The sequence below is a fragment of the Oncorhynchus gorbuscha genome, linkage group LG21 (assembly GCF_021184085.1).
Source record: "Oncorhynchus gorbuscha isolate QuinsamMale2020 ecotype Even-year linkage group LG21, OgorEven_v1.0, whole genome shotgun sequence".
Lineage (NCBI taxonomy): Eukaryota > Metazoa > Chordata > Actinopteri > Salmoniformes > Salmonidae > Oncorhynchus > Oncorhynchus gorbuscha.
The window spans coordinates 20843150-20915238 of record NC_060193.1 but is presented as its reverse complement, the minus strand read 5'-3'; the positions used below and the strand labels follow the sequence as shown (position 1 = coordinate 20915238).

The 72089-nt window shown below is 43.3% G+C and overlaps 3 protein-coding genes and 1 pseudogene across 3 annotated transcripts; all 4 read right to left on the bottom strand.

The window, feature by feature from the left end:
• Nucleotides 1-1602: 1602 nt before the first annotated feature.
• LOC124007754 lies at nucleotides 1603-4032 on the bottom strand. Its single transcript, XM_046318492.1, has 6 exons — nucleotides 3990-4032; nucleotides 3475-3828; nucleotides 2940-3290; nucleotides 2721-2852; nucleotides 2569-2618; nucleotides 1603-2434 (listed from the first exon to the last, which is right to left on the bottom strand). The coding sequence occupies exons 1-6, from the start codon at nucleotides 4030-4032 to the stop codon at nucleotides 2309-2311; spliced, it is 1056 nt and encodes a 351-aa protein (XP_046174448.1). The 3' UTR covers nucleotides 1603-2308.
• Nucleotides 4033-5248: 1216 nt separating this feature from the next.
• Nucleotides 5249-18537, bottom strand: LOC124007992. The gene is given in 6 exon segments (XM_046318911.1): nucleotides 5249-5408; nucleotides 5588-5699; nucleotides 12050-12058; nucleotides 17502-17852; nucleotides 17963-18325; nucleotides 18491-18537. Coding segments are annotated over 6 exon segments (1038 nt in total). The 5' UTR covers nucleotides 18534-18537.
• A 9238-nt stretch (nucleotides 18538-27775) lies between these two features.
• Nucleotides 27776-52339, bottom strand: LOC124007991 (annotated as a pseudogene).
• A 3742-nt stretch (nucleotides 52340-56081) lies between these two features.
• LOC124007989 lies at nucleotides 56082-57847 on the bottom strand. The gene is made up of 6 exons (XM_046318910.1): nucleotides 57844-57847; nucleotides 57329-57682; nucleotides 56818-57168; nucleotides 56599-56730; nucleotides 56447-56496; nucleotides 56082-56322 (listed from the first exon to the last, which is right to left on the bottom strand). The coding sequence occupies exons 1-6, from the start codon at nucleotides 57845-57847 to the stop codon at nucleotides 56197-56199; spliced, it is 1017 nt and encodes a 338-aa protein (XP_046174866.1). The 3' UTR covers nucleotides 56082-56196.
• Between the last annotated feature and the right edge of the window lie 14242 nt (nucleotides 57848-72089).

Genomic DNA, 72089 nt, shown 5'->3' with positions numbered 1-72089 from the left:
CAGAAAGGTGAGGAGCTTATTCATTTTTTATGCTCCTTCAAGGGATGAGACTGACTTGTGTAAAATGCAGTCTCTCTACAGAAAATAATGGAAACTTGCGTTTGCGATCATTGGTTCATCTCAGGTACCATCTGTTTTTGATGGTCAAATTTGATTGGCTGAATGGAGGCCATGAATGGAACAAACACTGTCCTCTTATTTTGTTGTACAGCTTGATTCTGTGTTGCACAACTTTATCACATAGCAAATTTGAATATGTCGATGTTCAGGTTTATTTTTTCAACAATGTCACTACTGTTGATATGTCCTTTATTAGGTCTTACTGTCTGCAATACTATGTACTGCAGCTGGCCAACAAAGGGCTTGTCCACACAAAGTAAAAAACACAACAGCAAGCATCAATGCTTAATGTTTTTCTTGCAATTGTGGTCCATGGGAGTCATACAGTAGTTGAGACCTGGTTGGCCACATGTTATGACACTGTCATCCTCTAGGGCCTCTATGACTTCCACACAGTCACTTAGTAACACAGAGAAACAATTTATTTTCTAATGTATTGACGGATAAAATCCCTTGGGTTATATAATTAGGAGGCTCTTTCTTCTTGGCCCCGATGATGCTGATACTTTACATCACACTTCAAACCACGGTTTGTGTTTAACTACGGACTTCAGATCTCCATGTCTAATTACCTAATAAATAGTTCATTTAGTTTTTTCATAGATGTCAGTTGACTATATATAGAGAACTAGCTACCTCATAAAAATTGTATTATGTTGTTGATAAAAAGGACAACATGAAGAGCAAAAGAGTATGTGATATAACTGACTGACCCCACCGAGACATCCTGCTGAAACCACACAGAGAGACAGAGAAATACACAGAGAGAGAGAGAGACATAGAGGGTCCTGTGAAGAAGGCCAACAGGCTTTAAAGTGGCCTCAGGCTTGGGTATTTTTAACAGCAGACCACAGAAAACCTGTAAATATTTTGCTGTGTATGTGAAGGTTTGTGTGGCATGCAATCTGTATGCCTATGTCGATCCTATGAGGATCCTGTGCAAAAGGCCAACAGGCCTTACCAAAGTGTAGATAGGTACAGCCTCATGTTTTGTTAATAGCAGACCGCAGAGTACATGTATATATGTTGCTGTGTTTGTGAGGGGGTGTGTGGCATGCAATCAGTAGGCATACTGTATGTCTTAAAGAGAAAACAACTACAACTGGCCTTTCCTCCTTCTGTGGTGGGGGCTGTTGTGCCACTCTCACTATGAGTAATTATGTTGAAAGAGGCCTACGTTATATACTGTAACATGATGCAAGGGACTACCTGACTCCACATAAATGAGAAAACATTGACCTTTACATTGTAAGCACTGTGTGAAGAGACCATTGGTGCACTAAAGGGCATGAACAGTACTCTGGCCCTGAGAGGGAAAGTAGAGTGCAGTGTGTTGCTGCAGGTCAGTCTTCCTGTGTTAATGGTCTATGAAAGGTTAGTTTCCAATATTGGAAAGTCACTGTAACACCCACCACTATGACCACAGAGGTGTGTGAACAGAATGCTTGAGTTCAAATTATTAAAATATATTTGGTTTAACAGTTGAAAATGATTTATTTATTTTTCTTGACAAATGCAAATCAAATGTAAAATACGTTTGACAGAGAAGCGATGCATGAATTGATGCATACTTTGTATTACATTAATTAACAAAAGCATTAGCAACAACCTTTTTCCGCATATCCATTCATAGAAATAGCTAATGAAGCTAGAGCTAGTTAAAGAGCTAACTAGTATGAAGGGGAAAGTATTTCATTCATCCAGTACTACCCTGATCTGTTTTACCTGTATTTGTGCTTGTCGCCACCCCCCTCCAGATGTCGCCCATCTTCCCCGTTATCCCCTGTGTATTTATACCTGTGTTCTCTGTTTATCTATTGCCAGTTCGTTTTGTTCATGAATCCTACCAGCATTTGTTTCCCTGCTCCTGTCTATTTATTGCTCCTGTGTCCTAGTCCTTCCCGGTTTTGACCTTTCTGCCTGCCCTGACCCTGACCCTGAGCCTGACCCTGACCCTGAGCCTGCCTGCCATTCTATACCTTGCCCTACCTCACTGGATTATTGACCCCTGCCTGCCCTGACCTGACCCTGAGACTATATTGACCCCTGCCGTTCTGAACCTGTTGCACCTTCTCTGGATTACTGACCCCTGTCTGCCTTTGACCTGTAGTTTGCCTGCCCCTCTATTAGAAATAAACGTTTGTTTCTTCGACACTGTCTGCATCTGGGTCATACCTGAAACGTGATACTACTGTCTAATTCCAGAGTACATGACCACTGTCTCTTCCTCCATGTTTCCTCTCTGTCTTCTAGACCTGTTCTTCTTGTTGCTCAGAGGCAGAGCTACGTAATGGAGACTGTCTACATCTTGGCTCTGTGAAGAACAAAATTGTTTTGTTGATATTAAGTGTTGTTGATATTACATTTTGCACAATTTGGTAAAGCAAGCCAAGTCTAATAATGTGTATTTGTATAAGACATGCAACGTAAAAAAAATGTTCCTCTTACCCCTGCATCTGACCGGGAAATTGTAGGACCTCTTGTCTGAGAGACCAGTTCTGAGAAAAAAGACACAAAACACTATAGATACTGACACGTCTTCCAGTTTTTCTACATATAGAGATGGTGACATCAACGAAAAGCAACTTTTAATCACTTACCACTGCACTGCAGACATGTTGTCTTCTTCATCTTGTAAATCATGCAGGCAAGGAGAATGATCAAGATAAACGCAAAGGCCAATGCTACGGCCAGGCAGTATACAAAGAGAAGAGGGTCTACACTCCCGCCTGCTGAAATTTTAGAAAAAATAGAAGACAAGCAACCATATGTATAGGAATATAGGAGATATGGACAACAATGAAAGCTGTTTAACCTACCCTCAATATCCAGCTTGGTCCCGTTCCCAAACAGTATCTCCCCACATGAGGCCACAGCACAATAGTAAGTCCCAGCATCAGAGAGTCTGAGGTTCCTCTTGGGGAGGTTATAGACACAGCTCTGTGTAGGAGACCCAGCCTCAGGGCTCTTCTCACACTGATCACTCCTGTCTCCATGGGTGTAAATGATTCCTGGATGGGATTCTCCTGAGCCATGTCTGAACCAATAGACACTGTGTTCTCCTGCACAGGTCTCAGTGTGTATTGTACAGTTCAGAGTCACAGAGTTTCCTGGCTGGACTGACTCAGACACAGGCTGATGTATAAAAGGCATATTTCTGGAACCTGAATCTGACAAGACATCCAATAAACCAATTTAATCTCTCTGGAACATCTCTGTAGCAAGTGTTGTAAATTAAAAAGTATTAAATCTAGATTTAGTTTAATTAAGAGAATACATCATATTTACACTATATATATATCTGTAAATTCAGATTTACAAAACAATGTATCGTAATAATAACTTTCTCTTTACCTTTTATGATGAGAATGAATCCTTGTCCAAACACCACCTTGTATCCATAAGCACTTCCACAGTAGTATGTGCCTGAATCAGAGAGTTCCACGTCTGCGATCATTAGATTATTTTTCCCTTGGCCACCTTCCACTGAGAAGCGAGGGTTATTCTTAAACTCATGGTAAAATGTTGCATTCCTGTCATACTTATAGATGGTTGAGATGAGCTGAGGAATATTTCCAAATGTTTGCTTGTACCAGGAGAACATTATTCCCATGTCGCCTGCATTGAAGCAATGCAAAACCACTGTCTCTCCAACGTTGCTTGAAATGAGACCAATCTCCTGACTGATGGATGAGGATTCAGTCCCAGCTACTCCATGAATTAGAGAACATAAAAATATATTAGCTGTCACATACATTAAATACAACTTTGGATGGTCAAAGTGTCTGTAAAACAATAATGGGATACCTTGTGTCTTCAAATCAAGTGTGGACATCACATTAGCAGAGAAATATAAAATATTGACTTACCCATCTCTACAAGAAGTGGAAATATCAGACACAGTGTGATCATCTTTAAAGTTGTCAGCTCTTCACAACTTGGGTCTTGTGTGGAAAGAGTCCACCCATGTAGACAACACTTCAACAATGGAGTTACAGGTGATTGGTCGAACTGGACCGCATCATATTTGTTAACGCCTCACTCAGGCACGATTGTTGTCTTTACATGTATCTTGTACAGTTCAGAGTCACAGAATTGTCCTACAGGTAGAATCTCAAAGTTTTGTACAAATTGAGCACACATTTTTAAAGTATGGTTTCCCTTATTCTTTATCACTACATCTGCTGCTGTCTATGAGACTCAACTGTGACCTTTTTGGACCATGCATGCTATGACACTGTCATCCACTAGGGCTTCTATCACCACACAGTCACTTCACTTCACCTCACCAAAAACATCTACGAAAAACATAACATAGCAAATACGATACAGTATTCTTTTAGTGATCTCTCATTCAGGATGTACACTCAGTAGAATAGATGGATAGTATGCCCTCCCATGATATTGTTATTGAGTAAGTCCATGGTTCTAGTGGCCTAACATCACACTTAAAATCAGGGATTGTGTTTGATTGAGAATACTGTACTGATCACTACATCAAATTACGTAATGCATAGCTCACAGTTGACTTGGTATAGATAAACTGCCTCATCAAAATAGTTGGTTTATTGTTGCAAAAATTGTCAATTTGAATTGGAAGTAGTATGACCTACAGTCTGAGAGAACTAAGAGTTCTGAGAAATCAGGCTGAAAACCACATAAATAGAGAAACAGAGGGAGAGAGAGAGTGAGAGAGAGACATAGAGAGACACGTAGTGAGAAAGAGAGAGGGAGAGAGAGTGAAAGGAGTAGAGAGACAAAGGTATTGTGTGCCTGAGGCCAGCAGGCCCTAACATAGCATAGAGACATCCTCATCTTGTGTTCATCACAGACCACAGAGTAACTGTAAATCAGTTGCTTTGTGTGTGAGGGTGTATAAGTGGCATGAGAGGGGAAAACAATTTTCAACACGACAACATCAACATGCCTGAGTATGGCCCAAATAAATACATTCAACTTCCTTTGTCTTGATTATTGTTGAAAGCTTTATTGATCTTATCACAAGCAAGTCGATATGAAATGGCAGAGAAGCAAAGCATTTATTGTATTAGTTGCTACAGTTAAAATAACAAAGCTAATACAGTTAAATAAGAGCTCATAAATTTTAATTGACGTCTGTTTTATTGTTCTACAGTCTGATCCCAGAGTAGACCGTCTCTTCCTCCATGTTGCTTCTCTGTCTTCTAGACCTGTTCTTCTTGTTGCTCAGATTCAGAGCTACATAATGGAGACTGTCTGCATCGTGGGCCTGTGAATAACAATGATAAAATGGAGGAGAATATTACTAACTATATGTTATTGTTCATTTTAACTGAAACAATTTTTAAGCAATTCTACTTACCCGAGTATCCAAAGACGAGACTGGCTGCACCTCTTGTTTGAGAGATACAACCCCTCACTACTGATACAACTGTAAATGGTGATATCAAAGAAGAGCAACTTCTAAGAATAAGTCACATACCTGTACTGCAGACATGCTCTCTTGTTCATATTGTAAATGAAACAAGTCAGGAAAATGATCAGGATTAGAGAGAGAGCCAATGCTACTCCTATGCAGTACACCAACAGTAGAGAGTCTGCTCCATTGTCTGTGAAAATAAATATGGGGGTATAAGTATAGTAACTATATAGATGATTGCATGTTTTCTTATGTGATTTAAATAAGTAGTACTGTGTACAGTTTTACATAGTTGATTATTCAATAGATATAAACAAAACTGTAAGATGTCTCCAGCTTGTTCCAGTTTCCAGACAGCATCTCCCCATGAGGCCACAGCACAGTAGTAAGTCCCAGCATCAGAGAGGCTGAGTCTCCTCTTGGGGAGGTTGTAGACGCAGCTCTGTGTAGGAGACCCAGCCTCAGGGCTCCTCTCACACTGATCACACTGATGGGTGTAGTTGATTACTGGTTGGGATTCTCTTGAGCCATGTCTGACCCAATAATCTCTGACAAGAGAATGAGTAAGATCATTTCCCTATTTTCCAGCTAGATTAATTCATTTAGCATTTTATGAACACTCGCATGTGCCAAAATGAAAGAAGCAATTTAAGTTTCCTTTGACAGCTAAAAGAGTTCCTTCTCCAAATGCGTTGTCATTCACGAATACAGCACACCATGATAGTATGTAGCTGAGTCCCCTGACTCTGTCTTGGAGATGGTCAGGTCACAGCTGTCAACTCCTCTCTTCACACTCAGATGTTTAGTTTCCAGGGAAGATAAAGTTGTTGTATAAAAACTATCTTGATTGGTTTGAAGTGATGATGCCATGAGTAAAGGCATATGTCCAACAGCCTGATTGAACCAATCAACACAGGTCATCAACCTAGATGGACAAAAGCAAGGGAGAGTCACACTACCTCCCAGATGAGTTACTATCATCATATCTCGTTGTCCATAGTAAATGCACAAACTGTAAAATACAAAAAAAAGAAAATGGATCAGAGATATAGATCCAAAAACATATATACCCATCACAGGCAGTTGAAGTTGACAAAATGTAAAGTTGTTATGCTTCCAACTTTAACAGATACTATAGACAAAGGGCTGACTGGGACTGTGTCACAGATATAAACTTGATCTAGACACAAAAAAAGCATTACTTATTCAAATATATTTGCCATTATACAAAATACAACCATTCCAGTGTTGTATATAGATACCCCAAAGTGTCTGTGAATAATACAAAAATACCTCTTGTATTTTTTAGGAAGCACATTAACAGAAATATTAAGGTTTAACTCACCCATTTGTTTGAGAAATAGAAATATCATACACAGTGACATCATCTTTGAAGAGATTATTGCGTGTGGAAAGGGTCTACCCATTTGAACAACACTTCGACAATGGAGTAAAAGGTGATTTGATCTACTGGTAGGCATGGGGTGTTTCTCAATATGCATACTCCGTGCTCCACACTCTCATGCTCCGAGTGGATTCTCCTAGGACGTTCTCTTGAGTATGTTCTTGTGAGGACGAGAGTGGGGAGAATGCATAAAACATTACATTTGAGAAGCACTCGCACTCCACCTACTGTTTTACCACACGCTGCACCTCCCAATTCACTTCACTGAACCTTCTTCCAGCCATGATAACGGCAACAATAGACGAAACAAGACCTACACAAAGCAAACGTTTTCCTTAATGATTATAAGATCCATGTGTGAATCGTAATAATCTATCTTGCCATATAGTTAAACAGGCAAAAATCACCTAAAACTAATATTATACAAGGTAGATGTACATTTTTCATGGGTAGCTACCAATTCTTTGTGGCTAGCTAGCTATCCAGTTAGCCCTATTGAATTAGTATGGACTTGGGACTTACCCATTCACTAAACCATCTTCCAGCCAGGACAATGGCAGTAGAGAGGAAACAAGATATACACAAAGCAAACATTTTACTTTATAACTATCAGTTACTGTACCTATTTGTAAATCGTAATAATGTAGTTAACCAGATATTTTAACAGGCAAAAATTACCTTAAAAACTTGTTAAGCCGATGGGTTCCGCTACAGGAACTCCAACCCCCGTTCAGCTGAAAAGGTGGCGCAGGGAATGCAACAATATTATTTAGAAATATTTAACCTCCACATATTAACAAGCCCAATACCTCAAATGAAAGATAAACACCTTGTTCATCTACCCAGCGTGTCAGATTTTTAAAATGTTTTACGACGAAAACACAACATATATTTATGTTAGACCACCACCAAACCAAAGAAAGAACGTAGCTATTTTTTCCAGCAAAAGATAAAAATCCCAAAAGCAGGATTTTAAAAAAATCAATCACTAACCTCTTGAAAATCTTCATCAGATGACATGTTACACAGTACGTTTATGTTTTGTTCGATTATATGCATTTTATATCCATAAATCTCGGTTTACTTTGACGCCATGTTCAGAAAATCCTCATCATAAACTTTGACTAAAGATACATGTTCTACATATAATTAAAGATACACTGGTTCTTAATGCAACCGCTGTGTCACATTTTTTTTAGGTTACAGAAAAAGCCTAACATTGCAATAATCTGAGACGGCGCTTAGACGTAAAAATATTTCTCCACCATGTTGGAGTCAACAGAAATACAAAATTACAACATAAATATTCCCTTAACTTTGATGATCTTTCATCAGAATGTAGTGCAAGGAGTCCTAGTTCAACAATAAATTGTTTTGTTTCATAATGTTCAATTCTAGTGTCCAAGTAGCAGCATTTGCTACCACTTTCAGCTCAAGTGCCCAAAAAATGACTTCTGGTCCAGGATAACTTTGCATCAAAACTTCCAAATGACATATTACAGGTCGAAGAAACTGGTCAAACTAAGTGCAGAATCAATTTTCAGGATGTTATAATCATATATATCCAATAGCATTCCAACCGGATCATTCGTTTTCATCTGGGGCTGATTGGAACAGCCGAAGCACTCAAAGGCAAACGCGCCTCAACAAAATGGCATCCTTTTGCGACACCAAATACTTTCCTTCCCATTAGGTCAAAGTTCACAGCAAATGCTCGATTACACTTTCTACTGAATGCGGACATCTAGTGGAAGACGTAGGAAGTGTTTCCAGATCCATAACTTGTTGGGAAGGGAGGGTGTGATGACGTCAAAGTTGCCCCAACTTTCAGGATTTCAAAACTTGTTTGGAAGATAGCCTGCCCTGTGAGTTATACTCACAGACATAATTCAAACGGTTTTAGAAACGTCAGAGTGTTTTCTATCCAATATTAATAATAATATGCATATATTAGCAATTTAGGACAGATTTTGATGCAGTTCACTATGGGCACGCAATTCATCAAAAGTGGAAATACTGCCCCCTATCTCTAACTGGTTTTAAACAACAGTATACAAGGCAAATTGACATTAGAGAGAGACATAAAGCGAGCCATAAAACAATCACAGGTGTTGATTGGGAGAGCTACCTAAGACAACAACGGTTAAGACAACAACAGCTAATCAGCTAACAACAGCAGGTAAAATGGCGGTGAATTTGCAGAGTGGGTCAGTTAACTACACAAAGGGCCTGAGTTTGAGGCTGGGGCCGACAGATAAACAAAATAAACAAAAATGGAGTACCATGATTAACTTCTTGCGTCGAGCCATCCCGGATCCGGGATTGTGACTACAGCCTCAAGTCCATTACCATAACACAACGTTAACTATTTATGAAAATCGCAAATGAAATGAAATCAATATGCTAGCTCTCAAGCTTAGCCTTTTGTTAACAACACTGTCATCTCAGATTTTCAAAAATATGCTTCTCAACCATAGCAAAACAAGCATTTGTGTAACAGTATTGATAGCATTCGCAGGCTAGCGTAGCATTTAGCGTTAGCATTCAGCAGGCAACATTTTCACAAAAACCAGAAAAGCATTCAAATAAAATTATTTACCTTTGAAGAACTTCGGATGTTTTCAATGAGGAGACTCTCAGTTAGATAACAAATGTTCCGTTTTTTTCTCCAGTTTTTTGTGCAGGAGAAATCGCTCCATTTTCTGCGTCATGTTTGGCTACCAAAAAAAAATGAAAATTCAGTCATCATAACGCCAAACATTTTTCCAAATTAACTCCATAATATCGACTGAAACATGGTAAACGTTGTTTAGAATCAATCCTCAAGGTGTTTTTCACATATCTCTTCATGATATATCGTTCGTGGAAGTTTCCTCTCTCCTCTCAATCACTGGATGACTGCGTGCAGCTTGTAGATTATGCAGCAATTTCAACAAAGGACACCGGGCGGACACCTGGTAAATGTAGTCTCTTATGGCCAATCTTCCAATGATATGCCTACAAATACGTCACAATGCTGCAGACACCTTGTAGAAACGATAGAAAGGGCAGGATCATTCCTGGCGCATTCACAGCCATATAAGGAGACATTGGCAAACAGAGCCTCAAAAATCCTGCTCATTTCCTGTTTGAAGTTTCATCTTGGTTTCACCTGTAGCATCAGTCCTGGGGCACTCACAGATAATATCTTTGCAGTTTTGGAAACGTCAGAGTGTTTTCTTTCCAAAGCTGTCAATTATATGCATAGTCGAGCATCTTTTTGTGACAAAATATTGCGCTTAAAACGGGCATGTTTTTTTTATCCAATAATGAAATAGCGCCCCCATAGGTTGAAGAGGTTAATGAACAGTCCAGCAGGCATCAGCTATGTAGTCAAGTGATCATAGGGTCCAGTGAACAGCAATAGATGAAACAGGGAAGCCGCTAGGTAGTCGTTAATAATACAATAGCAAGCGGGAAACACTGCGTTCAAAAAAAGTTAGCAGGCCGGGGCTAGTAGAAGTGTTTGCTCCGACGTCCGGCAAAGGCCGGTTGATGGCACAACGGACGGAATTATGTCGGCAGATCAGTCGTGATGGAATGGCGGGGCACCGTGTCGACAAAGGGTCCAAGCCAGTTGGCAAAAGCGGTATTGTACCTGGAGTAATTGTGTTTGCTAGCCGGGAGATGCGCGGGCTCTCGGCTAACTGGTGCTAGCTTCGGGACAAGGGCGTTCCAGAGCTTATGGCAAGAATCCGGTGGTGTAGTGGAATCTAGTCGTGTTAGTGAAGAGTGCGGGAGGCATCAGCTGTGTAGCCGAGTGATCATAGGGTCCACTGAGCAGGCCGGGAGATGGGTTTGGCTCAAGGCTAGCTTCGGGGTTGGGCCACTCGGTGGTAGCTAGCTAGCTGTGACAATCAGAAGTAATTGTCCAGGGCTTACGGCAGGAATCCGGTGTTGCAGTGGAGAAAAACAGTTTGATATGCACAGGGGTGATAACGCGCTGTGCAGACTGGCATGCTGTCAAGTATTATCCATGCTAAAAGCGTCTGGTGTCTGTGCTAAAGGTAAAGGCCGTTAGCAATGGCTAACAGTTACTAAATAGCTAGTAGCTGATTAGCTGTTTAGTTTCTGATTGAGGTTCTGGAAAAAATGTCCAAAAATAGCAGATCTGTTCACATTTTGTGATACGGGTTGCCGAAAGGTATATTTAGACGAAAAATACAACATTTGCACGGGAGAACGACAAACAACGTCTGCACTGCTACGCCATCTTGGTGTAGTGTAATATCGGTCCCATGACTTGAATATGATTTGTGCCACGAATACTAAAACCTTAGCATTTGGAAACAGTGCCAAGTAAGTTAAACCAAAGCATGGATTGCTGTCATACCTTCTCCATAGACTGCTTATAGGGTAAGGAAACACATTTGTAATTTCAGGGGCGCAACTTTCACAGAGGAAAGATTCTCCTGGCTGGACTGACTCAGACACAGAATGTTTGTCCAACAGTTTTGCTTGATTCTGAAATAAAAAGTTAGATTAGAACTTTAGATGATGGATTAGCACATTTAAACAATTATCTTAATTAGCCATATTTGACAATATTACTGTTAATAAAACAATAGCCAGAATGAGAAATATCCCATTTTTGAATTTCATCACATTAACATTCATTGCCCCATAGAAATATGTAGTGGAGACAGATGGCTGAGTGTTGGAGATATGTAGATGATAAAATCCATTTCCACTTTGCACTGTGAACTGAGGGTTATCCATAAACTCATTGTGAAATGTTGATCCACCATCATATCTGTTCATTGTTATAAATACAAGTTGAGGATTCTTTCCTACAGTTATCTTGTACCATCAGATAAGACTTTCTGTCCGGATAGATGCGTTGCAGTCACATTGTCTCCAAGATGAACGTGCAGAAGAGGATAACTCAGACAACATGAACATTTACTTACTTTAATTACATTAACCCTAAGTCCTGGTTGGGTGTTGTGTACAGTGTTTGGTTTCCCTGAGTGTGTGAATCAAACATAGTTAAACATTGATTCAGGAGTATGAAATATTAGAATCATTGGTTTACCAATAGTACTTTAAATAGTTAAACTGGAATGATAACAAGGACTAGACACAACATGAACATCCTTCAACTTCTTCTCTATGGTCTGGTGTAACAGAGATGAGGGTCAAGAGACAAAGTGAAGTGACAACATCAGCAGAAATGTGGTTTCTACACGCACCACAGGAGTTACAAAATTTAGGTTGGTTGTTTGAAGAGGAAGTGATTTTGAAAAAATGTCCCACCTTACATACAGATACAGTATGTGGCTGATTATGCCACTAAGGCACGTCCATGTCCTCAGGTCAATTTTGGGGATTTTATACAAATAAAACAAATACAAATATTTGTATTTTAAGTTCACACTGGAATCACCCGATACTTTTTTAAACACCTCTCTATCAAGTATTTTAGCTATTTTAAATGCATTTTATACCTCAATTTCACTATTTTGCCCTTGTACCTGACCCAGACTTTTAAGCATCTTCTATGTTTTTCTATGAGAAAATATTAATAATTCCGCATTATTATTTCAATATTTATTGTGCGTATGCCCTTTATATTGTTTTTTTTACACAAAATATACCTGTCCTGGTGTCATTTCCACCACTGAGGACAAATTCTTATTAATAAAGTTTTTTCAAGAGAATGTTAATCTAGTTACCATGGCCACATATTGTGACACTGAAGCACATGGCTGCAGTGGACAGTTGTTCTAGATGTGATGTCCTGAAGTTTAAGAAAAGTCAAGGTAAATATTGCTTGTGTAGAGAACTTTCTAATTGTCAGACATTTCCGAACAGGCTATAATTTCTTTAATTTGTGGTAGAACTTTAGACTTTTTTTATTTTATGTATTTAAGGAAAACGATTTGCTAGCTGTAATACTAATCAAAGCATGCTAAGCTGTCTGTCAATTTTCTCCAGAAACTGTAGCAATGTCATTTCCATCACAGTCATTTCCATCACAAACTTTCAAATCAAATGTGTGGAGGAAATTACAAAGTGGTGGAAATGACACAAATCCATTATCTTATTCGTTTTTACTTAACTTTTTTTTAAATATTTTTTTTTACTTTAGGCTTATTTAATCATGTTTAAAATGCATTGAATCTAGAAAATGCTCCAAGGTGTGCACAAATTAAAAACTAAGTAGTATTTGTCTTTATTTTTAGAAGATACCACATAAAACAACACAGAGGTCACAAACACATAGAAACAAAATTTAAAAAATCATATATGATACCAGGAACATCTGCAAAAAGACAGGGAGAGATACTGGAAGAAAAAAATAGAAGGGAGAAGTGAAAGAACAAAGAAACAAGAGATTGTAATGTAACCAACGGAATAGAAGATAGACTTTAAAGAAAACAGTTGCAATGGAGACCTATCAGCCAACCCACCACCTCAGTCACCAGATGACTTGCAGCCAGAACATGAGGCTAACATGCCTGCCCCTAACTTACCTACTACCCCTGATGCACACCCTGGTACCCCTTCCTCATCATCTGCAACATGAATGAGATGTTGAATACTTACTGGAAGGAAAAAGGTTGGAAGAGGTCGCTCAAAAGCATACAGAGATCTTAGTATGACAAATGTCAAACTTGATAATGCTTTAAGGAAAGTGAAAAACACAAAAAAAGGTATGATCGACTGATGAACAAAATGAAGAGACAAGATTCCCCAAAGACAAAGACAGAACAGCAAATGAAGGGAACTCCGAAGAACTTGAGAAGGACTTTCTTGTTTCGGAATGCCATCATTGCAGAGTTGAAGCAAAGGTATAAAAAAATGTGCAGTGCACAAGATGTGCAGTGCACACAATGTGCAGTGCACAATGTGCAGTGCACAAGACAAACAAATGGCATAAAAAATTCTCAGAGGCAACATCCTGAGAAAGTATGGCCTGGTCAAAGCGCAAACAGAGAATTCGGATTTTCAGCAAAAACAATGAGGGCAAATGAAAACAGGCCATCAAGTCTTCAATACTACAGGAAGAATCAGTATAACAGAATTAGCACAGCCACAGAAAAGAACATCACTAGATTATATGAACGTGATGACAACAGCAGAGCAACAACAGGGGAAAGGGACACACTAACGAGGAACAAGAAGAAAAAGCAGAAGTGCTTCTTGAATGGCACAATTCAGAACCTTTATCAGAAGTTTAAGAGGGAATATTCAGAAATTCAAATTTCCTACTGTGAATTCTGCAAAATATGTCCTTTTTGGGTTGTCAAGCCAACAGTCCAGGATAGGGACACATGTCTCTGCAAAACCCACGCCAACCTCCAGTTCATGGCAGACAAACTTCAGCACCAAAGTGATCAACTGCAGCAACGTTGAGAACCTTAATGAGTCTTTGTGCTGTGAGAATCTTTCCTATGTCTTTGTGCTGTGAGAACCTGAAGAAAGAGTGCATGTATAGAGAGTGCTCCCTTTGCCAAGCAAAATAGCTTAAAACATCTGACTTTGATGCTGTTGAGCAGACATGGCGGTTTGAGTGGAAAAACAAAGCTGAAGAGAGAGAGAAGAAAATAAAAGAGGTAAACATGGAGAAGTTCCCTGTACATTTGACAGTAAAAGAAAATGTATGTGGCACACTGCAAATTCTGTTGGAGGACTTCTCCAAAGGTTTGAAAGAGAAGTTGGGGAAACACGTGTACAACATTCGACACCAATACTCAACTGAGAGAATTAAGAGAATCTGGGGAAAAAGGAGATCATTGTGCATATTGACTTTGCAGAGAACTACCTGTGTAAATACACCAGTGAAATTCAGGCAGTTCACTTTGGTGATTCTCACAAGCAGGTGACCCTCCACACCTGTGTTGGATATACCACAAATTAAACAGTTTCTCTTTGCTCACTGAGCTCTATGCGGCTTGACCCCTCTGTTATCTGGGACCATCTCTCAAAAACACTGGCCTACTTCCTTCAGCTCTGCCCATCAGCTACTGCTGTATACTTTGTGAGTGATGGGCCTACAACTCAGTATAGGTCTGAAATGTTTAATTAACAATGGTTGTTGTTCAAAATGTTTGCTATAAAATATTGTTTTCATACAATTTTTTTATGCATAGATGTCATTTCCACCAGACCTTGTCATTTCCATCACAACCCATATTTTGAGGTAAATGAGTATATTATGTATAATTTACATACATTTATATGTTTTAGATATGGAAATCATATGGTTGTTAATCTCATAAAAAGGTTGTATGGAAATATATTATTTTTAATGATAAATAAATGTTTTCAGCTTTCACCAAGGAAAGTTTATACATTCAGGCGTCGTGTGGAATTATTAATATTAGGAAAACCTTAAATCACTTAATTCACGTACAAATGTATAAGAAATCCATTATAAATCAATTGTATGATATTTCATTTTCAACTAAAATTTATGTTTAATGACTTGATGGAAATGACATTTGTGTATGTGTCACGATTGCCGTAATGAGCGGCAATCGTGGCGCAGCATGATTGAAGTTCCACATCTTTATTTCAGTGGAACTTTAAACATAAACAATAAACCAACAACGAAATGTGAAGAAATGGTGCACATCCTCAAACACAAAACAATATCCCACAAACACAGGTGGGAAAAATGGCTACCTATACATGATCCCCAATTTGAGGCAACGATTACCAGCTGCCTCTAATTGGGTACCATAAAAAAAACACCAACATAGAAAATTTGAACTAGAACACCCCTTTGTCACGCCCTGACCTACTACACAATAGAGAAACAAGGGCTCTCTATGGTCAGGGCGTGACAGTATGGCTGTCTGGGAAAATTTACAAAAATATATAAATTCCTGAATAGTACAATCGCAGCCATTATCAGATATAGTTTCTAGACAAACAAAGACAAGTACAATACTGGTAAAATGGTGTTTGAATATGTTTTAATTTCTGAAACTTTGCACGGCCAAATTGCCCGAAGTTGAATAATCACCCGTGTATTCATCGATGAATCACTGATGCGTCTCTCTAAAAATGCATACTCTATCAAGAAGGTGTATCTTCAAATGGTATGAAGTCAGAGTTACTGATATGTATTTTTTCATCATTTGAGTTGGTTTCTGAGACTAGTAGCACATACAGTGCCTATAGAAAGTCCACACTAACATTGGGTTTCTTCACATTTCACTATGACACAAAGTGGGATTCAAATGGATTGAATTGCCATTTTTTTGTCAACGATTTACACAAAACACTCATGTCAAATTGGAAGAAATTCAAACATAAGATTAATGGTAAAAATTGGGCAAGTCATTAAACATATGAAATAAAATCATGTTTATTGAACCATCACACACATATAGGCAGGTTACAGTGTTCCATGTTACAACTATTATCATCAAAGGGAAGAGTTAAAACATTTGCAAAATCATTATATACATTTTGTTGTACACTTCTACAAAAACAAATGTGTCCAGTCAGTCAACCTCAGCCACTGTTGGTGAGTATTTGAGACTTCTGAAACCATCCTAGTATCAGCTTTCACACTTGCTGGACACTTATGCTCTGCATCTGAGCGATTCTATGTCATTATTATGAGAATATTCCAATGCAGTGACTGTCTCTACAGCTATTACATTTTATAGCAAATGAGGAATGTACAAAACAGCAAAGTCACACAGACACAGTCAAGCTCAAAGTCGAGGTCAGTAGGGCTCAACTTAAATAATGATGCTGATTGGAGGACTGTCACATCCTGACTTGATGACTAACACCAGAATAGATGGTTTCTTCCTCTTTCTGTTCTCTCCTCTGTCTCCTGGGCTTCTTGTCAGTGAACTTTAGGCCAGCATAGTTCAGGCCATCATCGTCACCGTGGAGCTGTGGGGATGAAACACAGACTCACTCAGTTCAGACTCTGGGTCAAATCTAATGCTGTACTCTTATGCTTATCCAGACGCACTCTTGATACAGTGGAACTGATCCTGCTAACCTGTTGGTCTGTGGTGTTGGAATGAGGATACCCATAGTGGCTTTGCTGAAAAGGGGTCCCCGCTAAAAGGCAAAGGTCAAAATATTCAAAATATTCTAAACCTTTTCTTGTTTACTAATAAAAATACATACTACTGTGAAAGTCATATTGTCTGCTTCAAAATGAAGTAGGCCAGAGAGGTAAGTGGTAAAAGAAGGGCGAGCATTCACCCTACTTTATGATCTGTAACTATTATTACTATTACTGTTAGTATGAAGACATTTACTGTACCTGCACAGTGTTCACATTGTGACCTCTTCATTCTCACACAGAGGATAATGTTGACAATCACACTCACAATCACAGTAGTTGTCAGGCAAGATATAATGTTGAGGAAAAGAAGATTACTCTGATCACTCAACAGGTCTGAAACTTAAAAAACAAGGCTTGATTATTTTCTATATTCATTTATTCCTCAATGCATTTGACATAAAAGTTAGTTATTAAAGTTATATCATTTGAAATCTACTATATTTCAAATCATTTGAGAGAAAAGTAGTGCTGTATTTTGGTTATGCACAACTTACCTTCAACATGCAGCTTGGTACCATTCCCAAACAGTATCTCCCCACATGAGGACACAGCACAGTAGTAAGTCCCAGCATCAGAGAGGCTGAGGTTCCTCTTGGGGAGGTTGTAGACACAGCTCTGTGTAGGAGACCCAGCCTCAGGGCTCCTCTCACACTGATCACTCCTGTCTCCATTGTTGTAAATGATTCCTGGATGGGATTTTCCTGAGCCATGTCTGAACCAAAATACACTGTGTTCTCCTGCACAGGTCTCAGTGTGTATTGTACAGTTCAGAGTCACAGAGTCTCCTGGCTGAACTGACTCAGACACAGGCTGCTGGAGCACAGACATGTGGTTGGACCATGAGTCTAAAGAGAGTGAGTAAGATCATAGTTTGTACATTCTTTCCTGCTAGATTAATTATTTTAGCATTATATGAATGCACTTCAGTACCAACATTTAAAAAAACACAAGTTACCTTTGACAATTAAAACAGTTCCTTCTCCAAATGTGGCTTCCCTCGCTAACAAATTAACACAGTAGTATGTAGCTGAGTCCCCTGACTCTGTCTTGGAGATGGTCAGGTTACAGCTGTCGACTCCTCTCTTCACACTCAAATGTTTAGTCTCAGTAAAGTCTTTGTTAAAGTTGTTGGAATAAAAACTATTTTGAGTGTGATAAAATGATGATGCCATGAGAAGAGGCTTCTGTCCAACAGTTTGCTTGAACCAAGAGACTTTCATCAAATGAGATTGACAAAAGCAATTGAGTGATACACTTTGTCCCAGTTGTGTAACTATCACAGGGTCTGGTTGGATTACATCCTTGTTAAGTGCACAACCTGTGAAGCAAACAAACTAAATCAATCAGACAAAGTTATAGTACAGAATTATACATTATTATCATTATTCAGACTAAATAGTCATTCAAATGAATGAAAAAAGACTGACATAAGTAAAAGGATCCAAAAATATCGAAAGAAACCGTATTAAAAAGGCTTACTTACCGAAATTGGCGTAAAACAAAAAGATTGTCCAATATATAATCATAATTTCCTTTCTGAACTGTATAGAATGAGGGGTCTGACAACAGGGCACCTTTTATATGATGACACTCATTGGGTAATCATTATGAAGTAGGAGGAAACACTGAACTAAGTGATTTTATTGGCTGTCTGAACAGGCATTAAACATGTAATAAAATCTACAATGTAACATGTGACCTGTGTCATACCATAGTTAGAACAGCTGTTCAAGTTATGTAATGTCAGAGTTACTGGTCTGTATTTTTTCATCATTTGAGTCGGTGGCTGAGACTACTGGTACATACAGTGGGGAGAACAAGTATTTGAAGCACTGCTGATTTTGCAGGTTTTCCTACTTACAAAGCATGTAGAGGTCTGTAATTTTTATCATAGGTACACCTTAACTGTGAGAGACAGAATCTTAAAAAAAAAAATCATCACATTGTATAATTTTTAAGTAATTAATTTGCATTTTATTACATGACATAAGTATTTGATCACCTACCAACCAGTAAGAATTCTGGCTCTCACAGACCTGTTAGTTTTTCTTTAAGAATCCCTCCTGTTCTCCACTCATTGCCTGTATTAACTGAACCTGTTTTAACTCGTTACCTGTATAAAAGACACCTGTCCACACACTCAATCAAACAGACTCCAAACTCTCCACAATGGCCAAGACCAGAGAGCTGTGTAAGGACATCAGGGGTAAAATTGTGAACCTGCAGAAGGCTGGTATGGGCTACAGGACAATAGGCAAGCAGCTTGGTGAGAAGGCAAAAACAATTATTAGAAAATGGAAGAAGTTCAAGATGACGGTCAATCACCCTCGGTCTGGGGCTCCATGCAAGATCTCACCTTGTTGGGCATCAATGATCACGAGGAAGGTGAGGGATCAGCCCAAAACTACATGGCAGAACCTGGTCAATGACCTGAAGAGAGCTGGGACCACAGTCTCAAAGAAAACCATTAGTAACACACTAGGCCGTCATGGATTAAAATCCTACAAGGTCCCCCTGCTCAAGCCAGCGCATGTCCAGGCCCGTCTGAAGTTTGCCAATGACCATCTGGATGATCCAGAGGAGGAATGGGAGATGGTCATGTGGTCTGATGAGACAAAAATATAGCTTTTTGGTCTAAACTCCACTCACCGTGTTTGGAGGAAGAAGAAGGATGAGTACAACCCCAAGAACAACATCCCAACTGTGAAGCATGGAGATGGAAACATCATTCTTTGGGGATGCTTTTCTGCAAAGGGGACAGGACGACTGCACCGTATTGAGGGGAGGATGGATGGGGCCATGTATCGCGAGATCTTGGCCAACAACCTCCTTCCCTCAGTAAGAGCATTGAAGATGGGTCGTGGCTGGGTCTTTCAGCATGACAACGACCCGAAACACACAGCCAGGGCAACTAAGGAGTGGCTCCGTAAGAAGCATCTCAAGGTCCTGGAGTGGCCCCAATAGAAAATCTTTGGAGGGAGCTGAAAGTCCGTATTGCCCAGCGACAGCCCCGAAACCTGAAGGATTTGGAGAAGGACTGTATGGAGGTGTGGGCCAAAATCCCTGCTGCAGTGTGTGCAAACCTGGTCAAGAACTAAAAGGAAATGTATGATCTCTGTAATTGCAAACAGAGGTTTCTGCACCAAATATTAAGTTCTGCTTTTCTGATGTATCAAATACTTATGCAATAAAATGCTAATTAGGTACTTAAAAATCATACAATTTTATTTTCTGGCTTCTAATTAAATAAAGGTTAAATAAAATAAAAGTGATGACTATGTATTTCATGTCTGTACGCTTGTGTTTCATGTCTAAATGCTTGTGTTTGTTATATTCTATGTTCTATGTTCCGCTTATTATTAAACTCACCAGATGCACTTGTTTTCCCACTCCCAGCGTATACATTACAGAATACTGCCTAAAGAAATGGAAGCAGCAGGTAATCAAGACATCTCCCAGACGGTTGAAGAGAGTGAGCCAGCACCAAATGAGCTAGCACACCAGTCCACTCAGCAGTAAACCCAAGTTAACGATGGCCATCTGTCCCTCCCCGATAAATATGATGGAACCCCATCTAAATTCTGTGGAATCCTACTCCAGTGCTCCCTCTATTTTGCACCCAGATGGGAGCTCCCACCACTGAGAGGTCCAAGGTTGCCACGGTTTTTTCTCTGCTGACTAGGAGAGTGTTGGAGTGGGCTACAGCCGTCTGGGAGAGAGGAGAGGAGGAGATGATTCATTTAATTCATATGGCTCTATTCAGAGGTATCTTCGATCATCCCCCGGAGGGGGGTGAGCGCCTATTCCAACTATGGCTGGATGACCAAACCACTGCTGAATAGGCGCTCACCTTCCGGACAGTAGCAGCATCCAGCTGATGGAATGATCCGGCATGTCGAGATGACAACCTCTCCTTGGATGTACTCATCGCGATGGCCATTCGTCTGGATAACCTACTTCGGGAGCGTCGGTACGCTCATCAATGTAGACGGAAACAGCTGGGGCTCTGTCCCTATTGTGGTCAAGGAATGCTTCAGCAGTGTCCGGTCTCGGCCTCACTCGGGATCTAAAGGAGCAGAGGGACAGTCATGTGATCTTCCACCCCCTGGGGCAGGTGTGAGTACCTCATCCTTTTCTGCCAGACCCTTTTTAGTGTCTATCACACTAGCTGGCTGTTCCTCAGGTGCGGTTTCTACAGAGCTAGTGGATTCCGGTGCCGCGGGGAACATTATTGACCAGACCCTTGCCTTCTCTCTTAATATCACCTCATACCCTATCTCCTCTCCGTTTCTGGTCCAAGCCCTTGACAATTGACCACTAGGATCCGGAACACATCACCACACCACTCACCCTCATTGAGGAGTACATTCATCAGGAGAATATTCCCTTCCTCATCACGAGTACACCAGCTCACAAGATCATCCTCAGCCTCCCATGGCTCCAACACCACCTTCTTACGGTTAAGGATGAAAATGCCATAGAACCTGAATGCCTGAATGCTATAGAACCTGCTTTCCTGTTCAATTCTCATATCGTATCCCCTGTGGTCTGGGACGTAGATGTGGACATTCGCCAGGCTCTGGAGAGGGAACCCACACCCACCTACTGTCCTCCTGAGCGCATCTATGATCCCATAGAGGTAAGGGAGCGGCTGTTGACTTGGGCACACACAGCTGTTGTCGCTGGACATCCCGGGATCTCCCGTACTATTCAATCTTTCCGAGTATTGGTGGCCCAACTTGTCACAGGATGTTATTCGGTACATCAACTCCTGTTCGGTGTGTGCTCAAACTAAGTCCCCCCGGCACGCTCCAGCAGGGAAGCTCCTTCCGCTTCCTGTGCCTCAGCAGCCTTGGTCTCATCTCTCCATTGACTTTGTTGCATTGTTATCTCCCCTCCTCTGACAGTTTCACCACCATTCTTGTCGTTGTGGACACATTTTCAAAATCATGCCAGTTTATTCCTCTCTCTCGTCTCCCCACAGCTATCCAGGTCGCTGAGGCACTGTTAAAGCAGGTCTTCTGGCACTATAGCCTTCCGGAGGACATCTTTTCTGACCGTGGCCCCCAATTCACATTACGGGTATGGAGGGCTTTCATGGAGAAGCTAGGAGTCATGGTCACTCCGGGTACCGGCCTCAGTCCAATGGGCAGGTGGAGAGGATGAACCAGGAGCTGGGGAGGTTCCTGAGGAGTCACTGCAAGGACTGACAGGGGGAGTGGGCCCGATTCCTTCCCTGGGCAGAATACAACCAGAATTCATTACGTCACTCCTCCAATGGCTTTGTCCCTTCCAGTGTGTCCTGAGTTATCAGCCGGCCCTGGCTGCATGGACTCCGAGCCAGACCGAGGCCCCTGTGGTGTATGAACGGTTCCGACGAGCAGAGGATGTGTGGAGTGATGGTCATGTGAGGCTCAAGTGTGCCGTCCACTGTTGGAGGACATTCTGGACCCCAACATTGTCTGTGACTTCCAACTTTGCCAACCGGCCCGCTCCTCATCCTCCAGGCCGCCTCTCTGGCCGGCGTCGTCCTGCGGTTGGAGCCACGCTTTGGGGGATGGGGGGGGGGGTACTCCCGCTCCTCCCCTCCGGCGTTCGACATTACCGGTTTACCAACCACCGGTCATGGCATTCATCATTACTCTCACCTGGCATTCATCATCACATGCACCTGCAATTCATCGTTAGGCTAACCTGGAGTCCATAATTTCACTGGTTACATCCCTTATGTCTGTCACCTCCTTAGTTCCTGTCACGACTTCCACCGAAGGTGGCTCCTCTCCCTGTTCTGGCGGTGCTCGGCGGTCGTTGTAGCCGGCCTACTAGCTGCCATCGATCAACTTTTCCTTTTCGTTTGTGTCTGTCTGTGTTGTTTACACTTGTGTCCTATTAGTTGATTTCGGTGGCTTTATTTACCTCCGCTGCCTGCTAGTCTTTGTGCGGGATTGTTTGCTGTGGTTATTTTGTTAGGGGTGCGTGTCTGCACCACAGGGTTTTCTTTCACAAATGTACCATTTTGGTATGTGTTTAGGAGTAGAGGTTTCTCCTCCGTGTTGCGTTTCTTTCCCTGTGTGTGGCGACCTCGTTTGGGCATATTCCCCCCCCATGTTGTTGTTGAGTTGGGACTTCTGAATAAACTTTTGTGCCACTGGGACTCCCTTGCTCTCCTCTGCTCCTTATTCCTGCACCTCCCTCCTTCAAGGAGACATGTAACAGTTCCATTCCTAAAGCGAAATATTGACTGTGTGTTTCCTGTCTGTTTGCTATTTCTGTTTGTTCTATGTTCCATTTCTTTATTAAACTCACCGACTGCACTAGCTTTCCGACTCCCAGCATGTACATACACCTTTGTCTTGATTATTGTTAAATGCTTCATTTATCTTCTTACAAGAAAGTCATTTTCAAATGAGTTTGGCAGAGAAACAATGCACTTAATTCATTACAGTTACAGCCAATAAAGTTAACAATTAAGGCTGTGTCATTCCTCCAGTTCTACTGTCTGTTCCCAGAGTACACCGTCTCTTCATCCATGTTGCTTCTCTGTCTTCTAGACCTGTTCTTCTTGTTGCTTAGATTCAGAGCTACATAATGGAAACTGCATCTCAGGTATTCTGCTTATCCCTGCATCTGAAGAAGAGACTGCTGGACCTCTTGTCTGAGAGACGGGTCCTGAAAAAAAGATACAACTGCTTATTCCATGACAGATACATCTGGTGATATCAAAGAAGAGCAACTTCTAAAAAGGCATTTACTTGCTACATGCAATATTCATTTGTTTTTTTTATGGACTTCACTTACCTCAAGGTTTTCCTACTTACAAAGCATGTAGAGGTCTGTAATTGTTATCACAGGTACACTTCAACTGTGAGAGACGGAATTTTGGCCCACTCCTCCATACAGAACTGTGAGAGACAGAATCTAAAACAAAAATCCATAAAATCTCATTGTATGATTTTAAAGTAATTAATCCCTTTACTTTGTTTTTCTTCCATTGTGGTCCATGGGAGTCATACAGTAGTTGGGACCTGGTTGGCCACATTTTATAACACTGTCATACTCTATGACTTCCATACAGTCACTTTATAATAAGGAGAAACAGAAAACATAGTCTTTGCTTAACCAACAATATCTCATATACTATTTATTCTTATAAGGGCACAAGGCGAGACCCAGATGCAGACACAGGATGCAGATGGTTAAAGTCCAAGATGTTTATTAACAATCCAAAAGGGGTAGGCAAGAGAGTGGTCGTGGACAGGCAAAAGGTCAAAACCAGTTCAGAGATCCAGAAGTTAAGAATGGCAGGCTCGAGGTCAGGGCAGGCAGAATGGTCAGGCAGGCGGGAATGGAGTCCAGAAAACTGGAAAAGGTCAAAACTGGGAGGACTATAAGAAGAGAATAGAAAGTAGGAGCACGGGGTATACACACTGGTTGACTTGAACATACAAGATGAACTGGCACAGAGAGACAGGAAACAGAGTGATAAATACACCAGGGATAATAAGCTACACCTGGAGGGTGTGGAAACAATCACAAGGACAGGTGAAACAGATCAGGGTGTGATAATTCTTTCATGTATTGATGGAATAAAGCCCTCCCGTTATTTAGTTTGAAGGAAGCTCTTTCTTCTTGGCCCAGATGATTTTGATACTTTGCATCACTCTTCAAACCATGGTTTTGTTTAACTACGGACTTCAGATATCAAGGTCAAATTACTTAATAAATAGTTGGGTTTTTACACAGATTTCAGTCTACTATGTATAGTTTACTAGATGCCTCGTAAAAATAGTGTTCTATTGTTGATAAAAAGGGCAACATGAAGAGTAAAAGAGTATGTCATACATCTAACTGACTGACACCACTGAGATCCTGCTGAAACCACATGAAGAGAGACATTTAGAGACAGAGACAGAGAGGATCCTGTGCAAAAGGCCAACAGGCCTTACCAAAGTGTAGATAGGTACAGCCTCATGTTTTGTTGATAGCAGACCGCAGAGTACATGTATATATGTTGCTGTGTTTGTGAGGGGGTGTGTGGCATGCAATCAGTAGGCATACTGTATGTCTTAAAGAGAAAACAACTACAACTGGCCTTTCCTCCTTCTGTGGTGGGGGCTGTTGTGCCACTTTCACTGTGAGTAATTATGCTTAAAGGGGCCTACGTTTGTTATGCTGGTGAATGAGGACCCAAAAGCGACTTAACGAAAACAGAGTCTTTATTCCAGTATATGACAAAAGTAATAATCCTGGATAAAACAAGAAGAAAACAAAACAGGAAAAAACTTAAATCCACTCGTAGTAACGAGGACTGACTGGAGACTCGACCATTGACTGCAGGTTGCTTCGGGAAGGCACCGACCGTAGCAGACTAAGACACCTGCTCACACGCAGCATCTGAAGAAGACAAAACACGACAGGGCGAGACAAGGACACAGAACAGCGAACATCATACAAGGATCCGACAAGGACAGAAGCGGAAAACAAGGGGAGAAATAGGGGCTCTAATCAGAGGGCAAAATAGGGGACAGGTGTGAAAAGAGTAAATGAGTGAGTTAGGAGAATGAGGAACAGCTGGGAGCAGGAACGGAACGATAGAGAGAAGAGAGAGAGGGAGGGGGAGAGAGAGGGATAGAAAGAGGGAACGAACCTAATAAGACCAGCAGGGGGAAACGAACAGAAGGGAAAGCACAAGGACAAGACAATATATGACAAAACATGACAACGTTATATAATGTAACGTGATGCAAGGGACTACCTGACTACACATAAATAAGAAGACATTGACCTTTACATTGTAAGCACTATGTTTAGAGACCATTTGTGCACTCAGGGGTATGAACAGGACGGTGGCCCTGAGAGGGAAAGTAGAGTGCAGTGTGTTGCTGCAGGTCAGTCTTCCTGTGTTAAATGGCTATGAAGGGTTAGTCTCCAATGGTGGAAAGTCACTGTAACATCCTCCACTATGACCACAGAGGTGTGTGAACAGAATGCATTGAGTTCAACTTATTCAAATTAATTTGGTTTAACAGATGGAAATGCTTTATTTTTCTATTTGCACTTTATATTACATTTGAAAAACTATGACCACTTATTACAACACAATCTACTGAAGTATTCATATAAAGCTAATGAAGTTAGGGCAAGTTAAAGAGCTACAGTGCCCTGCGAAAGTATTCGGCCCCCTTGAACTTTGCGACCTTTTGCCACATTTCAGGCTTCAAACATAAAGATATAAAACTGTATTTTTTTGTGAAGAATCAACAACAAGTGGGACACAATCATGAAGTGGAACGACATTTATTGGATATTTCAAACTTTTTTAACAAACCAAAAACTGAAAAATTGGGCATGCAAAATTATTCAGCCCCCTTAAGTTAATACTTTGTAGCGCCACCTTTTGCTGCGATTACAGCTGTAAGTCGCTTGGGGTATGTCTCTATCAGTTTTGCACATCGAGAGACTGAAATTTTTTCCCATTCCTCCTTGCAAAACAGCTCGAGCTCAGTGAGGTTGGATGGAGAGCATTTGTGAACAGCAGTTTTCAGTTCTTTCCACAGACTTTGACTTGGCCATTCTAACACCTGGATATGTTTATTTTTGAACCATTCCATTGTAGATTTTGCTTTATGTTTTGGATCATTGTCTTGTTGGAAGACAAATCTCCGTCCCAGTCTCAGGTCTTTTGCAGACTCCATCAGGTTTTCTTCCAGAATGGTCCTGTATTTGGCTCCATCCATCTTCCCATCAATTTGAACCATCTTCCCTGTCCCTGCTGAAGAAAAGCAGGCCCAAACCATGTTGCTGCCACCACCATGTTTGACAGTGTTGATAGTGTGTTCAGGGTGATGCGCTGTGTTGCTTTCACGCCAAACAAAACGTTTTGCATTGTTGCCAAAAAGTTCAATTTTGGTTTCATCTGACCAAAGCACCTTCTTCCACATGTTTGGTGTGTCTCCCAGGTGGCTTGTGGCAAACTTTAAACGACACTTTTTATGGATATCTTTAAGAAATGGCTTTCTTCTTGCCACTCTTCCATAAAGGCCAGATTTGTGCAATATACGACTGATTGTTGTCCTATGGACAGAGTCTCCCACCTCAGCTGTAGATCTCTGCAGTTCATCCAGAGTGATCATGGGCCTCTTGGCTGCATCTCTGATCAGTCTTCTCCTTGTATGAGCTGAAAGTTTAGAGGGACGGCCAGGTCTTGGTAGATTTGCAGAGGTCTGATACTCCTTCCATTTCAATATTATCGCTTGCACAGTGCTCCTTGGGATGTTTAAAGCTTGGGAAATCTTTTTGTATCCAAATCCGGCTTTAAAATTCTTCACAACAGTATCTCGGACCTGCCTGGTGTGTTCCTTGTTCTTCATGATGCTCTCTGTGCTTTTAACGGACCTCTGAGACTATCACAGTACAGGTGGATTGTATTTATCATCATTAGTCATTTAGGTCAACATTGGATCATTCAGAGATCCTCACTGAACTTCTGGAGAGAGTTTGCTGCACTGAAAGTAAAGGGGCTGAATAATTTTGCACACCCAATATTTCAGTTTTTGATTTGTTAAAAAAGTTTGAAATATCCAATAAATGTCGTTCCACTTCATGATTGTGTCCCACTTGTTGTTGATTCTTCACAAAAAAATACAGTTTTATATCTTTATGTTTGAAGCCTGAAATGTGGCAAAAGGTCGCAAATTTCAAGGGGGCCGAATACTTTTGCAAGGCACTGTATCTGGTCTAAAAGGACAACTGTTTAATTCATCCAGTTCTACTGTCTGATTCCAGAGTACACTGTCTCTTCCTCCATGTTGCTTCTCTGTCTTCTAGACCTGTTCATCTTGTTGCTCAGATTCAGAGCTACATAATGAAGACTGTCTGCATCTTGGGCCTGTGAAGAACAATTATAAAATGGAGGGAGAATATGACTACACGTTATTGTTAAATATATATATTTTTTTACATAGTAATAGAAAATATAATGAATTTTACTTACCCCTGTATCTGAAGAAGAGACTGTTGGACTTCCTGTCTGAGAGACGGGTCCTGAAAAGAAAGACAGAAAAGATAAAGATAAACTCCTTCTTCCGTTACAGATACATCCGGTGAAACCAAGAAGAACAACTTCTATGAAGGAATTTACCGGCTACATACATCATTCATTTATTGAATTTGGATGTTTCTTACCTCACCACTGCAAACACTTCTCTTGTTCATCTTGTACATAATGTAACCAAGGAAAATGATCAGGATAAACGAGACACCCAATGCTCAGCTCAGGCAGTACAATAAGAGAAGAGGGTCTCCGCCAGTGTCTGGGAAAATAATTGGACATTTTCTTACATGATATAAATAACCACAACTGTGCACGGTTGGACACAGTAGATTATACAATAGATATAAACAAAAACTGTAAAGATTTATCACTTACCTTTGATCTCCAGTTTGGTCCCGTTTCCAAACAGTATCTCCCCATATGAGGCCACAGCACAGTAGTAAGTCCTAGCATCAGAGAGGCTGAGGTTCCTCTTGGGGAGGTTGTAGACACAGCTCTGTGTAGGAGACCCAGTCTCAGGGCTCTTCTCACACTGATCACTCCTGTCTCCATGGGTGTAAATGATTCCTGGATGGGATTCTCCTGAGCCATGTCTAACCCAATACACGCTGTGTTCTCCTGCACAGGTCTCATTGTGTATTGTACAGTTCAGAGTCACAGAATCTCCTGGCTGGACTGACTCAGACACAGACTGCTAAGTAAGATGCTGGTTTCTGGACTCTGCACATATTACTCAATATAACGAAGGTGCTAATGTTGTCCTTGATGATCTTTATGGCCTTCCTCGGGTGGTTTAGGTGTCCTGGAGGGCAGGTAGTTTGCCCCCGGTGATGTGTTGTGCAGACCTCACTACCCTCTGGAGAGCCTTACGGTTGTGGGCGGAGCAGTAGCCGTACCAGGCGGTGATACAACCCGATAGGATGCTCTCGATTGTGCACCTGTAAAAGTTTGTGAGTGCTTTTGGTTACAAGTCGACTTTCTTCAGCCTCCTGAGGTTGAAGAGGCGCTGTTAAGCCTTATTCACCACGCTGTCTGTGTGGGTGGGCCATTTCAGTTTGTCCGTCATGTGTATGCTGAGGAACTTAAACTTTCCACCATCTCCAGTACTGTCCCGTCGATGTGGATAGGGGGCTGCTCTCTCTGCTGTAGTCTGAAGTCCACGACATGCTCCTATGTTTTGTTGACGTTGAGTGTGAGGTTATTTTCCTGACACCACACTCTGAGGGCCCTCACCTCCTCCTTGTAGGCCATCTTGTTGTTGTTGGTAATCAAGCCTACCACTGTAGTATCGTCTGCAAACTTGATGATTGAGTTGGAGGCGTGCATGGTCATGTAGTCATGGGTGAACAGGGAGTACAGGAGAGGGCTGAGAACGCACCCTTGTGGGGCCCCAGTGTTGAGGATCAGCGGAGTGGAGATGTAGTTTCCTACCCTCACCACCTGGGGGAGTCCCGTCAGAAAGACCTGGACCTAGTTGCACAGGGCGGGGTCGAGACCCAGGGTCTCGAGCTTAATGACGAGTTTGGAGGTTACTGTGGTGTAAAATGCTGAGCTGTAGTCGATGAAATGCTATCTTACATAGGTATTCCTCCTGTCCAGATGGTTTATGGCAGTGTGATTGCAATTGCGTCGTCTGTTGACCTATTGGGGCGGTAAGCAAATTGGAGTGGGTCTAGGATGTCAGGTAGGGAGGTGGTGATATGATCCTTGACAAGTCTCTCAAAACACATCATGATGACGGAAGTGAGTGCTACAGGGCAATGGTCGTTTAGCTCAGTTACCTTAACTTTCTTGGGAACAGGAACAATGGTGGCCCTCTTCAAGCATGTGGGAACAGCAGACTGGGATAGCGATTGATTGAATATGTCTGTAAACACAGCTGGTCTGCGCATGCTCTGACGATGCTGCTAGGGATGCCGTCTGAGCCGGCAACCTTGCAAGGGTTAACACGTTAAAATGATTTACTCGCTTTGGCTGCGGTGAAGGAGAGGCTGCAGACTTTGGTAGTGGGCTGTGCCGGTGGCACTGTATTGTCCTCAAAGCGAGCAAAGAAGTTGTTTAGTTTGTCTGGGAGCAAGACATCGGGGTCCACGACGGGTCTGGTTTTCTTTTTGTAGTCCGTGATTGACTGTAGACCCTGCCACATACCTCTCGTGGCTGAGCCGTTGAATTGTGACTCTACTTTGTCTCTAATGATGCTTAGCTTGTTTGATTGCCTTGCGGACGGAATAGCTACACTTTTTGTATTTGGTCATGTTTCCGGTCACCTTGCCCTGATTAAAAGCAATGGTTCCCACTTTCAGTTTTGTGCTATTGCTGCCATCAATCCATGGTTTCTGGTTGGGGAAGGTTTTAATAGTTGCCGTGGGTACAAAATCACTGATGCACTTACTAATAAACTCGCTCACCGAATCAGCGTATACATCAATGTTGTTGTTCGACGCTGTCCAGAACATATCCCAGTCCACGTGATTGAAGCAATCTTGAAGCTTGGAATCAGATTGGTCGGACCAGCGTTGAACAGACCTGAGCACGGGCGTTTCCTGTTTTAGTTTCTGTCAAAAGGCTGGGACCAGCAAAATGGAGTCGTGGTAACATTTGCCAAAAGGAAGGTGAGGGAGGGCTTTGTATTCATTGCGGAAGTTAGAGTAACAATGATCCAGAATTTTGCCAGCCTGGGGCGCGCATTCAATATGCTGATAAAACTTAGGGAGCCTTGTTTTCAGATTAGCCTTGTTAAAATCCCCAGCTACAATAAATGCAGCCTTAGGATATGTGGTTTCCAGTTCTTTCAGGGCCGTCGAGGTGTCTGCTTGGGGGGGATATACATTCCTGACGGAAGCCACTCCTCAGTAAAAGGCACATGACAGCTCCCTTGGAGTTTGCCAAAAGGCACCTAAAGACTCTCAGACCATGAGAAACAAGATTCTCTGGTCTGATGAAAGCAAGATTTAAATATTTGGCCTGAATGTCAAGCGTTATATCTGGAGGAAACATGTCACCATCCCTACGGTGAAGTATGGTGGTGGCAGCATCATGCTTTGGGGATGTTTTTCAGCTTCAGGGACTGGGAGACTAGTCAAGATCGAGGCAAAGACAAACAGTGCAAAGTACAGAGAGATCCTTGATGAAAACCTGCTCCAGGGTGCTTAGGACTGCAGACTTGGTTGAAGGTTCACCTTCTAACAGAACAACAACCTTAAGTACACGGCCAAGAAAACGAAGGAGTGGCTTCGGCACAAGTCTCCGAATCTCCTTGAGTGTCCCAACCGGAGCCCGGATTTGAACCCGATCGAACACCTCTCGAGAGACCTGAAAATAGCCTCGCAGCAACACTCCCCATTGTACCTGATAGAGCTTGAGAGGATCTGCAAAGAAGAATGGGAGAAACTCCCCAAAAACTTGTGTGTCAAGCTTGTAGTGTCACACCCAAGAAGACTTGTTGCTGTAATCACTGCCAAAGGTGATTGAACAAAGTACTGAGTAAAGGGTTCGAATACTTATGTAATTGTGATATTTAGTCTGTTCCCGGTTCCGACCAACATTTTTGCTTAAAAATTGATCTGTGGACACTGTAGATCAACATTTCTTGCATTGAACAATAGCGCTGGTTCCCACGGACACAGTAGTATATTTTTGTGTGACATAGGATGTGTAATCTGAAACGACTTAAAGATGGGATGTCCCTCCCAACATTTAATTCGCTCATCCGACTGTCAATCAACTCGTGGCTGAACCCTACATCACAGCGCAGCAGGAGATAGTGGTTTCATCACTATAGCACATTAAGAGATCGATTTATGGTCGTTCATCTAAAATAATTAATAGATTTTAAACAAAAAACACTTTCTGTTTGTCATAGATGGACAAGATTAGTACGAGATGAAAGACAAGTTCCTAAAAAGTTCACTAAACATACAAATATGCATTTTACAGTTATAAGGAGGTTTAAATCTGTAGTTAGGGGTTTTATCATTTAATTTTACTATATTTAAAAAGTGTTTTCAAGCCTCACTCATGCAGTTTTGTTGAATAGAAAATGTCATGCAATTTTTTCACATTTGTACTGTGTACTTGAGCTTTGTCCTCAGAAGTGACTAAGCAATTTGTAACATTTTTTTTTTACCAGAAAGGTGCAATTTGAGTATGCAGCATTACTACTTATTCTTTATGTCCGTCTCATGATAAATTATTACTTTTGGGGATTTTATATTTTATATTACATTTTAAGTTACATTGAAGAGGTTAAAGTATTTTGTTAACATTGTCAGATGAATAACATGACAACAACAGGTTGTGGTCTGCATATAAATGTAATGTGTGTATGATTCAGACAGAGGGTTTGGTGCAGAGGGTGAGGACGGAGACCTTGGTTGCATCCAAAATGGTTCCCTATATAGTGGGACCATAGGGTGCCATTTCAGAAGCACACATGTCATTTGGTTGATAACTGTTTTGATATCTATAAGGAAACAGACTGCATGGCCTTACGTCCCTGAAAAGTGTGAAAACTGTGGTCTGAAAGTGTTGGACCTGAGGGTTAGTTATCAACCTCCTCAGAATCACTCTGTCCAGCAGAAATAGTGACATTGAAAAAGAAACAAGGCTCATCACAGGCCTTAGAAACACAGTTAGAAAGTATCTGCATGCAAATCAAACTGCATTGGTAGCAAACCATAAAAAAACCTTAATGCCACAGTAACAGAGGAGGTGAGAACTCAAAAGTACCTAAGAAAAAAAAAGTTCAAGCCAAATGTGCGACGGCATGATGTCAGTGTGTTTAGTTGTTGAGTGGAAACGTTGGACCACAGAGATCTTTGTATGAGGTGTGTTTTTTCCATCCGTGTTCACGCCAGCGAGGTGACACTGACTACAGGCCGAGGATGTAGCGTCTGCAGTGAATGTATCAGATGAGAGTCTGCAGAGAAGATTGACACCTGCCTCTGCACACTCAACATTAGAGCAGTAGGTCTATTGTTTATGGTGAATTCCCTCTGCATGCAAATACATCAAGGATGCACTATGACTGAAGCAGTCCTACAAGTGCTCAAAGTGTTCAAGATGTTGCATAGGACACATTCTTTTGAACATAGCCCACTAAAGTATGGTTATTGTACTAAAAAGCAGATGGTGGTAGGTGTGGTAGGTGTCCCAAACCCAAGGTGTCCAACATACAGTATCATTGTATATCATGCATTCAATTAAACTCAACTGTATGATGACAACAACAGTAGATAAGTGTTTGTCTTTATTTGTACTCCACCCACGTTGTGCACACATCTAGTCTAGAGCCTGGGGTAGTTCGGTTTTGGTTTTGGTCAGGTATTTATAGTCTGGCAATATGGATGGAAAGAGATGTAGGGCCTGATTGGTGAGAAGAGAGTGTGTGGTTAACATGTGCAGAGAGAGAGAGCAAGAGACTGAGTGAGAGAGTGAGTGAGAGAGCGAGAGACTGAGTGAGAGAGAGAGAGACTGAGTGTGTGAGAGAGAGAGACTGAGTGAGAGTGAGAGAGAGACTGAGTAGAGAGCAAGAGGAAGAGAGAGAGAGAGAGAGAGAGAGAGAGAGAGAGAGAGAGAGAGAGAGAGAGAGAGAGAGAGAGAGAGAGAGAGAGAGAGGGAGAGAACTTCTGTGAGTGTAATATTTACTGTTAATTTTTATTGTTTATTTCACTTTTGTTTATTACCTTCTTCACTTGCTTTGGCAACATTAACATATGTTTCCCATGTCAGTAATGCCCTTGAATTTAATTTAATTGAGAGTGAGAGAGAGTGGTGTGAAGAGAGAGAGAGCGAGAGAGAGAAAGAAAGAGAGAGCGAGAGAAAGAGAGAGTGGAGTGAAGAGAGAGAGAGACCAAACCTGATAATATACATTAAAGGGGGAATCAGCAGTCGCTACATCCATTTTCGGACTTATAAATTCATTATATGTACCCATTGATTCTTCAACTGTCGTACTCCACCGAAAATATACGTTTGTTTTACTCCAACATTTGTAAACAAAGAAAGTGTAAACAAACACTTTACAGGCTCAAAACATGGTTAAAACTATCATTTTGATATCATTTTGATCGTCAGTCCCTAGAAGTTAGCCGTAGTTATGTCGATTAATTTGAGTGTTTACAATTATCCAGCCCAATCCCTCAGCTTTTTCTGTTGGTCTTGTTTCTACTGCTGATAAATTTGCTAAATTAAATTTATATTTAGCAAATTAGCTAAGATACTGTCCTTACCATTCTGTTGGCATATACTCTGTCCTCACATTAGATTATAGGATGGATGATGCAGTCAATCTTATTTTCTATGTTAAGTTTAACAGTAGCCTACTTACTCAATACCAGTAGAGCTGGTATAGAGTAGAGCTGGTTCTCACCATTATGTGTGTAGATCTGATCTCCCTCGTCTAGCTGTGAATCAGAGAATATCTCTTAATTCACTCTGAGATCAGACAGGGTCAAAGGGCATTTCATTGGCAGGGGGAGCTGTTGTTGGTTTTGGACCACAATGTCAATTTACAGAAAGCAGAATATACACTCTTACAGAGGTTTTATGTGGAATGCGTGTATCAAAATAGACATCGGTGTCTTACAGTAAAAAAGTCCATAGCATTTGACATGTTTGGGGAAGCGTTTGGGTTCGGTTGACTTCATAGGTGACCACAAGGCCATTCTCAGGGTTACTGCTGCTGGTGATGCTTTATTTGGAGAAGTGGTTTATAGATGTTCAACTAATTATGCGCTAACCCCAGCCCGATCCATAACCCTAGCCCTACCCCTAGCCTAAATCTAGCCCTAGCCATAACCCTAGTCCTATAGCCCTAGTCCTAACCCTAAAGGTAACCCTATAGCCCTAGTGCTAATGATAAAGATAACCCTGTAGCCCTAGTCCTAACCCTATAGCCCTAGTCCTGACCCTAAAGCTAACCCTATAGCCCTAGTCCTAACCCTAGTCCTAACCCTGTATCCCTAGTCCTAACCCTAAAGCTAAACATATAGCCCTAGTCCTAACCATAAAGCTAACCCTATAGCCCTAGTCCTAACCCTAAAGATAGCCCTATAGCCCTAGCCCTAACCCTATAGCCCTAGTCCTAACCCTAAAGCTAACCCTATAGCCCTAGTCCTAACCCTAAAGCTAAACCTAGTCCTAACCCTAAAGCTAACCCTAGTCCTAACCCTAAAGCTAACCCTATAGCCCTAGTCCTGGAAAGCGTTATGCGCCCTCATTGGTTCGTCGGCCAGCCTGTCTTCTGGGTTGCACCCCCAGTCCAATGACCAGTCGGATCGAGCCAACCAGGATCTTGAGACTACTCTGCGCTTCCGTGTCTTTGCCAACCCCTCCTCCTGGAGCCAGCACATGGTGCGGGTCGAGTACGCCTGCAACAACCTTCCGTGCTCTGCCACAGGCCTTTCTCTGTTTGAGAGTTCCCTGGGGTCTTAGCCCTCGCTCTTCCCCGAGCAGGAGGAAGACGTCGGGGTACCTTCTGCCCAGATGCTTGTCCGCCACTGTTGTCACACCTGGAGAGCCCGGTCGGCTCTCCTCAAGACCACCTCCGGGTATTGACGACAAGCGGATCACCATCGGACACGGGCTGCCCGATATCGTCTCGGGCAGAAGGTATTGCTATCCACCCGGGATCTGCCCCTCTGGGTGGAATCCCGCAAACTCTCCCCCCAGTTCATCGGCCCATTTCCCATCTCCAAGATTATTAGACACACCGCTGTTCGTCTTCTGTTGCCACGTACCCTTCGTATACATACCACCTTTCATGTGTCCAGAGTCAAACCTGTGTCTCAGAGCCCTTTTTCTCCTTTTTCCAGATCCACTCCTCTTCCTCATATCATCGACAGTCAACCGGCCTGCACGGTGAGACATCTCCTGAAGTTTCGACCTCGGGGCAGGGGGTTCCAGGACCTGGTTGACTGGGAGCGTTATGGCCTGGACGAGAGGTGATGGGTCCCCGCCAGGGACATCCTGAACCCAGGCCTTATCGTGGATTCTCAATGCCGACACCATGGTCAACCAGGTATTCACACAGGTAGGACGCCAGGTGGTGCCCCTAGGGGGGGTACTGTCACACCCTGATCTGTTTCACCTGTCTGTGTGTTTGTCTCCACCCCCTCCAGGTGTCACCCATCTTCCCCCTTATCCCCTGTGTATTTATACCTGTGTTTTCTGTTTGTCTGTTGCCAGTTCGTCTTCTTTGTCAAGTCAGCCAGCGTTTTTTGTATCAGCTCCTATCTCTCTTTTCTCATCCTCCTGGTTTTGACCCTTGCTTCTCCTGACTCTGAGCACACCTGCCTGACCACTCTGTCTGCCCCTGACCCTGAGTCTGCCTGCCGACCTGTACCTTTGCCACAAACTCTGGTTTACTGATCCATGCCTGCCTTGACCTGTCTATTGCCTGCCCCTGTTGGAATATCAAACCATTGTCCATTCGACATGTCTGCATCTGGGTCTAACCTTGATCCCTGACAGGAAGCTCATAAGAAATCCTGCTATGCCCTCCGACGAACCATCAAACAAACAAAGCGTCAGCTCAGGACTAAGATCGAATCATACTACACAGGCTCGCAAACTATTACAGACTACAAAGGGAAGCACAGCCGAGAGCGGCCCAGTGACATGAGCCAACCATATTACTTCTATGCTCACTTCTAGTCAAGTAACACTGAACCATGCATGAGAGCATCAGATGTTCCGGATGACTGTGTGATTATGTTCTCCGCAGACTAAGTGAGCAAGACTTTTAAACAGGTCAACATTCACAAGGCAGCAGGGCCAGACAGATTACCAGGAAATGTACTCCAAGCATGCACGGTTCAACTGGCAAGTGTCTTCACTGACATTTTCAACCTCTCCCTGTCTGAGTCTGTAATACCAACATATTTCAAGCAGACCACCAAAGTCCCTGTGCCCAAGAACACTAAGGTAACCTGCCTAAATTACTACTGACCCGTAGCGCCCACGTCTGTAGCCATGAAGTGCTTTGAAAGGCTGGTCATGGCTAACATCAACACCAGTATCCCAGAAACCAAAAACCAGGGCTGCCCAACCCTCTTCCTGGAGATCTACAGTCCTGTGGGTTTTCAGTCCAACACTATTTTAACACACCTGATTGTACTTATTAGCTGCTCAACAAGACCTTAGCTAGCTGAATCAGATATGCTAAATTAGGGTTGTACTGAAAACCTACAGGACAGCAGATCTCCAGGAAGATGGCTGAGCAGCCATGCCCTAGACCCACTCCAATTTGATATCGCCCTAACAGATCCGCAGATGATGCAATCTCTATTAAACTCCACACTGCACTTTCCCTCCTGGACTAAAGGAACCCCAATGTGAGAATGCTATTCATTGACTACAGCTCAGCGTTCAACACCATAGTGCCGTCAAAGCTCATCACTAAGCTAAGAACCCTGGGACTAAACATCTCCCTCTACAACAGGATCCTGGACTTCCTGACGGACGGCCCACAGGTGTTAAGGTTATGTAACAACACATCCGCCATGCTGATTCTCAACATAGGTGCGTTGTACTCCCTGTTAACTCATGACCGCACGGCCAGGCACGACTCCAACACCATCATTAAGTTTGCCGATGACACAGTGGTAGGCTTGATTACCGACAACGACGAGACAGCCTATAGGTAGGAGGTCAGAGTCCTGGCCATGTGGTGCCAGGAAAACAACATTTCCATCAATGTGATCAAGACAAAGGAGATGATTGTGGACTACAGGAAAAGGAGAACCGAGCACGCCCCCATTCTCCATTCATCGACGGGGCTGTAGTGGAGCAGGTTGAGTAGTGGAGCAGGTTGAGAGCTTCAAGTTCCATGATGTCCACATCTCCAACAAACTAACATTGTCCAAGCACACCAAGACAGTCCTGGAGAGGGCACGACATTACCAGTCCCCCTCAGGAGATTGATAAGATTTGACATTGGTCCTCAGATCTTCAAAATGTTCTACAGCTGCACCATCGAGAGCATCTTGACTGGTTGCATCACTGCCTGGTATGGCACTGCCTGGTATGGCAACTGCCAAGCTTCCTGCAATCCAGGACCTCTATACCAGGCGGTGTCAGAGGAAGGCCCTAAAAATGGTCAAAGACTCCAGCCACCCTAGTCATAGACTGCTCTCTCTGCTATCGCATGTCAACTGGTAACTGAGCTCCAAGTCAAGATCCATGAGGTTTCTAAACAGTTTCTACGCCAAAGCCATAAGACTCCTGAACATCTAATAAAATGGCTACCCAGACAATGATACTCTCTGTTATTATCAATACATAGTCACTTTAATAACTCGACCTACAGGTACGTATTACCTCAATTACCTCGACTAACCGTTGACTCTGTGCTGGTCGGTACCCCTTGTATATTACCTTGTTAGTTATTTTACTGCTGCTCTTTATTAATTTGTTACTGTTTTTTTTAACTGCATTGTTGGTTACATTCCTTGTAAGTAAGCATTTCACTGTTTGTTATTCCTCTCAGGATGAAGATGCTGAAAACTCCATGACGCTGCTCTGAACGTCATCCACAAGAAAGTAAACGCCGGGAGACAGAGGGGCGCCATGGAGAGAGACACTGTTTACTCCGGGTGAGATGACAAAATATGGACAGAAATGTAGACCTTTGCTCTTCAATAACTTTCATTGATTATATTTTCTACACTATATGTATAACTATGGCTTTTTCATTGTGTGTTACAATTACTTTCTGTCAATCTCCATTTAACATTGATACTGTTGTGCATTATAATTCAAATAAAGCATTCAAATGCTTTCATATAGAGATATTGTTTGATTTGATATTTTTCGCTGTCCTTAAATTTCATCCACAGATTAAGTTTGCAAGAACCATATTAGACTGATGCTCAATGTAACAAAGCTATGTGAATATGCATCTATTGACTGGTGTTTTAGTTTGTCTCAAACTCTTTTTTTAGCTGTATCCTGAATACATCTCTGTAGTTGTCATGTTTTGTCATTGATTATCATGTCTTGTCCCTGTGCTTCCCCTTCTATTCGTTTCCCTCTGCTGGTCTTATTAGGTTCTTTCCCTCTTTCTATCCCTCTCTCTCCCCCTCCCTCTCTCACTCTCTCGCTCTCTCTTCTCTCTATCGTTCCGTTCCTGCTCCCAGCTGTTCCTATTCCCCTAATCATCATTTAGTCTTCCCACACCTGTTCCCGATCCTTTTCCCTGATTAGAGTCCCTATTTCTCTCCTTGTTTTCCGTTCCTGCCCTGTCGGATCCTTATCTATAATTCACCGTGCTGTGTCTATGTTTTGCCCTGTCGTGTCGTGTTTCCCTCAGATGCTGCGTGGTGAGCAGGTGTCTGAGTCTGCTAGGTTCAAGTGCCTTCCCGAGGCAACCTGCAGTTCTTGATCAAGTCTCCCAGTCTGTTCTCGTCTTTACGAGTAGTATTATGCCTTTTGTTTTGTAAAGTTTCTTACTGGATTAAAAACTCTGTTTTCGCCAAGTCGCTTTTGGGTCCTCATTCACCTGCATAACAGTAGTGTTCTGAATGCTCTAAATAGATTTAACTCTCAGCTAAACTCATCTCTAACCCCCAGCAATGACTGTCAGTCCACACCATGTGCTCTCTACACACAGATCTGCGGCTCTAAACCACACACAATGTCACCAAGTGTACAACTCACTCTCTTCATGAGAAAAGCCTGAACTAAAAATACAAATACTATAATTTGAACAGTGCATTGTTGAGAGACATTTTGATTTGGCCGTTTTGAGAAACGATTGACAAAATCTTAACGTATAATTCCAAATTTCAGGATTGCAATTCATTTATCTTTCAATAGGGAGCAGCAGTATTTACAGAAGTCCCTGTGACTGCTTAACCAGTAGAGTTGGCAGCAACTTTTAGAAAATGTTCAAATTTTTCACAAATTTTATGAAGAATCGTTGAAAACATACTATCCTGTTATAGTTGATGTGTGTAGTCATAATATCTGTCAACAAAGGCACAACAAAGACACTGTGTGGCTGTTAAGGATCTATAACAAGGTAATATATACATTTATTACATACATATTACACATCTGTATCATGTTATAAATCCATTTTAGAATCATAGAGTCATATGCATCAAACAGGCTAGGTAGTCATTATCACTGAATCATTACTACTAACATCAACTAAGTTATTATAAAGTGTAGATTAGTTACCACAAGGAGCAACACAATCACTCAAAATGAAAGGGGCAACAAAGTGATCTCTATATGACGATGACAATAACTCTTGTTGACGTGTAGTTTGTATTGACTGCCAGGGAGTCAACCAATTTATTCAAGTCATCTCTCCTCTGTAATGTGTTGTGCTCTTTTAGTTGTGTTGATAGCATTTCAATCACACCCACCCCCACACAGTGAACAAGTTAACAGGTACTCTGCAGTCTACTGTAAGCCCCAGATGAGGCCATATCTACTCTTTGGTCAGGTGGGCCTGCTGGCTCTGTGCACACAGGACCCTCCTACCTGCTCTCTGTGTTTCTGTGTCTCTGTGGTTTTCAGCAGGATGTCTATGTGGTGTCACTGTTGTTCTCACCATCTTTACTTGTTGTTCATGCTTCCCCTGACAGCTTACATCCAACATAAAACAGTTATTTATTAAACTAACCGCAATATATATTTAATTATCCGAAATCAGTTACAAACCACAAATAACTACTAAATAACCCTTTTTTAACCGTCCGAGTTAAGCACCTCATGTGTGGTACAGCACCATCTATTCTCACTTGTGGTCCATGGGGAGGGGCCATTTTGTGATAATGTCATGGGAGAACTTTCAGTACATTCTCAAACAGGCATGTCTTGTGAAGCACAAAGTCAACTGCAGGTTCCTCTTCCAGAATGAAACTTGAAAAAGGAGGATCCTCCTTCTGATAGATTGCTTCCTTTCAGAACCACACTAACCACAGACTTAAACAGACTAGATGAAGTGTGTCACATTAGCTGAGTGGCTGGGGTATCCAGTCAGGCATGCACGCTCAGGTGTTACACTTAGTGAATGTTTCTGTGAATGATATACTGGGAATGGAAGAATGACATGCACTTGTTTCATTGGGTAGGTGTTTACACTACTCATATTCACTCTTGTACATATATACAAAAGTATGTGGACAGCCCTTCAAATGAATGGATTTGGCTAATTCAATCACTGAGCCTTATTGAAGAGCTAAGTGACTTCCAACGTGGCACCGCCATTGGATGCCACCTAACTAACAAGTCAGTTAGTCAAATGTCTCTCCTGTTAGAGATGCCCCTGGTTGTTGTGAAGTGGAGGAGCAACAATGCTCAGCCGCGAAGTGGTAGGCCACAGAAGCTCACAGAACGGGATCGCCAGGTGCTGATGCATAAAGCGTGTAAAAATCGTCTGTCCTCGGTTGCAATACTCACTCCGAGTTCTAAACTGCCTCTGGAAGTTGTCAGCACAAGAACGGTTCATTGGAAGCTTTATGAAACGAATGTCAAAGAATGAGCAGCCCTATACGCCGCTCTGAACGTCGTCCACAAGTAAGTAAACGCCGGAAGACAGGGGAGCGCCATGGAGAGAGACACTGTTTACTCTGGGGTGAGACGCCAAAACATGGACTGAAATGTAGACTTTTGCTCTTTAAGATTGTAATAAGATTGTGTTTTCTACACTATATGTATTGTACTTGTATTCTGTCAAGCTCCTTTTAACATTGATACTGTTGTGCAATTTAGATCAAATAAAACATTTCATACAGATGCATTGTTTGGTTTGCATTCATATTTTTCTCTGTCTTTAAATTTCACCCACCAATTTAAAATGCAAGAACCATATTGGGCTTATGCTCAATGTAACAAAGCTATTTTTGGTTGCATAACGCACTGTGAATATGCATATATTGAATGGTGTTTTTTAACTGTATCCTGAAAACATCTCTGTGGTGTTCTGACGGCCCTAAATAGATTTTCCACTCTGCTAAATTCATCTCTAAGCCCCAGCAATGACCTTCAGTCCTCACCACGTGCTCGCTACACACACCTCAGTGCATCTAAACCACAAACAACCATGTCACTAAGAGCACAACTCACTCTCTGCAAGAGAATAGTTTTGAAGTAAACATTAACATCTTAGGTGAATATACTTTGAGCAGAATTTAGATTATTGAGAATGATTTCAGATATGACAATGTACACATTGTGACTGAGCAGTTTCCACAAACTATTGACACAACATGAACGTATAAGTGCACCTTGCATGATTGCAATTCGTGTATCTTTCAATAGGGAGCAGCAGTGCATATGAAGGTCCCTGTGAATCAAATCAAATCAAGTGAATGGCGCCAGAGGGGATGGCTGCTGTTTTACGGGCTCCTAACCAATTGTGTTATTTTAAATTGTTTGTAACTTATTTTGTACAACATGTTGCTGCTACCTTCTCTTATGCCCGAAAAGAGCTTCTGGATATCAGAACAGCGATTACTCACCTCAAACTGGACAAATATTTTTTATTTAATGAGTCTGACACTTAGGATATAGTGTTGCTCCCGGACAAAGCCCAAATCCCCATTATTCACATGAAGAAAATAAGGAAATACAGGGGGAGCAGATCAGGGTGCCTTGTGTGAATTCGTCAGCGAGTGGGTAACCCGCCTCTACCATACATTCTATTGGCCAACGTGCAATCACTAGAGAAAAAATTCAATGAGCATAGTGACTTTACAAATGACCTTGACTAACCTGTACCCCTGCACATTGACTCGGTACCTGTACCCCATGAATATAGCCTCGTTACAGTTATGTCATTTTCTTGTGTTTTTTAATTTAAAAAAATGTACTTTCTATTTCTTGAACTTCTTTGTTGATGTCATCCACAAAGTAGATAACCGACTTGCCAAAACTATAGCTTGCTAACAATAAATTAGTGGAGTGGTTGAAAAACGAGTTTTAATGACTCCAACCTAAGTGTATGCAAACTTCCGACTTCAACTGTATATCGACTATGAAACAAATAGGACATGGCCTGCTTATGAGTTGCCATGAAAGAAAGCTAGATTAATTCAACTGAAAATGGCAAGAACAGGTGTTCGTAGCTAAATGCTTTTGGTTAGCTTGAGAATAATAATTGAGTGATTTATCATTCTATGGTATGTAAGCGAGCCACTCAGGCGCAGAATAATGACACTTGTGTGACGACCCTCCCACTCTGTCTGCCGTATTCTGTCTTTGTTCTTGTTTCCTTATTAGGATGCCAGTGGGCGGAGTTGAGAGGGTCGTCAGCTACATGGGAAACACCTGGGCCAGGTGTCTCCCAGGATAAATAGACCTCTTCCACATTCATGGAGGAGACTCTCTCCATGCAGACACCTTTTGTAGATTCTGTTGTGGTTCTTGGTGGCCTTTTGTTTGTTTGCTTTGGCACCTTTCATCACCCTGCATTATCACATTCATGCATGCAAAACACTCACTTACACTACTGATTACTGATTACACACACATTGTATATTATACTTAGTTGCTTTAGTTAATAAATACATATTTTGCTACTCCTTATCTCCACGTGAGCTCCCTTTGTTACGGGCTTTGAGCCGGTTCGTGACAAGTGGGAGCTCGTCCGGGATCTTTGAACTATTGGTTTGGGAGACCGTGGAGGTACGTGTTTGGTTTGAATATGGTGTTTGAGTGTGATCGGCCCAGTATTGGTTGCCTTTGTTGTTTGGTTTGTGTGCTATGTTGGAGAGAGTATAATGGTTAGTTTCCAGGCCATGCCTAGTCTGAACTCTTGTTCTACTTTCTGTTGGGACGTCAGTCTGAAGTGAGTAATCTGCTGTGTACCTCGGTGGGAGATTTGGGTAGGGTAGTGGAACTTGCTACCCGGAGCTATAGCCTTTTTCCCCTGATAGGCTTAGTGACGTGTTTCAATTTTGGACATGTTGGGCATGGTTAAATGTTTGTTATTTTTGTGTGGTGTCTGTGGACTGAGCAGTTGTCTCGGGCACGTCCGTGGCTTGGTGGAATTTGCCAGCATGCTGGGGAGTTCTATTTCCTTGCCAGCGGGCTACAGTGCGTAAATACCCACCGCAAATCTGCACGAAGACTAGGGTTGAGTTATTGTAGGTTTTGGGGAAGCTCTGTATCTCATCTCTCTTCTGTGGTGCTCAGGGTGATTGTCATTTCTCTGGTTGTGGTCTGATGTGCTCAGCAGAGGAGTTGAGCAAGATTATTTACTTATGACTATGGTGTCTCATGTACACAAGTTCATTCGCTTTCCATCAGAGGACCTGTTAGAATTATGTACTTAAGAACAGCTGTTGAAGATCGCTGAACACTACAAGCTTAAATGATTGAAATTAGTGAAATTCTGTTTCGTTGGAAGTGACTATGAATCGTTGGAAGTGACTATGAATCGTTGGAAGTGACTATGAATCGTTGGAAGTGACTATGAATCGTTGGAAGTGACTATGAATCGTTGGAAGTGACTATGAATCGTGTGACTATGAATCGTTGGAAGTGACTATGAATCGTTGGGAGTTGTAAAAATTAAGAAGGACCCTGATGTTCTTTTCGTTGGAGTTTGTAGCTGTTGGTCTTTTGTGCCGTGTTCCTGAATGTTTACGTGATTGACCATTGTTTCGGGTTGTCATGTTCTATCTTTCCTGTCTGTTCCCTCCTGGTCTTGTGTTCTTCTTTCCTCTTAAATATTGCTTCCTATGCGCAAAGGTTGCTGAGGTCTGGGGAGGAGGAGGTTGGATGGGGCAGGTGGAGGTGTGAACACATAACCCCTCACCAATTTGGGACCTGTGTCAATTTGGGACGCAGAGGCCTGTGTCAATTTGGGACGCAGAGGCCTGTCAATTTGGGACGCAGAGGCCTGTGTCAATTTGGGACGCAGAGGCCTGTGTCAATTTGGGACGCAGAGGCCTGTGTCAATTTGGGACGCAGAGGCCTGTGTCAATTTGGGACCTGTGTCAATTTGGGAGAGGCCTGTGTCAATTTGGGACGCCTGTGTCAATTTGGGAGGCCTGTGTCAATTTGGGACGCAGAGGCCTGTGTCAATTTGGGACGCTGAGGCCTGTGTCAATTTGGGACGCAGAGGCCTGTGTCAATTTGGGACCGAGGCCTGTGTCAATTTGGGACTGTGTTTTGGGGACGCAGAGGCCTGTGTCAATTTGGGACGCAGAGGCCTGTGTCAATTTGGGATGTGGAGGCCTGTGTCAATTTGGGACGCAGAGGCCTGTGTCAATTTGGGACGCGGAAGGCTGGTATGTTCCGGGGTCCTTGTTGGTCCCTTTTATGGGGGGAATGTGACTCCCACTCTGTCTGCCGTATTCTGTCTTTGTTCTTGTTTCCTTATTAGGATGCCGGTGGGCGGAGTTGAGAGGGTCGTCAGCTACATGGGAAACACCTGGGCCAGGTGTCTCCCAGGATAAATAGACCTCTTCCACATTCATGGAGGAGACTCTCTCCATGCAGACACCTTTTGTAGATTCTGTTGTGGTTCTTGGTGGCCTTTTGTTTGTTTGCTTTGGCACCTTTCATCACCCTGCATTATCACATTCATGCATGCAAAACACTCACTTACACTACTGATTACTGATTACACACCCATTGTATATTATACTTAGTTGCTTTAGTTAATAAATACATATTTTGCTACTCCTTATCTCCACGTTGTCTCCCTTTGTTACGGGCTTTGAGCCGGTTCGTGACACTTGGAAGAGGGAGATGAACGAGATGGGAGTAATAATTTGTTGCAAGTTGGGGAGTGGGGCTAATAGCTGAACAACAGACTAACCCCCCCCCCCCTTCTATCACAGACCAGATTTTCCCTAATGACCAAGGGGTAGCTTGCTGCTCAATGTGATAAAGTACTTACTTTTCAAATAAGTTATCTTACACGTTATGTTTGCTGACAATTTGTTAGCTACGCCGTCCTTACGGACCACATAGCATATCATTACAGCAGTATGTACCAGTATATTAGCTAGCTATCTAACGTTAGTGGTTATACATCAAACTTGCCAGTATATTAACAAAATCTAACTACGCAACGTTTATTGACTTGATTATTCCCGTCATTTTTAGTTTAGCTAAATGGTATAGTCATTGTGAGTTCTCAATGGACATTCGGGTGCTTTCGTAAATTTGCTCCAGCTATCTACACCGATTTCAGAGCACTCTTGTCTGAGTGTACCAGCGCGCAGAATAATGAATTTAGTGTACTGCCAACTCTAATGTTAAGGCGGTAATAGTGATTTCCATGTACACTGCTGCATCCTATTGAAAAATAAATAAAGGCAGTACTTCGATCTGCACGTATGCATTTTCACATTTTGTATTGTTTGCGAAAACGTCTCAGTCACAATGTATACATTGTCATATTTTGATTATATTTTCAACAATATCAGCTCTTTCAAAATCTATTTAGCTAAGAATACTTTTTATTAGTACAGGCTTTTCTCATGAAGAGAGTGAGTTGTGATCTTAGTGACATGGATGTTTGTGGTTTTGATTCACTGAGGTGTGTGAAGACTGGGTGATGAGGACTGATGGTCATTGCTGGGAGTTTGAGATGAGTTAAACTGACTGTTCAATCTATTTAGGGCCGTCAGAACACCACAGAGATGTGATGTAGGATACAGCTTTAAAAATAGAGTTGAGACAACTGAAAGTGTTAGTCAGTAGAATGTACTCTATGCATGCTATTATAAACATCATGTAATCAGGATGCAGTGTACCTGCAAACCTACCAGTTTAACTCGAAGAATATAAGAGAAAAGCTACATTTCACCGATTTTAAAGTTTTATTTGATCTAAAATGCACAACAGTAAAGTAGAAAGGAGTTTGACAGAATACAAGAACTTGTAACACAATTATAATGATAAAAACACGGTGTGTAACAGAAAAAGCAACGTAAAAAATCTGAAATGTCATGTTTACATACATTTTCAGACCCTTTACTCAGTACTTTGAAGCATCTTTGGCTATGATTACAACCTCGAGTCTTCTTGGGTATGACACTACATGCTTGGCACACCTCTTCTCTGCAAGTCCTCTCAAAATCTGTCAGGTTAGATGGGGTGCATTGCTGCCCAGATATTTTCATGTCTCTCCAGAGGTTTTCGATCAGATTTAAGGCTGGACATTCCGAGACTTGCCCTGAAGCCACTCCTGCTGTAAGGGCTTTCTTCCATTGACAGAGAGGCGGACCAAAGCGCAGCATGGTTGTTTTGATTCATGTTTTAATAAATCACTTCACATGAACAAACTAACAAAAACAAGAAACGTGAAAACCCAAAACAGCCCTATCTGGTGCAAAACACAGAGAAAGGAACAATCACCAACAAACACACAGTGAAATCCAGGCTACCTAAGTATGATTCTCAATCAGAGACAACTAATGACACCTGCCTCTGATTGAGAACCATACTAGGCCGAAACATAAAATACCCCAAAACATAGAAAAACAAACATAGACTGCCCACCCAACTCACGCCCTGACCATACTAAATAATGACAAAACAAAGGAAATAAAGGTCAGAACGTGACAGTACCCCCCCCCCCCAAAGGTGCAGACTCCGGCCGCAAAACCTTAACCTATAAGGGAGGATCTGGGTGGGCGTCTGTCCGCGGTGGCGGCTCTGGCGCGGGACCCCACTTCACCATTGTCTTAGTCCGCTTTATTGTCCGCCTCCGTGGCTTTCTAACCATGGCCACCCCTCTCAATGACCCCACTGGACAGAGGGGCAGCTCGGGACAGAGGGGCGGAAGCTCTGGACAGAGGGGCAGAAGCTCTGGACAGAGGGGCAGAAGCTCTGGACAGAGGGGCAGAAGCTCTGGACAGAGGGGCAGAAGCTTGGGACAAAGGGGCAGGGGCTCTGGCGCCTCTGGGCTGAGGGGCTCTGGCGCCTCAGACTCCGGCAGCAGCGCCGGACAGGCGGGAGACTCCGGCAGCAGCGCCGGACAGGCGGGAGACTCCGGCAGCAGCGCCGGACAGGCGGGAGACTCCGGCAGCAGCGCCGGACAGGCGGGAGACTCTGGCAGCAGCGCCGGACAGACAGGACCACCTGCAGGGAGGAGACAGAGAGACAGCCTGGTGCGTGGGGCTGCCACAGGAACCACCAGGCTGGGGAGACCTTCAGGAGGCTTGGTGTTAGGAGGAGGCACCTGAAGGACCGGGCTGTGGAGGAGCACTGGAGCTCTGGTGCACAACCTTGGCACCACTTCCCCAGGCTGGACAACTACTCTAGCCCGGACCCTCCAGAGTGCAGGCACAGGTTGAACCGGGCTGTGGGTAAGCACGGGAGATCTAGTGCTTACTACACGCACCTCTCCCTTAGGCTCCACTCCCACATTTGCCCGGCACGAGCGGAGCGCAGGCATAGAACGCACTGCACCCTCCCAGCGCCCCGGAGACACAGCACGCAGAGCCGGCGCAGGATACCCTGGACCAAAACTGCGTACCGGCGACCAGACCCGCTGAGCAGGCACCATACGCCCTGGCTCGATGCCCACACTCGCATGGCACTTTCGGTGGGCTGCCCTATAGCGCACCGGGCTATGGGCACGTACTGGCGACATCGTGCGCTTAACCGCATAACATGGTGCCTGACCAGTAATGCGCTGCTTATAATAAGCACGAGGAGTGAGCTCAGGTCTGCTACCTGGCTTAATACCACACCTCGTCTGTCCCCCAAAACATTTTTTTGGGGCTGCCTCTCGTACCTGTCGCACTGCCGTGCTGGATTCGCCAACCTCATTCTCCTGTAACCTTCCTTGCACTGCTCCATCGAATCCCAGGCGGGCTCCGGCACTCTCCCTGGGTCGACCGCCCACCTGTCTATCTCCTCCCAAGTTGTGTAGTCCAGATTCTGCTCCCATGTCCCGAAATCCTGACCTCGCTGTTGCTGTTCCTTCTCCTGCTGCTGCTTTTGCTGCAGCTGCTGTTTACCACGCCGCTTGGTCCAGTTGTGGTGGGTGATCCTGTAAGGGCTTTCTTCCATTGACGGAGAGGCGGACCAAAGCGCAGCGTGGTTGTTTTGATTAATGTTTTAATAAATCACTTCACATGAACAAACTAACAAAAACAAGAAACGTGAAAACCCAAAACAGCCCTATCTGGTGCAAAACACAGAGACAGGAACAATCACCAACAAACACACAGTGAAACCCAGGCTACCTAAGTATGATTCTCCATCAGAGACAACTAATGACACCTGCCTCTGATTGAGAACCATACTAGGCCGAAACATAGAAATACCCCAAAACATAGAAAAACAAACATGGACTGCCCACCCAACTCACGCCCTGACCATACTAAATACTGACAAAACAAAGGAAATAAAGGTCAGAACGTGACACCTGCGTTGTCTCGGATGTGTGCTTAGAGTCATTGCCCTGTTGGAAGGTGAATCTTTGCCCAAGTCTGAGGTCCTGAGCGTTCTGGAGCAGGTTCTCATCAAGGATCTCTCTGTACTTTGCTCCGTTCATCTTTCCCTCGATCCTGACAAGTTTCCCTGTCCCTGCCGCTGAAAACCATCCCATCCCTTAGTAAAAGGAACATACCCATGATGGTGCTACCACCTTGATTCACCATAGGGATGGTGCCAGGTTTCCTCCAGATTTGACACTTGACATTCAGGCAAAGGAGTTCAATCTTGGTTTCATAAGAGCACAGAATCTTGTATCTCATGGTCTTTTGGCAAACTCCAGGCGGGCATTCATGTGCCTTTTACTAAAGTGTGACTTCCATCTGGCCACTCTACCATAAAGGCCTGATTTGTGGAGTGCCGCAGAGATGTTTGTCCTTCTGGAGGCTTCTCCCATCTCCACAGAGAAACTCTGGAGCTCTGTCAGAGTTACCATTGGGTTCTTGGTCACCGCCCTTCTCCCCCGATTGCTCAGTTTGGCCAGGTGGCGAGCTTTAGGAACGATGGTTCTTGGTGGTTCCAAACTTATTCCATTTAAGAATGATGGAGGCCACTGTGTTCTTGGGGATATTCAATGCTGAAGAAATGTTTTTGTACCCTTCTCCAGATCTGTGCCTTGACGCAATTCTGTCCCGGAACACTGCGGACAATACCTTTAACGCAGATGGACTCCAATCAAATTGAACAAACATCTCAAGGATGATCAATGGAAAGAGGATGCACCTGATCTCAATTTCCAGTCAAATAGCAAAGGGTCTGAATACTTATGTAAGTAAGGTATTTATGTTTTAAATTATTTATACATTTGCATTTAGTGTACTGCCAACTCTACTGTTAAGTAGGAAGTAGGAAAACCTGCTAAATCGGCAGTGTTTCAAATACTTGTTCTCCCCACTGTATATGTTGTCATTATGGGAATTTTAGAATAAGGATGTAAATAACAAAATGTTGAAAAAGTCAAGGGGTGTGAAAACTTTCCAAATGCACTTTATACTGCACCAACAGTTTATTCCTATATTGTGGGCAATGATACCGCTCACCTCTGGACAGCAGAGAGGTTTTCTTGGTCATATTATACATAACACAAGCCAGGACAATGATGATGATGACACAAAGAGCCAACGCTACACCCAGACAGTACACCAAGAGAACAGGATCCTCCTTACAAACATCTGTGGAAATATAGATAGTGATAGAGGAGATTCAGGACATGTCAGAAATATCACTAGTCCATTTCCAGCTTGGTCCCGTTCCCAAATAGTATTTCCCCACATGAGGCCATAGCACAGTAGTAAGTCCCAGCATCAGAGAGGCTGAAGTGCCTCTTAGGGAGGTTGCAGACCCAAATCCTCTGTTCACATTCAAATGTTTAGTCTCAGTAAAGTCCTCTGTAAACTTGTTGAAATAAAAACTATTTTCATTCCCATAATATGATGATGCCATGAGAAGAGGCTTCTGTCCAACAGTTTGCTTGTACCAAGAGACTCTGAACAATTGAGATCGACAAAAACAATTGAGAGATACACTTTGTCCCAGTTGTGTAACTATCACAGGGTCTGGTTGGATTACATCCTTGTTATTGGCTGTCTATAGCAGCCCTTCAATGATGCAAAGTCAGAGTTACTGGTTTGTATTTTTTCATCATTTGGGTCGGTGGCTGAGACTACTGGTACATATGTCCTCTGACGTCCACAGGGGGTTTACATTGTATTTCTTACTTCATGTCTGTAGAAGGTAATTCAAAGCTTTCAGGAGGAATTGAACTGTGGTGAGGTTGGCACATTTTTGACAAAATAAAGATGTGATCCTTTGATACCTGGTGCAAATAAGTGATAAGAAGTAGGAAGTCATTACACTAAGAAATAAAAAACATCTTTACTGAAATATCACACAATCATAAAGGCATGTTACAGAGTTCCATGTTACAACTAGTATCATCAAAAGGAAGAATTCAGACATTTGCAAAATCATTTTATACATTTTGTTGTACAATTCTACAAAAATAAATGTATGCTGACAGTCAACCTCAGCCGCTATTGCTAAAGATGTGAGACTTCTTAAACCATCCTAGTATCAGCTTTCACACTTGCTGGACATTTATGCTCTGAACCTGAGAGTTTTTACATTAATATTAGGTGAAGCTAGGACCCTGCAATAGCATCCTACAATAAATTAAAAATGTATTTAATAGTCAGTTCACACTGGCTCTGTCAGGATCAAAGTGGAGTTCAGAGGGGGGGTGGGGCTTAACATAGAATAATGCTGATTCAATGACCCTCATATGTCACATCCTGTCTTGATTACTTACACCAGAGTAGATGGTTTCTTCCTCTCGCTGTTCTCTCCTCCGTCTCCTGGGCTTGTTCCTCTTCTTGTCACTGATCTTCAAGGCATCATAATCACCGTTTAGCTATGTGGATAAAACAAGGTCTCAGTATGGGTGAAATCTAATGCTGTAGTATATTGCTTTAATACTATTTCCCTGTCTCATCCTGCTAACCTGTTGGTCTGACGTGTTGGCATGAAGCTTCCCATACTGGCTTTGCTGAGAAGGGGTCCCCGCTAAAAGAAAAGACAAAATGTTTTAAACATTTGCAACCTCTTTTTTTTTACAAATTAAAAGGCATACTACCATGTCTTAAGTTCTTATTTATTAAGAAATAACATCAGAGTACCTGTAAATAGGTTGCTGTGTGTTTGAGCGGGTGTTAGTGGCATGAGAAGAGAAAAATACTGTTCATCACTGGAACATAAAGATGCCTGAGTATGGCCTAAATAAATACCTTTGCTTTTTCATGTCTACTTCCGCTCCTCACCTCCGTTGTTCGACGTCGCTGGTTTAGTAACCACCAGTCCTGGCATTCAACATTATGCACACCTGGACTCCATCACTTCACTGATTACCTCCACTATATCTGTCAGTCCCCTAGTTCCTGTCCCCAGGCAGTTCTTAAACTGACTTGCATAGTTAAATAAAGGTTAAATAAAATAAAGGTTTTGACTGTGTTTCATGTCTATACGCTACTTGTGGTTGTTATATTGCTCTATGTTCCATTTATTATTAAACTCACCAGCTGCACTTGTTTTCCGACTCCCAGCGTATACATTACAGAATACGTCCTCAACAAATTTGAAGCATCAGGTAATCAGGACATCTCCCAAATGGTTGAAGAACAGGGATACCTACTTATTCAACACCACAACCAGCTGGTGAAACTGGGGAAGACTATGGAAGAGGTTCTTCGCAGTCTTCCCGAGAAGCGTTGCCTTCATCTAGCAGACGATGCTCTGCCACCAGTCGACCCAGTGAGACAGCACACCAGTCCACTCAGCAGTCCACCCAGGTCAATAATGACCGTCTGTCCTTCCCGGATTAATATGATGGAACCCCATCTCAGTGCCGTGGCTTCCTACTCCAGTGCTCCCTCTATTTTGTCCCACCACTGAGAGGTCCACTCTCCCAGTCTCTGCTGACTGGGAGAGTGTTGGAGTGGGCTACGGCCGCCTGGGAGAGAGGAGAGGAGGAGATGGATTCATATGAGGGGTTCATGGCTCTATTCAGAGGTATCTTCGCTCATCCACCGGAGGGAGTGCAGAGAGGGGGGTGAGCGCCTAATCCAACTGGGGCAGGATGACCAGACCGCTGCTGAGTACCCGCTCACCTTCCGGACTGTAGCAGCATCCAGCTGATGGAATGAGCCAGCGGTTCGTATGCTATTCAAAAGAGGAATGCGCGAGGAGGTCCAGACGGAACTGGCATGTCGCGATGACAACCTCTCCTCCTACTTCGAGAGCATCAGTACCCTCATCGCTTTTCTCCCTCGCTCAGTGACCATTCTGTATCAGAGTCTGAGCCCATGGAGGTAGTGGTCACACACTTCCCTGTGGCTGAACGACGTAGACGGAAACAGCTGGGGCTCTGTCCCTATTGTGGTCAAGGAAGGATCCAGCTTCAGCAGTGTCTGGTACGTCCTCCACAAGATGGAGGTGTGATTACCCCAACCTCGTAATTTTACGCTAGACCCTTTTTTAGAGTTGATCACACTAGCTGGCTGTCCCTCAGGAATCGTTTCTACAGCGCTAGCAGATTCCGGTGCCACGGGGAGCTTTATTGACCAGACCTTTGCCACCTCTCTAATATCACCTCATACATATTCTCTTCTCCATTTCGGGTCCAATCCCTTGAAACTCGACCACTAGGATCACATCGCCACACCACCCACCCTCACCTTGGAGTCCATTCATCAGCAGAATAATCCCTTCCTCATCAAGAGTGCACCAGATCACAAGATCATCCTCAGCCTCCCATGGATCCAACGCCATAACCCCACCATCTCATGGTCGAGGATGAAAATCACGGACTGGTCAGCCGAATGCCAGAGGACCTGCTTTCCCGTTCCATCTCGCATCGTATTCCCTGTGGTCTGGGACATAGATGTAGATTTTCGCCAGGCTCTGGAGCGGGAACCCACACCCACTAATTGTCCTCCTTTGCGCATATACGATACGGGATAAGGGAGTGGCTGTTGACTTGGGCACACACAGCTGTCATCGCTGGATATCCTGGGATCACCCGTACTATTCAATCTATCTCCGATAAGTATTGGTGGTCCAACTTGGCACAGGATGTTATTTGTTACATCAACTCCTGTTCTGTGTGTGCTCAAACTAAGTCCCCCCGGCACACTCCAGCAGGGAAGCTCTTTCCCCTTCACGTGCCTCAGCATCCCTGGTCTCATCTGTCCATTGACGTTGTTACTTTGTTATCTCCCCTCCTCTGATGGTTTCACCACCATTCTGGTGGTTGTAGACAGATTTTCAATATCATGCCAAAAGGGGGAGTGGGCTAGATTCCTTCCCTGGGCTTAGTCACTTTCAATGTGTCCTGTGTTATCAACCGGCCCTGGCTCCGTGGACTCCGAGGCAGACCAATGCTCCAGCGGTGGACAACTGGTTCCGGTGCGCAGAGGATGTTTGGAGTGATGCTCATGTGATGGTCCAGCTTGCCGTCGTCGCCAGAAGGAGCAGGCGGATCGCCACCGCAGTAAGGTGCCCATGTTCCATCCTGGTGATTGCATCTGGGTTTCCACCAGGACCTTCCCACTCCACATGCCCTGCAAGATGCAGAGCCCCTGGTTTGTGGGGCCGTTCAAGGATCTCCGGAAGTTCAACAAGGTGACATATAGGTTACAGCTTCCCAGTGACTACCGTATCTCACCTTCGTTTCATGTCTTCCTTTTTCAGGCCGGTGTTTCCTGGTCCCTTGTCTGATGCTCTCCCCCCACGACACCCCTCCGCCAATAACTGGTGTTTGAGATGCACATGAAAAAACCACTATATTTTCTGCATTTTATTACATTTACCAAATGCCTGTAGTAAGCACTTTAAATGTATAAAGAACATGTATAACATTAGTCAATTGAGCTAGATGTTACTGACATGCTTTCCAGATCAAAGAAAGGTGAGGAGTTTAATCATTTTGGTTGCTCCTTCACTGGACGAGACTGACCTGTGTAAAATACAGTCTCTTTACAGAAAAGAATGGAAACTTGTGTTTGCGTTCATTGGTTGATTTCAGGTAACGTCTGATTTTGATGGTCAAATTTGATTAGCTGAACACTTGATAGGCCGCCTAGTAGACCATGAATAGAACAAACACTATCCTTTCATGTTGTTCTACAGCTTGATTCTGTAATGCACTACTTTATCACATAGCAAGTTTGAATATGTCGATGTTCAGTTTTTTTGTTGATTTTTTAAATGTCACTACTGTGGATTTATCCTTTATTAGGCAAAACTATGCTCACACTGTCTACAATACTATATGCTGCAGCTGGTCAACAGAGGGCTTGTCCACCCAAAGTAAGGGACACAACAGCAACAGAGACACAACAACACAACAGCAACACCTGACTGACACCGCGGAGACATCCTGCTGAAACCACATAGAGAGAGACAGAGAGAGAAAGACATAGAGGGTCCTGTGCAGAAGGCCAACAGGCCTTAACAAAGTGTAGATAGCTACAGCCTTGTGTATTCTTCATAGCAGACCACAGAAAACCTGTACATATGATGCTGTGTATGTAAGGGGGTGTGAAACATGCAATCTGTAGGTCTATGTCTTAAAGAGAAAACAAGGAAGAAAACCTACACTAACTGGCCTGTCCTCCTTCTGTGGTGGTGGCTGTTATGCCACTTTCACTATGAGTAATTATGTTTAAAGGGGCCTACGTTATTTACTGTAACGTGGTGCAAGGGACTACCTGACTTCACATAAATGTGAAGACATTGACCTTTACACTGTAAGCACTAAGACCATTGTTGCACTAAAGGGTGTGAATAGTACGGTGGCCCTGAGAGGAAAAGTAGAGTGCAGTGTGTTGCTGCAGGTCAGTCTTCCTGTGTTAAAGGTCTATGAAAGGTACATTTCCAAAAGTGTAAGGTCACTGTAACACCCTCCACTATGACCACAGAGGTGTGTGAACAAAATACATTGAGTTCAACTTGTTCAAATTAATTAGGTTTAACTGCTGGAAATGCTTTCTTTTTCTTGACAAATGCAAATCAACCGTAACAAAAGTTTGACAGAGAAGTTAAACATGAAATGATTTATACTTTCAATTACATTAAAAAAAGATTTAACAACTGTTTTCATCACATTTCTTCAGCATATCCATTCAAATAAATAGCTAACGAAGCTAGAGCTAGTTAAAGAGTGTCTACTGTCTAATTCCAGAGTACATGACCACCGTCTCTTCCTCCATATTTCCTCTCTGTCTTCTAGACCTGTTCTTCTTGTTGCTCAGAGGCAGAGTAACGTAATGGAGACTGTCTGCATCTTGGCTCTGTGAAGAACAAAATATTTTTTTGACATTAAATGTATTACTTTTTGCACAATTTTGTTTTGCAAGCCAAGTGTGAAAGTTTGTATTTGTACAAGAAATGCAACATAAACGTTTTTCTGCTTACACTTGGATCTGACCGGGAAACTGAAGGACCTCTTGTCTGAGAGACCAGTTCTGAGAAAAAATACACAAATCACTATAGATACTGCCACGTCTTCCAGTTTTTCTACATATAGAGATGGTGACATCAACGAAAAGCCACTTTTAATCACTTACCACTGCACTGCAGACATGTTGTCTTCTTCATCTTGTAAATCATGCAGGCAAGGAGAATGATCAAGATAAACGCAAAGGCCAATGCTACGGCCAGGCAGTATACAAAGAGAAGAGGGTCTACACTCCTGCCTGCTGAAATTTTTGAAAAAATAGAAGAAACTCAGAATAGCAACCATATGTATAGGAGATATGAACAACAATGAAAGCTGTTTAACCTACCCTCAATATCCAGCTTGGTACCATTCCCAAACAGTATCTCCCCACATGAGGCCACAGCACAGTAGTAAGTCCCAGCATCAGAGAGGCTGAGGTACCTCTTGGGGAGGTTGTAGACACAGCTCTGTGTAGGAGACCCAGCTTCAAGGCTCTTTTCACACTGATCACTCCTTTCTCCATGGGTATAAATGATTCCTGGATGGGATTCTCCTGAGCCATGTCTGAACCAATAGACGCTGTGTTCTCCTGCACTGGTCTCAATGTGGATTGTACAGTTCAGAGTCACAGAGTCTCCTGGCTGGACAGACTCAGACACAGGCTGATGTATAACAGGCATTTTTTGGGGACCTGAATCTGACAAGACAGCCAATAAACAAATGTAATATCTCTGGATTATCACTGTAGCAAGTGTTGTAAATCAAAATATCAAGATTTGGTTTGATTAAGAGAATACATCATATGTGTAAATTCAGATTTACAAAAAAATAAATAATGATAATGACTTTCTCTTTACCTTTTACGATGAGAATGAATCCTTGTCCAAACTCCACCTTGTATCCATAAGCACTTCCACAGTAGTATGTGCCTGAATCAGAGAGTTCCACGTCTGCGATCATTAGATTATTTTTCCCTTGGCCACCTTCCACTGAGAAGCGAGGGTTATTCTTAAACTCCTGGTAAAATGTTGCATTCTTGTTCCACTTATAGATGGTTGAGATGAGCTGAGGAATATTTCCAAAAGTTTGCTTGTACCAGGAGAACATTACTCCCACCTCGCCTTTGTTGAAGCAGACCAAAACCACTGCGTCTCCAACGTTGGCTGACATGAGACCAATCTCCTGACTGATGGATGAGGATTCAGTCCCAGCTACCTCATGAATTAGAGAACATAAAAATATATTAGCTGTTATATACCTTAAATACAACTTTGGATTGTCAAAATGTCTTTAAAGCGATAATGGTATACCTTGTGTCTCCAAATCAAGTGTGGACATCACATAAGTAGAGAAATGTAAAATATTGACTTACCCATCTCTACCAGAAGTGGAAATATCAGACACAGTGCGATCATCTTTAAAGTTGTCAGCTCTTCACAACTTGGGTCTTGTGTGGAAAGAGTCCACCCATGTAGACAACACTTCAACAATGAAGTTACAGGTGATTGGCCGAACTGGACCGCATCATATTTGTTGACGACTCATTCAGGCACAATTGTTGTCTTTACATGTATCTTGTACAGTTCAGAGTCACATAATTGTCTTAATGGTAGAATCTCATAGTTTAGATTTGTACAAATTGAGCACAAATGTTTATTAAAGTACGGTTTCCCTTATTCTTTATCACTGCAGCTGCTGTTGTCTAAGAGACTCAAATGTGTGACCTTTTTGGCGCATCAAATCAAATCAAATCAAATGTTATTTGTCACATACACATGGTTAGCAGATGTTAATGCGAGTGTAGCGAAATGCTTGTGCTTCTAGTTCCGACAATGCAGTGATAACCAACAAGTAATCTAACTAACAATTCCAAAAAAAACTACTGTCTTATACACAGTGTAAGGGGATAAGGAACATGTACATAAGGATATATGAATGAGTGATGGTACAGAGCAGCATACAGTAGATGGTATCGAGTACAGTATATACATATGAGATGAGTGTGTAGACAAAGTAAACAAAGTGGCATAGTTAAAGTGGCTAGTGATACATGTGTTACATAAGGATGCAGTCGATGTTGTAGAGTACAGTATATACATATGCATATGAGATGAATAATGTAGGGTAAGTAACATTATATAAGGTAGCATTGTTTAAAGTGGCTAGTGATATATTTACATAATTTCCATCAATTCCCATTATTAAAATGGCTGGAGTTGGGTCAGTGTCAATGACAGTGTGTTGGCAGCAGCCACTCAATGTTAGTGGTGGCTATTTAACAGTCTGATGGCCTTGAGATAGAAGCTGTTTTTCAGTCTCTCGGTCCCAGCTTTGATGCACCTGTACTGACCTCGCCTTCTGGATGATAGCGGGGTGAACAGGCAGTGGTTCGGGTGGTTGATGTCCTTGATGATCTTTATGGCCTTCCTGTAACAACAGGTGGTGTAGGTGTCCTGGAGGGCAGGTAGTTTGCCCCCAGGTGATGCGTTGTGCAGTCCTCACTACCCTCTGGAGAGCCTTACGGTTGAGGGCGGAGCAGTTGCCGTACCAGGCGGTGATACAGCCCGCCAGGATGCTCTCGATTGTGCATCTGTAGAAGTTTGTGAGTGCTTTTGGTGACAAGCCAAATTTTTCAGCCTCCTGAGGTTGAATAGGCGCTGCTGCGCCTTCTTCACGACGCTGTCAGTGTGAGTGGACCAATTCAGTTTGTCTGTGATGTGTATGCCGAGGAACTTAAAACTAGCTACCCTCTCCACTACTGTTCCATCGATGTGGATAGGGGGTGTTCCCTCTGCTGTTTCCTGAAGTCCACAATCATCTCCTTAGTTTTGTTGACGTTGAGTGTGAGGTTATTTTCCTGACACCACACTCCAAGGGCCCTCACCTCCTCCCTGTAGGCCGTCTCGTCGTTGTTGGTAATCAAGCCTACCACTGTTGTGTCGTCCGCAAACTTGATGATTGAGTTGGAGGCGTGCGTGGCCACGCAGTCGTGGGTGAACAGGGAGTACAGGAGAGGGCTCAGAACGCACCCTTGTGGGGCCCCCGTGTTGAGGATCAGCGGGAGGAGATGTTGTTGCCTACCCTCACCACCTGGGGGCGGCCCGTCAGGAAGTCCAGTACCCAGTTGCACAGGGCGGGGTCGAGACCCAGGGTCTCGAGCTTGATGACGAGCTTGGAGGGTACTATGGTGTTGAATGCCGAGCTGTAGTCGATGAACAGCATTCTCACATAGGTATTCCTCTTGTCCAGGTGGGTTAGGGCAGTGTGCAGTGTGGTTGAGATTGCATCGTCTGTGGACCTATTTGGGCGGTAAGCAAATTGGAGTGGGTCTAGGGTGTCAGGTAGGGTGGAGGTGATATGGTCCTTGACTAGTCTCTCAAAGCACTGCATGATGACGGAAGTGAGTGCTACGGGGCGGTAGTCGTTTAGCTCAGTTACCTTAGCTTTCTTGGGAACAGGAACAATGGTGGCCCTCTTGAAGCATGTGGGAACAGCAGACTGGTATAGGGATTGATTGAATATGTCCGTAAACACACCGGCCAGCTGGTCTGCGCATGCTCGGAGGGCGCGGCTGGGGATGCCGTCTGGGCCTGCAGCCTTGCGAGGGTTAACACGTTTAAATGTCTTACTCACCTCGGCTGCAGTGAAGGAGAGACTGCATGTTTCCGTTGCAGGCCGTGTCAGTGGCACTGTATTGTCCTCAAAGCGGGCAAAAAGTTATTTAGTCTGCCTGGGAGCAAGACATCCTGGTCCGTGACTGGGCTGGATTTCATCTTGTAGTCCGTGATTGACTGTAGACCCTGCCACATGCCTCTTGTGTCTGAGCCATTGAATTGAGATTCCACTTTGTCTCTGTACTGACGCTTAGCTTGTTTGATAGCCTTACGGAGGGAATAGCTGCACTGTTTGTATTCAGTCATGTTGCCAGACACCTTGCCCTGATTAAAAGCAGTGGTTCGCGCTTTCAGTTTCACGCGAATGCTGCCATCAATCCACGGTTTCTGGTTAGGGAATGTTTTTATCGTTGCTATGGGAACGACATCTTCGACGCACGTTCTAATGAACTCGCACACCGAATCAGCGTATTCGTCAATATTCCCATCTGACGCAATACGAAACATGTCCCAGTCCACGTGATGGAAGCAGTCTTGGAGTGTAGAGTCAGCTTGTTCTGACCAGCGTTGGACAGACCTCAGCGTGGGAGCCTCTTGTTTTAATTTCTGTCTGTAGGCAGGGATCAGCAAAATGGAGTCGTGGTCAGCTTTTCCGAAGGGGGCGGGGCAGGGCCTTATATGCGTCGCGGAAGTTAGAGTAACAATGATCCAAGGTTTTACCACCCCTGGTTGCGCAATCGATATGCTGATAAAATTTAGGGAGTCTTGTTTTCAGATTGGCTTTGTTAAAATCCCCAGCTACAATGAATGCAGCCTCCGGATAAATGTTTTCCAGTTTGCAAAGAGTTAAATAAAGTTCGTTCAGAGCCATCGATGTGTCTGCTTGGGGGGGGATATATACGGCTGTGATTATAATCGAAGAGAATTCTCTTGGAAAATAATGCGGTCTACATTTGATTGTGAGGAATTCTAAATCAGGTGAACAGAAGGATTTGAGTTCCTGTATGTTTTCTTCATCACACCATGTCCCGTTAGTCATGAGGCATACGCCCCCTCCACTCTTCTTACCAGAGAGATGTTTGTTTCTGTCGGCGCGATGCGTGGAGAAACCCGTTGGCTGCACCGCCCTGGATAGCATTTTCCCAGTAAGCCATGTCTCCGTAAAGCAGAGAACGTTGCAGTCTCTGATGTCCCTCTGGAATGCCACCCTTGCTCGGATTTCATCAACCTTGTTGTCGAGAGACTGGACATTGGCAAGAAGAATACTGGGAAGTGGTGCGCGATGTGCCCTTTTCCGGAGTCTGACCAGAACACCGCCGCGTTTCCCTCTTTTTCGGAGTCGTTTCCTTGGGTCGCTGCATGCGATCCATTCCGTTGTCCTGTTTGTAAGGCAGAACACAGGATCCGCGTCGCGGAAAACATATTCTTGGTCGTACTGATGGTGAGTTGACGCTGATCTTATATTCAGTAGTTCTTCTCGACTGTATGTAATGAAACCTAAGATGACCTGGGGTACTAATGTAAGAAATAACACGTAAAAAAACAAAAAACTGCATAGTTTCCTAGGAACGCGAAGCGAGGCGGCCATCTCAGTCGGCGCCGCATGCCTCTATGACACTGTCATCCACTAGGGCTTCTATCACCACACAGTCACTTCACCTCACCAAAAACATCTACGAAAAACACATAACAAGCATAGCAAATACAGTACAGTAGTCTTCTTTTAGTGATCTCTCATTCAGGATTTACACTCAGTAGAATAGATGTGTCATGCAGGTGAAAGAGGACCCAAAAGCGACTTGGCGAAAACAGAGTCTTTAATCCAGTAAAGTAAATACAAACAAAAAACACAACTTTCACTCGAAATGACGAGGACAAACTGGAGACTCGATCTTGAACAGCAGGTGAACAGCAGGTTGCCTCGGGAAGGCACTTGAACCAGACAGACTCAGACACCTGCTCACCACGCAGCATCTGAGGAAAACACGACACGACAGGGCGATACACAAACACAGCACGGTGAATTCTAGACAAGGAACCGACAGGACAGGAACGGAACACAAAGGAAGAAATAGGGACTCTAATCAGGGGAAAGGATCGGGAACAGGTGTGGGAAGACTAAATGATTGATTAGGGGAATAGGAACAGCTGGGAGCAGGAACGGAACGATAGAGAGAAGAGAGAGCGAGAGAGTGAGAGAGGGAGGGGGAGAGAGGGGATAGAAAGAGGGAAAGAACCTAATAAGACCAGCAGAGGGAAACGAATAGAATGGGAAGCACAGGGACAAGACAAGATAATAAATGACAAAACATGACAGTACCCCCCACTCACCGAGCGCCTCCTGGCGCACTCGAGGAGGAATCCTGGCGGCAACGGAGGAAATCATCAATGAGTGAACGGTCCAGCACGTCCCGAGACGGAACCCAACTCCTCTCCTCAGGACCGTAACCCTCCCAATCCACTAAGTATTGGTGACCCCGTCCCGAGAACGCATGTCCATGATCTTATGTACCTTGTAAATAGGTGCGCTCTCGACAAGGACGGGAGGGGGAGGGAAGACGAACGGGGTGCGAAGAAAGGGCTTGACACAGGAGACATGGAAGACAGGATGGACGCGACGAAGATGTCGCGGAAGAAGCAGTCGCACAGCGACAGGATTGACGACCTGGGAGACACGGAACGGACCAATGAACCGCGGAGTCAACTTACGAGAAGCTGTCGTAAGAGGAAGGTTGCGAGTGGAAAGCCACACTCTCTGGCCGCAACAATACCTTGGACTCTTAATCCTGCGTTTATTGGCGGCTCTCACAGTCTGTGCCCTGTAACGGCAAAGTGCAGACCTCACCCTCCTCCAGGTGCGCTCACAACGTTGGACAAACGCTTGAGCGGAGGGAACGCTGGACTCGGCAAGCTGGGATGAGAACAGAGGAGGCTGGTAACCCAGACTACTCTGAAACGGAGATAACCCGGTAGCAGACGAAGGAAGCGAATTGTGAGCGTATTCTGCCCAGGGGAGCTGTTCTGCCCAAGACGCAGGGTTTCTGAAAGAAAGGCTGCGTAGTATGCGACCAATCGTCTGATTGGCCCTCTCTGCTTGACCGTTAGACTGGGGATGAAACCCGGAAGAGAGACTGACGGACGCACCAATCAAACGACAGAACTCCCTCCAAAACTGTGACGTGAATTGCGGGCCTCTGTCTGAAACGGCGTCTAACGGGAGGCCATGAATTCTGAATACATTCTCGATAATGATTTGTGCCGTCTCCTTAGCGGAAGGAAGTTTAGCGAGGGGAATGAAATGTGCCGCCTTAGAGAACCTATCGACAACCGTAAGAATCACAGTCTTCCCCGCAGACAAAGGCAGACCGGTAATGAAGTCTAGGGCGATGTGAGACCATGGTCGAGAAGGAATGGGAGCGGTCTGAGACGACCGGCAGGAGGAGAGTTACCCGACTTAGTCTGCGCGCAGTCCGAACAAGCAGCCACGAAACGGCGCGTGTCACGCTCCTGAGTCGGCCACCAAAAGCGCTGGCGAATAGACGCAAGAGTGCCTCGAACACCGGGATGACCAGCTAACTTGGCAGAGTGAGCCCACTGAAGAACAGCCAGACGAGTGGAAACAGGAACGAAAAGGAGGTTACTAGGACAAGCGCGCGGCGACGCAGTGTGCGTGAGTGCTTGCTTAACCTGTCTTTCAATTCCCCAGACTGTTAACCCGACAACACGCCCATAAGGAAGAATCCCCTCGGGATCAGTAGAAGCCACAGAAGAACTAAACAGACGGGATAAGGCATCAGGCTTGGTGTTCTTGCTACCCGGACGGTAAGAAATCACAAACTCGAAACGAGCGAAAAACAACGCCCAACGAGCTTGACGGGCATTAAGTCGTTTGGCAGAACGGATGTACTCAAGGTTCTTATGGTCTGTCCAAACGACACAAGGAACGGTCGCCCCCTCCAACCACTGTCGCCATTCGCCTAGGGCTAAGCGGATGGCGAGCAGTTCACGGTTACCCACATCATAGTTGCGCTCAGATGGCGACAGGCGATGAGAAAAATAAGTGCAAGGATGAACCTTATCGTCAGACTGGAAGCGCTGGGATAGAATGGCTCCCACGCCTACCTCTGAAGCGTCAACCTCGACAATGAATTGTCTAGTGACGTCAGGAGTAACGAGGATAGGAGCGGACGTAAAACGTTCTTTTAGAAGATCAAAAGCTCCCTGGGCGGAACCGGACCACTTAAAACACGTCTTGACAGAAGTAAGAGCTGTGAGAGGGGCAGCAACTTGACCGAAATTACGAATGAAACGCCGATAGAAATTAGCGAAACCTAAAAAGCGCTGCAACTCGACACGTGACCTTGGAACGGGCCAATCACTGACAGCTTGGACCTTAGCGGAATCCATCTGAATGCCTTCAGCAGAAATAACGGAACCGAGAAAAGTAACGGAGGAGACATGAAAAGAGCACTTCTCAGACTTTACGTAGAGACAATTCTCTAAAAGGCGCTGTAGAACACGTCGAACGTGCTGAACATGAATCTCGAGTGACGGAGAAAAAATCAGGATATCGTCAAGATAGACAAAAACAAAGATGTTCAGCATGTCTCTCAGAACATCATTAACTAATGCCTGAAAAACAGCTGGCGCATTGGCGAGACCAAACGGCAGAACCCGGTACTCAAAATGCCCTAACGGAGTGTTAAACGCCGTTTTCCACTCGTCCCCCCTCTCTGATGCGCACGAGATGGTAAGCGTTACGAAGGTCCAACTTAGTAAAGCACCTGGCTCCCTGCAGAATCTCGAAGGCTGATGACATAAGGGGAAGCGGATAACGATTCTTAACCGTTATGTCATTCAGCCCTCGATAATCCACGCAGGGGCGCAGAGTACCGTCCTTCTTCTTAACAAAAAGAACCCCGCCCCGGCCGGAGAGGAAGAAGGCACTATGGTACCGGCGTCAAGAGACACAGACAAATAATCCTCGAGAGCCTTACGTTCGGGAGCCGACAGAGAGTATAGTCTACCCCGAGGAGGAGTGGTCCCCGGAAGGAGATCAATACTACAATCATACGACCGGTGAGGAGGAAGGGAGTTGGCTCGGGACCGACTGAAGACCGTGCGCAGATCATGATATTCCTCCGGCACTCCTGTCAAATCGCCAGGTTCCTCCTGAGAAGTAGGGACAGAAGAAACGGGAGGGATGGCAGACATTAAACACTTCACATGACAAGAAACGTTCCAGGATAGGATAGAATTACTAGACCAATTAATAGAAGGATTATGACATACTAGCCAGGGATGACCCAAAACAACAGGTGTAAACGGTGAACGAAAAATCAAAAAAGAAATAGTCTCACTGTGGTTACCAGATACTGTGAGGGTTAAAGGTAGTGTCTCAAATCTGATACTGGGAAGATGACTACCATCTAAGGCGAACATGGGCGTAGGCTTCTCTAACTCTCTGAAAGGAATGTCATGTTTCCGAACCCATGCTTCGTCCATGAAACAACCCTCAGCCCCAGAGTCTATCAAGGCACTACATGTAGCACCCGAACCGGTCCAGCGTAGATGGACCGACAAAGTAGTACAGGATTTTGATGGAGAGACTTGAGTAGTTGCGCTCACCTGTAGCCCTCCGCTTACAGATGAGCTCTGGCTTTACTGGACATGAATTAACAAAATGTCCAGCAACTCCGCAATAGAGGCACAGGCGGTTGGTGATCCTCCGTTCCCTCTCCTTAGTCGAGATGCGAATCCCTCCCAGCTGCATGGGCTCAGACTCTGAGCCAGAGGAGGAGATGGTTGCGATGCGGAGCAGGGAAACACCGTTGATGCGAGCTCTCTTCCACGAGCCCGGTGACGAAGATCTACCCGTCGTTCTATGCGGATGGCGAGAGCAATCAAAGAGTCCACATCTGAAGGAACCTCCCGGGAGAGAATCTCATCCTTAACCACTGCGTGGAGTCCTCCAGAAAACGAGCGAGCAGCGCCGGCTCGTTCCACTCACTAGAGGCAGCAAGAGTGCGAAACTCAATAGAATAATCCGTTATGGACCGTTCACCTTGGCATAAGGAAGCCAGGGCCCTAGAAGCCTCCCTACCAAAAACTGAACGGTCAAAAACCCGAATCATCTCCTCTTTAAAGTTCTGGAACTTGTTAGAGCAATCAGCCCTTGCCTCCCAGATAGCTGTGCCCCATTCTCGAGCCCGGCCAGTAAGGAGTGAAATGACGTAAGCAACCCGAGCTCTCTCTCTAGAGTATGTGTTGGGTTGGAGAGAGAACACAATCTCACACTGCGTGAGAAAGGAGCGGCACTCAGTGGGCTGCCCGGAGTAGCAAGGTGGGTTATTAACCCTAGGTTCTGGAGGCTCGGCAGGCCAGGAAGTAACAGGTGGCACGAGACGTAGACTCTGGAACTGTCCAGAGAGGTCGGAAACCTGAGCGGCCAGGTTCTCCACGGCATGGCGAGCAGCAGACAATTCCTGCTCGTGTCTGCCGAGCATGGCTCCTTGGATCTCGACGGCAGTGTAACGAGCGTCTGAAGTCGCTGGGTCCATTCCTTGGTCGGTTCCTTCTGTCATGCAGGTGAAAGAGGACCCAAAAGCGACTTGGCGAAAACAGAGTCTTTAATCCAGTAAAGTAAATACAAACAAAAAACACAACTTTCACTCGAAATGACGAGGACAAACTGGAGACTCGATCTTGAACAGCAGGTGAACAGCAGGTTGCCTCGGGAAGGCACTTGAACCAGACAGACTCAGACACCTGCTCACCACGCAGCATCTGAGGAAAACACGACACGACAGGGCGATACACAAACACAGCACGGTGAATTCTAGACAAGGAACCGACAGGACAGGAACGGAACACAAAGGAAGAAATAGGGACTCTAATCAGGGGAAAGGATCGGGAACAGGTGTGGGAAGACTAAATGATTGATTAGGGGAATAGGAACAGCTGGGAGCAGGAACGGAACGATAGAGAGAAGAGAGAGCGAGAGAGTGAGAGAGGGAGGGGGAGAGAGAGGGATAGAAAGAGGGAAAGAACCTAATAAGACCAGCAGAGGGAAACGAATAGAATGGGAAGCACAGGGACAAGACAAGATAATAAATGACAAAACATGACAAGATGGATAGAATGCCCTCCCATTATATTGTTATTGAGTAGGATAATGGTTCTAGTGGCCTAACATCACACTTAAAATCAGGGATTGTGTTTGATTGAGAATACTGTACGGCTCTCTACATAAAATTACATAATACATAGCTCACAGATTTCAGTTGACTTGGTATAGATAAACTGCCTCGTCAAAATAGATGGTTTATTGTTGCAAAAATTGTCAATTTGAATTGTAAGTAGTATGACCTACAGTATGAGAACTAAGAGTTCTGAGAAATCTGGCTGAAAGCCACATAAATAGAGAAACAGAGGGAGAGAGAGAGTGAGAGAGAGACATAGAGAGACACTTAGTGAGAAAGAGAAAGGGAGAGAGTGAAAGGAGCAGAGAGACAAAGGTATTGTGTGCCTGAGGCCAACAGGCAGTAAAAGCATAGAGACATCCTCATCTTGTGTTGATCACAGACCACAGAGTAACTGTAAATCAGTTGCTTTGTGTGTGAGGGGGTATATGTGGCATGAGAAGAGAAAACTATTTTCAACACTACAACTTCAAGATGCCAAATATGTACCAAATAAATACATTACACTTCCATTGTCTTCATTATTATTGAAAGCTTTATGCATCTTATCACAAGCAAGTCGATATGAAATGGTAGTGAAACAATGAATTTCATTTATTAGTAGCTACAATACAATAACAAAGCTAATACAGTTAACTAAGAGCTCGTGAAATTTAATGGCCGTCTGTTTTATTGTTCTACTGTCTGATCCCAGAGTAGACCGTCTCTTCCTCCATGTTGCTTCTCTGTCTTCTCGACCTGTTCTTCTTGTTGCTCAGATCTACATAATGGAGACTGTCTGCATCGTGGGCCTGTGAAGAACAATGATAAAATGGAGGAGAATATTACTAACTATATGTTTTATTAACTGGAACCATTTTAAAGAAATTCTACTTACGAGACTGGCTGGACCTCTTGTTTGAGAGATACAACCCCTCACTGCTGATACAACTGTAAAAGGTGATATCAAAGAAGAGCAACTTCTAAGAATAAGTCACTTACCTGTACTGCAGACATGTTCTCTTGTTCGTCTTGTAAAGGATGCAAGTCAGGAGAAGAAACAGGATTAGAGAGAGAGCAACTGCTACTCCCAGGCAGTACACGAAGAGAAGAGCGTCTGCTCCATTGTCTGTGAAAATAAATATGGGGATAGAAGTATAGTAACTATATGAAGGATTTCACATTTTCTTATATGATCTAAATAACTAGTACTGTGTACAGTTTTACACAATAGAGTATCCAATAGATATAAACAAAAAATGTAAGATGTGTCAATGTCTAGCTTGGTCCCGTTTTCAAACAGTGTCTCCCACATGAGGCCACAGCACAGTAGTATGTCCCAGCATCAGAGAGGCTGAGTCTCCTCTTGGGGAGGTTGTAGACACAGCTCTGTGTAGGAGACCCAGCCTCAGGGTTCTTCTCAGACTGATCACAATGATTGTTCTAATTGATTCCTGGAAGGGATTCTCCTGAGCCATGTGTGACCCAATAGCCACAGACAAGAGAATGAGTAAGATCATGGAGAAGATTCTCTTTTCCTGCTAGATTAACATTTTATGAACAATCTGAAATGAAAGAAGCAATTTAAGTTTCCTTTGACAGCTAAAATAGTTCCTTCTCCAAATTCAATGTCGTTCAAGAACAAAGCACATCACACTAGTATGTAGCTCATTCTCCAGACTCTGTCTTGGAGATGGTCAGGTTAAAGCTGTCTACTCCTCTCTTCACACTCAGATGTTTAGTTTCCAGGGAAGTCCCTAATAAAGTTGTTGTATAATAACTATCTTGATTGGTGTGAAATGATGATGCCATGAGTAAAGGCATTTGTCCAACAGCCTGATTGAACCAATCAAAAGAGGTCATCAACCTAGATGGACAATAGCAAGTGAGTCACACGACATCACAGATGAGTTACTATCATCAGATCTGGTTGTCCATAGTAAATGAACAAACTGTCAAATAAATATTTTTTAAATAGATCAGAGATATAGATTCAAAAAGCATTTGTATAGATGCCTCAAATTGTCTGTGAATAATACAAAAACACTTATTGTATAATGTTTAGGAAGCAAATAAACAGAAATATGAAGGTTTAACACCCGTTTGTTTGAGAAATAGAAATATCATACACAGTGACATCATCTTTGAAGAGATTATCATGTGTGGAAGAAGTTTACCCGTTTGTGCAACACTTCAACGTTAGGGTGTAAGGTGATTGGTTCAACTGGTAGGCATGGGGTGTTTCTCAATATGCATACAACCGTGCTCCACACTCTCATGCTCCGAGTGGATTCTCCGACAACGTTCTCTTGAGTATGTTCTTTTCTGAGGAAGAGAGTGGGGAGAATACATAAAACATTACATTTGAGAAGCACTCGCACTCCCCCTACTGTATTACCTCACGCTGCACCCCCCCCCTTCATTGAACCTTCTTCCAGCCATGACAACAATAGAATAAAACAACATATACACAAAGCAAACGTTTTACTTCATGATTATCAGCTTCGTGTGAATCGTAATAATCTATCTAGCCAGATAGTTAAACAGGCAAAAATGACCTAAGACTACTGTTATACAAGGTAGATGTAAATTGTTTGTGGGTAGCGACCAATTCTTTGTGGCTAGCTAGCTATCCAGTTAGCCCTATTGAATTAGTATGGACTTGGGACTTACCCATTCACTAAACCATCTTCCAGCCAGGACAATGGCAATACAGAAAAAAACAAGATATTCACAAAGCAAACATTTTACTTAAAAACTATCAGTTAGCTATATGTACATGATAATAATGTAGCTAACCAGATAGTTTAGCAGGCAAAAATGACCTAAAATGAATATTATTCAAGATATATTTAAATTATATGTGGGTAGCTTTCTAAAAGTTCCTCGTGGCTATCTGGTTAGCTAACAGTAGTAGCTAGCCAGTTTGCCCTATTGACTTATAATGGGCTTGCGATCTATGGTACGTAGGCAGGTAATCATCATAAAAAAATAATCAGGATAAACAAGAGATCCAATGCTGCGCCCAGGCAATACACCAAGAGAAGAGGGTCTACTCCATTGTCTGGGAAAATAAAGATGATGATTGAAGTATGGTAACTATATAGATGATTGCACGTTTTCTTATGTGATCTAAAAAAAACTAGTACTGTATACAGTTTTATTATGCAATAGATATGAACAAAACTGTAAGATGTATCACGTACCCTTAATCTCCAGCCTAGTCATGTTCCGGAACAGTATCTCCCCACATGAGGCCACAGCACAGTAGTAAGTCCCAGCATCAGAGAGAATGAGGTTCCTCTTGGGGAGGTTGTAGACCCAGCCTCAGGGCTCTTCTCACACTGGTCACTCCTCTCTCCATGGGTGTAAATTATTCCTAGATGGAATTCTCCAATAGACACTGTGTTCTTCTGGACAGGTCTCCGTGTGTGTTGTATAGTTCAGTGTTAGAGTCTCCTGGCTTGACTGACTCAGACACAGGCTGCTGTACAACTTTCTTGCTGTTGGATTCTTAACCTGAAAAGAGGCATCATGTCAATAACACTTTTGATTCTAGACCCTCAAATTCAACTCTGGACCTTAAGTGTTGTGTGTTGATATATTCAAATAGTCTCTAACTGTGAATAATGTTGAAATGTCCTTGCCTTTTTATGTTAGTAGACTATTTGTTTTCTCACACTTACTTTAGGTGCACTTGATTTACCTTTCATCCATTACGCCGGTCGAGGTAAGCCAATTGTATTAAATTATTTGAAAAAAAAAACAAATAATATTTTCAGCAGATACAGTTGTTAAAAACTATTTTAACTTGAGCCCGTTTTAATCTGATTATAATTGTATAATAAGCTTAGCAGTAGTAATTATCATGTTATGGGTCAGTTGGAATGATATATGTGCATTATATTTGAGCAGAGGTAAAGAATGACAGCTGGTTGCAAGAATGAATCCTAGGGTTTGAACAAGAAACCATTTCTCTGGGGTGTGTGCTCATAAATCCTCATTTCTGTTCTATAACATGGTCTTATATCTACTGTTTTATGTCATTATACTCTCCTTGTATGAATATACAGCTTTATATTTTTACAGATTGAAAGTAGTGTTAGGTTTAAGCTCTTTGTGTATGAAAAGTGTAATTATCTAGTGGACTGCATTAGATTATAGGAATGTGTACTTCCAATAACTCAAGGCCTCTCCTGACTGACAAGAAGACATGTGAAAGGCACTGGGGAGTACGAAGCTTCTGGAATCGACAGGCTGGAACACAGTAACATCAATAGGATGAACAGACTCAGTTCCTGCCAAGCAACAGAGACTGATTCATGCTAGTCATCGAAAGGGGACCTAGTCGGAAGGTATACATTGATATGCTTGTGTGACCTGTATGTGTGCTTTTGCATCTGCAACACATAGTTTGGTGAATACATTTAGCTTGAATCTGTCTGGATTATTGTACCAGAAATTAGAACCTAACACAGTACTCCTGATGTTCCATAGGGGGCTGTTGTGCATTTAATATGCATTGACATGTAGGGGTAGAGCAATGTGAGTGTATGGGGGGGGGACACCTACAAAGTGAAACAACTCAATTTTATATCAGTCTCATTCCCTGTGTATCATTTACAGAATCATCCACTAACTGAAGTGTAAAAGCCGAGAGTGCCATGACTGATTGTACACACTGGCTTAACTAATACATGTGACATGCTTTATCTTTCACTCTCTTATTAGTGTTGTTTTCATAGGAAGTAATCCTCTTCTATTGGTTTAATTCTGACAGAGGAACCTGCAGTAGTTTTGTGCTGTACATGTCTGATTGAGAA

Excerpts from the sequence above, each read along its gene's own strand:
- LOC124007754 (XM_046318492.1), bottom strand. The coding sequence starts at position 4,032 with ATGATCACACTGTGTCTGATATTTCCACTTCTTGTAGAGATGG. Across the intron at positions 3,829-3,989 it reads TCCACTTCTTGTAGAGATGG|CTGGGACTGAATCCTCATCC; the intron begins GTAAGTCAATAT and ends TTCATGGAGTAG. Across the intron at positions 2,619-2,720 it reads AACATGTCTGCAGTGCAGTG|AACTGGTCTCTCAGACAAGA; the intron begins GTAAGTGATTAA and ends CTTTTTTCTCAG.
- LOC124007989 (XM_046318910.1), bottom strand. Across the intron at positions 57,169-57,328 it reads ATTCATTCTCATCGTAAAAG|ATTCAGGTCCCCAAAAAATG; the intron begins GTAAAGAGAAAG and ends CTGTCTTGTCAG. Across the intron at positions 56,731-56,817 it reads TACCAAGCTGGATATTGAGG|CAGGCAGGAGTGTAGACCCT; the intron begins GTAGGTTAAACA and ends CAAAAATTTCAG.